Below are 72,089 nucleotides of genomic sequence, written 5' to 3'. Positions count from 1 at the left end.
TCTGTCATCTTTGTCTGTGTCTCTAGGGAGCAGGCCTGCACCACCTCTATTTGCACAGACTCCGATGAGACCTATTGTGTCTCACTAGAGCATTGTCGCTCTACCTCTGTCTCTACAGAGTCTACTGGGATGTCCTACATAGTTAAAATATCTCTCTCGTGAGCATGGTGGAGCTCACTCGCAAAGGAGACACGTCTCACCTCTCAATGCATGCCAACAACAAAACCGAGACACTACCATCTCATACCTCAAATACATGCATAAGATATACCGAGCCACTCCGGGCTCCCTTGGAAATCTTTAGCGATCCGTAATGCATCTGGAACAACTTCTCTCTAAGCAGCATCTAACACCCAGAATCTGATAGTTGTCTCACTAAGATCAAACTATATCTCAGTTGAGAAAAATAGCAATTATATTGTAGCATATAGGATGCACCACTAGGTGATGACAAGCAAACATCCTCTGCACATGCAATGTCAAACATCAAACCATCGTCCAAGTGTCACAACCAAATCTCCTACTACATAAAGTGCTAAACCACTCATGATGTGGTGTGATGTGGAAAAATGCACATCTAGCAACCAACAGGGAGAAGTGCTACCTCTCGAAACCATGTAATCAAGAGGAACGCTAAAGGTGAATGTGACATCATCATCACTGGCATATGAATCCACCACACTAGCATGTCTCAAAACCTCATCTACATCACACATACATCTCCTTTGCTGCCTTGTACGTAAAAAACAACACTGCCTAATGCATCCCGTGACCATACTGCCAACAATGCATGTATCGACATGAATGAGATCTTTGTCTCTCACAAATCATGTCTACAGACTCTAAAACGTCACACATATTTGCTATATGGATGCCAAGAAACCAAAACTATGGCGAAAAATGCAAGAAAAATCCTGGGAGAACTCTGGCAGTCTCCCCCATAAACTAAGCAAAAACTCAACCATAAACCGTGCCAAAATGGCAAAAACTCAAGCAAAATCTCAGCCATAAACTGTGCCAAAATGGCAACAAAGTGGGAGAGCACTCGACCACTGCATCAATCATAAACATGATCAACCGCATCAAAATCAATGCTTACATATGTGTAAAATGGCTCTACAATAAGTATACAGTGTAGCAAAAACTCAACCATAAACCGTGCCAAACTGGCAACAAAGTGGGAGAGCACTCGACCACTACATCATTATAAACATGAAAATTGCATCAAAATCAATGCTCATATATGTGTAAAACGGCTCTATAATAAATATACATTGTAAATTCCACAATCTGTAGGCATAAACAACATCACCAAACCAAGTGAGCCCCATCTCGGACAAATAGCTCAACCGAGCGTAAAGCGCATAACCATATATGCAAGCAATGAGCAAACACAATGCTCAAAACGCATCCCACAAGAAAACTGTCTGCAAAGATCGGACAAAAATCCAAAAATTTGTAGAGCTTGTAAACCCTGTGATTGCGTATAATCCATAGCCACACGAGCATATGCAACTCTCACTCCTACAAAAATGGATACAAGAACACTAATATGTGTCAAAAACTGACAAATCTTGTCAAAGTGAGAGTTAAAACTCAATCACTACCAGTGGGAGTCATACTCAACCACTAAACCATTAGAGAGTAAATTGCAAATACTCACAAAGCATGGCAAGAATTTGAGAAAAAATCAGCAGAATTTTTCTTGAACCTTGAGCAAAATCTCAAAAATCTCACCAAAACCGCATAAACCATGAACAGACACTCAGTGTCTCAATAGACAAATCCACATTTGGTATACATAAACTACCAAAAGCCTAGCAATCTAGCTCACTCCTGATGACTGGCTCTATGGACAATTGTACATGTCCAAAAACCTTGTAAACCTGTGAATCTGCCACTTGCGAGCTATAACTAGCTCAAGCTATATCCACATATGCATACATAGCAAAACCACAAAAAACCATGTTGAAGTTACTCTTTGAAGTGACCCACATAGTCATACACAAGCACAACACCGCCGCATAATCAACACTGGAATCTTACACACTACCTCATCGATAAAAAAACTCATATATCGAATATCAAACACATAGAACAACTAGCCATCTGTTGCCGTAAACACCGTCCAGGAGCCAAACTCGCTTGCGGGAAATCCGCTTTGGAATGGTCTTTTGGAGTTGTATATGTTGGGGATGTATGTCAATGAAGCATGAAAGGGAGAATTGTTGAAGCCAAAATCACCATCAAGGGGGGTCAATGAGGAGACAACGTCAGAGCCGAGTCGCTTCAAATGCGGGCTAGAGGAGATCCGATGCTGCTCTCTCTCGATCCGCCTCCTACTATGTCAAGGTCGGGATGATGGGGAGATTCCGTCTGAGAAAAGCTGCTCCGGACGAGGCTATGTCAGAGGAAGGTAGCCGATGTCGAGGCTACGTCAAAGTAGAGCCAAACCGCTCTCTCTCACTCTTGTTATGTCAAAGTTGAGGAAAAAACCGCTCTCTCTCACTCTTGCTATGCCAAACCGCTCTCTCTCACTCTTGTTATGCCAAATCGTTGAGTCGATGCAAAGCCAAGAAAAAATAGCCTTTGGAGCCAATCCGCTCCATCTATGCCAAGAGATGTCAAATCTCCTTGACATCAAGAGCCAAGGGATGTTGGAGAAGAATCATCAATGTCGAGGCTACGTGGAAGGAGAGTCTAAACTTGCTCTCATTCTCGCTTGAGACCAAGGATAGCTAGATGTCATCGGCGAAGAATCGATGAATCCAAAATGATGATGCCTATAGTTGATGCCGAGAATCTCCACAAATTATTCTCACTTTGCGCTAGTGTTACCATATACATGTGTTAGTGATGTGTGTGAACACACTTAGGACCACCATGACATTTTTTCACTCACTAGGAGGTTTTTTCGCCATGCATTGTATATACTCCCATCACTCTAGGGCTATCTAATCTTTACATTGCACACTAAGTAATACACTCTCTGTTGTGTGCCTTGAGCTTCATCTTCTCCAAGCCGTGTGTGTTTTCCTACAACCCTAATTCCAACAATTAGTATCAAAGCAGGTTGCGTCTGAAGGAGTACGAGCAGAAGTGCGACGCGAGAGAGAGTGCGAGAAGAAGAGCACGACGATATGGTGAACTCGCTCTACTGTAATGTGTAGAGCATAGTGAGTTCTTATTAGGTTTTTACAAAAGAATATGTGTACATACCTGGCGGCCCGCCCACTTACCTGGGAGACCACATTGGGCTTTATACCCCAACAACCTCCCACTTAAAGTCCAATGTGGTACTTTAAGTGTGAGAGAAGCTACTATACAAGCTAATATACAAGAGATGTAGAGAAGTGATGTACTACCCTACACCTAACTGCTTGCGAAAATGTGCAAAGCTCTTTGAGGGAAGTCCTTTTGTAAGTAGATCAGCAGGATTTTCTGTGGTGTGAACTTTGACAAGCTGAAGTTGCTTATCCTCGAGCATTTCCCTGATGAAATGATACTTCACATCCACATGCTTTGTCTTTGAGTGATAAACTGGATTGCGAGCTAATTGTATAGCACTTTGACTATCACAATATAACACAGGCATCTCTTCTTTGATTCCCAAATCTGTTACTAGTCGATTAAGCCAAATTGATTCTTTGCATGCCTCTGATGCTGCAACATATTCAGCCTCTGTAGTAGACTGAGTAACACAATCTTGTAATCTAGAACGCCATGATACTGCTCCACCAGCCAATGTAAAGACATACCCTGATGTAGACCTTCGGTTGTCTAAGTCACCTGCATAATCTGAGTCTGTAAAACCCTTTACACTTAGCTCCTGACTCCCATAGCATATACGCATACTCTTTGTAGCTTTCAGGTATCTCAATATTCCTTTCACTGCCTCCCAATGTTTCTTGCCTGGGTTTGACATGTATCGACTTACTACTCCCACTGCAAATGCAATGTCTGGGCGAGTAGCAATCATTGCATACATCAAACTACCCACTGCAGACGCATATGGAATCTTATCCATTTCAACCTGTTCTTCCTCAGACACAGGACAATCTTGTTTGCTAAGTTTCACATATGGTGGCAATGGAACACTCAATGCCTTTCCCTTCTCCATATTGAAACGTTGCAAAACCTTGTCAATATACTCTGTTTGAGATAACCAAATCAACTTCTTTGATCTGTCTCTCTCAATGCGCATACCAAGTATATGACTTGCCTCACCCATGTCTTTCATGTCAAACAATTTTGCCATCTTTGACTTCAAAGCTGAAATTTCTTCCAAGTGCTTGCCAGCAATCAACATGTCATCCACATACAAAATAAGGATCAGCCAACTGCCATCCTTAGCCCTCTTTGTATATAGACAGTGATCGAACTCACTACGTTTGTAGCCTTGAGAAAGCATAAACTTGTGGAATTTATGGTACCATGTCCTCGGTGATTGTTTTAAGCCATAAAGACTCTTTAACAACTGGCATACCCAATCTTCCTTGCCTTTCTCAACAAACCCTTCTGGCTGCTGCATGTAAATTTCCACATCTAAATCACCATGCAAGAACGCTGTCTTGACATCCATTTGGTGCAACACCAAATCTAATATGGCAACCAATGCAAGAAAGCATCTCAATGTAGTCATCTTGACCACCGGAGAGAAGACTTCATCAAACTCAATGCCTTGTTCTTGCTTAAAGCCCTTGGCAACAAGCCTTGCTTTGTACTTTGGCTGACTATCATGAGCAGTGATCTTATACCTGTAAACCCATTTACAGGGTAGAGCCTTTTTGCCCCGTGGTAATTTAACTAGCTTCCATGTCTGGTTTTTATGCAGAGCTGTCATCTCTGACTGCATGGCCAATTGCCACTTCCCGGAGTCCTTCATTTGCACTGCTTCCTTGTAACATGAAGGCTCATTGCAATCAGTCAACATGACATAATTCATAGATGGAACAAACCTATCAGGAGGTCGCGTGACACGTCCAGATCTACGCACAATAGGTGGCTCAGGCTCAGCCACAACCTGTGGTTCCACTCTATCCTGTCCTTGCTCCTCTTGAGCCCTGACATTTTGTCTTGCAGGTGCAGGTCCATCTTCTTGGAAGACAACTCTTCTAATCTCCTCAACCCTCTGTGGTTTAGAATGATATTTGGATTCATTAAAGTGAACATCATTGCTGCGGACAACCTTTCTGGATTCGGGATCCCAAAGTCTGTACCCCATCTCACCAGAATTACCATAGCCTAGAAAGATGCACTTTCTACTCTTTGGCTCAAGTTTGTTCCTAAATTCCTTTGGAACGTGAGTATATGCCTCACAGCCAAAGACTCTAAGATGCTTGTATGAGGGCATTTTGCCTGACCATACCATCTCTGGCACTGAATCCTTCTGCAAAACCTTGCTAGGAGATCTATTTACAAGATGAACAGTTGTTGATACAGCTTCAGCCCAAAACCCATTTGGCAGTTGTGCATTAGACAACATACTTCTGACCTTCTCTTGTATGGTCCAATTCATCCTCTCAGCAACACCATTTTGAGGAGGATTGTAAGGAGCAGTAAGTTCACGTTTTATACCTTTTGACTCACAAAAGTCCTGAAAGGCCTTTGAAACATACTCTCCACCATTGTGAGTGCGTAAGCATTTAAGCTTCTTGCCACTCTGATTCTCTACAAGTGTCACGAACGTTTTGAAAACACTAAACGCTTCATCCTTGTGCTTGAGAAAGTAAACCCATACTTTCCTCGAGTAATCATCTATAAATGTCATAAAGTAAGAAGCTCCCCCTAGAGATAGGTTAGGCATAGGTCCACACAAATCACTATGAACAAGTGCCAACTGTGTATCTCTTCTACTGCTTCTATGCTTATGTGGCTGTTGTGTTTGCTTACCATACAGACAATGTTCACAGAATTCAAAATCATTAAATGAAAAGCCAGGCAAATAACCAGAACGAGACAAGATTTCCATTCCCTTCTTGGACATATGTCCTAACCGGCTATGCCACAAAGAAACGTTCGGCTGCTCGGTTACATTGATTACATTTTTAGAGACATTTGATACATAAATCATGTAAAGTCCTCTAGACTTTACTCCATGTGCTACTGTCATAGAACCCTTGGATATCTTCCACATGTTCTGTCCAAAAGTGGTGACGTAGCCAGCATCATCAAGTAAACCTGTGCTGATCAAGCTCTTTGTAATTGCGGGAACATGTCTCACATTCTTCAGTGTGAAAGAAGAGCCATTCTGAAACTTCAATTGAACATATCCAACACCTAAGATCTCACATGTCTGCCCATTGCCTAGCCGAACATGATCTTTAGTGGGCACATAAGAGGTAAACCACTCCTTGTTTGGAGACACATGAAGTGATGCCCCTGAGTCTATAATCCAGTCACTCAGTGCATTTCCATCAGATGCTGTAAGAAGAGCTGAGTCCATTGTATTCTTCAAGAAGTAGATGTCTCCTGACACTAGACTGTCATCCACTGCAACAGTGTTTGTCACATTTATTTCTTGAATCTTCACTGAGGACTTGTTCTTCTCACCATGGTCTTCAGCTTTCTCTTTGCCTTTTTCTGCTTTCCATTCTCTGCAGTCTCTTTTCATGTGACCCTTCTTGCCACAATGGTAGCATTCTATGTCACTCTTGCCTTTAGCACTGCGGGACTTGCTACGAGACTGATTCCTCTTTCCACCTTTGTACTTTTCTTTGGTCCTTCCCCTAACAACTAAGGCTATTCCTTTGCCTTTGTCCATTGTCTTTCTATTGGTTTCTTCAGTAAGCAGACTTCCTTCTACACCTGCTATGTTCAAACCATCTGGAGGTGCAGAATTACTCAAAGCTGTGCGAAAAGTGTCCCAACTTTCCGGCAATGTGATCAACAGGAACATAGCTCTAACAGGTTCATCAAACTTGACACCTTGAGCTGACAACTGACTGTAGATTGTGTTGAATTCATTCAGATGATTGGACATAGGTGTCCCTTCTTTTATCTTCAAGTCAACAAGCTTCTTAAGCCAGTATACCTGTGAAGCTGCACTCTGCTTCTCATAAAGATCACTCAGCTTTAACCATGCTTGATAAGCCGACATCTCGTCTGCTACATTGAAGTAAACGCTTTCTGCCAAAGTCAGCATAATGGTAGAAAGTGCCAATTCATCCATTTCGCTCCATTCATCTTCGTCCATATCTTGTGGTTTTATCCCCTTGAGCTTTATAGGTTTTATCTGCTTCTTTTGTACCAACACGTGCCAAATCTGCTTCTTCCACAATGGGAAATTGGTTCCATCCAACTTCTTGATATTGTAAAGAGCAGTGTCCTGTGATCCAGCCATAGCTACGCTTCACAGTGGTTTACTTTCCTGGGAAAAATTCGGCACAGTTTCCCCTGTAAACTGACCTCTGAACCAATATCAACCTGTCAAATGAACCAAGAAAGCTTCAGATTCTGCATAAATTTCGGCAGAGTCTCCTTTGTAAAATGGCTCTGGTGTACTCAAAAACAGACCAAAAAACAGCTCAAAAAACACTGTCTCTCTGACACTGTAAGCTGCGGGTAAACCTGTCCTGCACCTGTACTGTCTCTCAGTGTCCTGTCACTGTCCTGTAAGCATAGACTGTGACAATGCCTTAACGGCAGTAAAGCAAAGATGCAATCCCAACTGTCTAACTCACAGTCAATACATCCTAGCTGCCTATCTAAGGGTGCTCGAGGGATCGCTCCAAGACCTGTATCACCGAAAGGATCTCAACATTCGAGAATCCCCTAGCTCAATAAAACCTCACTCGACCCTCAACAAAGGCTGCAATAAATCTGACAGTACATAGACTTCCCACAAAGTCATACATCCACAAATTTCCCACTATATGCTGTAACCGCTGCGGCGGTTGTTTGCTGCGTGACTCACAGCCAGCAAACCCTCAACAAACATACATCATCTCTGACAATACATCCCATGTGGAAGTACCTGCAATGTCAGGATGAAATCTGGAATATCAAGCAGCAAACACAAGCTACCTGATGAACTAGTGGATGTCACCTACAGTCTGTGTGTAGATGCGCCCGTGTCATATGTGACACGCCTCCAAGAACTGTGAGCCGTCCTTCGATGTGTAGACAGCCACAAATCAACACTCTGGGAGTGTCGATATCCTCAACACCTGCAGTCGTAGGCCGAAAACCCCAAATTTGCAGAGTCGGCGGATCTGCACCCGCCGAGACCACGTAGTCGAAAATGGCCTGCGCAGACCTTTGTCGAAGCCGAACGGTGGCCGAGATGACCTCAGAATGAAATTCTGACAACTCCAAGCCCTTCGGGCTTGCCCACGAGATTTGGGGCCGTGTCTTCGCCTATCGAGTTTCACTCCAATCTGAGTTGGTGACTCTAGCCTCCTGCAGTGCTGCCACGAGCCTCCATCTGAGCTCTGATACCAGTTGAAGGAGTACGAGCGGAAGTGCGACGCGAGAGAGAGTGCGAGAAGAAGAGCACGACGATATGGTGAACTCGCTCTACTGTAATGTGTAGAGCATAGCGAGTTCTTATTAGGTTTTTACAAAAGAATATGTGTACATACCTGGCGGCCCGCCCACTTACCTGGGCGACCACATTGGGCTTTATACCCCAACAACGTCCTCCTGGGCTTAGTCGCTTTAGCAGCTATAGCACACGCCTGCTCACTTCCTCCCGGGCTTAGTCGCTAGCAGCTCTAGCACATGCCTACTCAATTCCTCCAATTTCTGTGAGCTTTGGCGAGCGTCAAGAGGTTGACAAATACTTCGGGCGAGCTTGTTGAACTCGTTCTCCTCAGAAATTTCATTTGGGCTCGTTTCGACCTCTATTTCCACTCTTATAGTCTTCTGCAGTTTGTGCTATATAGCACGTGTTGTTCTCGCTTTGTTTCTCCTCTTTTTGGGAAGTTTTCACATTAGGTGCAACATTTTCCATGGCTGACAACAACACAGATGTGTTCAAGATGTTTGCTGTTGAGGATAGTTTTTTTTTTGGGACAATTACCCTATGTGGGCTTATATGATGCAACATGTCCTTGTGTCAAAGGGCGTTTGGAATATTGTGTAGGGCATTGATGTACGTCTTGGTTCTATGGATACAGGAGATGTTGAGGATGTTGCAGGTTTTGTTGCAAGGATTGCTGCTGTGAGAATTGTTTTGCCTACGGCTGAGCAAGCTCATTGGGATGTAAGAGCTGCACACGCTCATTCATTGCTAGCATTTTCTATGAAGCGCAGTATTACTCCTCACATTCATTCATCAAAATATGCAAAACAGGCTTGGGATATTCTGGCTGGTCTTTATGCAAGTTGCAATGAGGCAAAAATTGCATTGTTGCGCAAAGAGCAGGAGTCAAAGATTATGCATGAGGAAGATGAACTAAACACTATCCTTGATAGTGTCAAGGATATAAATGAGCAACTTATTTATGTAGGCAGTCATTTTTTACAGTTCCCTTCTTGTGCAGACTGTTCTTGATGCTTTGCCACATTCGTACCAGACTTTTGCTAGTACTTGGAGACTTATGACCCAAGGAAATCTAGAAGTTCTCAAGTTTGATGCATTATGCACATTGTTGTTGCAAGAGTCACTTTCCAAAAAAGCAAGGCTAAACAACGTGCAAATGAACATGCATTTATTGCTGCTCAAAGAAAAGGTGGTAATAGCAATGTAGCCATTTCTCATAGTTCTTCTGCGAGTGAAAAATCTTATGTTCCTAATGCTTTTGTTGGCAGCACTTTGTATGGGAATTTTGGTGATAAAGGCAAAAAGAAGATGCGTTTCCATCAAGAGGGATCATTGCTGCCAGATTTACATGCTTTTTTGGACTCAAATTGGGTTGGTTGTTTTTGACACTCGAGTGTCCACAAGTGGTTTTTGTTTCATGCTCGGCAGCTCATGCATGTCATGGTTGAGAAAGAAGCAACATACCGTGGACAATTCCAGTTGTGAGGCTGAGTACATGGCAGTCTTCATAGCTACAATTGAGTGTGTATGGCTCAGACGCCTTATGGGACTGATTTGGGTGTTGGACAGGACACTGCCAACACTATCTACACTAACAGACAGAGTGCATTGGTAGTTGCGAGGAACCCAATTTTTCATGCTCGCATACAGCACATTGAGGTGCATTACCACTATGTCAGGGAAAGGCTCTCAGCAAGAGAGATCAACTTGGCTTATGTGCCAACACAAGACAACTTTGCACATATTTTCACAAAGGCATTTTCTCATGAGAAGCTCAAAGATTTCCGCAAAGGTTTGGGCTTACTCCCCTTTGTGGACTAATCATGTCCTCAGGACATGGAACTTCTCTATACTCTATGTGCCAGCTCTCATTCACTGTGGTAGTGATGTGTGTGAACGCACTTAGGACTACCGGGGCATTTTTCCCCTCACTAGGAGGTGCTTTCTACTGTGCATTTTATATACGCCCATCACTCTAGGGCTATATGATCTTTACATTGCACACTAAGTAATACACTCTCTTTTGTGTGCCTTGAGCTTCCTTCGTCTTCTCCAAGTTGTGTGTGTTTTCCTGCAACCCTAATTCCAACAGCTAGAGTTGGTGGCCGAAAGACAACATGTGTGTGTATGTGAACACACACGCTCTTTCCGAGAGCAATGCACCCTCTCTCTTTTCTCTGCGACCAAGAGAGCTTCCAAGCTCTCTCTCTATCTCTCGTTCCTCTCTCCCATATCGAGCATTTGTGTGTGTGTGTGCGTGCACACATACATAGTTTTTCTCTGTTTGCTTCAGAGCTAATGTTCAATGCTGCTTTCTCAATTGATTGTCCAGTGCTATGGATTCCAGTACCTAGCACTACTGAGCTCGATTTCAATGCTCGTTTCCACTTGCTACTGCAGATCCCCTAATTGCCGATTTTGCTCCTTTTTTTCAACAATGGCCTTCTCTACTTATGTTACCCAAATCCTCCTCAAGACTCCATGCCACTCAAGAGGAGATGCACATGCGATGAGAGAGGGGGAAGCCGACAGGCTCGGGATAAAGAAGGCTCCATCTACGCCCCGGATCACCTCCTCTCGAAGAAACCAAACCATCTCTACTACAATCGCGCCAAATCACCTCTCATCTGATGCTGCCAAGCTTCGATTGCCAAGCTCTAACACCAGTTGATGAGTGCGTGGATGCATGTGTGTGCACAGTGCAAGGAAAAGAAGAGCAACACAGCATGTGGGTGGAGCTTCCCTCAAGCAGAAGAAGAGCTCCTTATTCTTTTTGGTATATGAAGAATAAAGGAATAGGTGTACACACAATGGGCGGATTCGTCCGGCCGTGGGTAAGCAGCCGCTGGCCATGGGCAGAGGTGTAACACCTTTACCCTAACAAACGGTCACCCTAGGATATGGGGTGGTGAAAGTACTGCAAAGAAAGTTTAACATCACGACAATCCGAAAAGACCTCAAAGAAGATGTTGATCAAGTGGAAAGGTTAAGGGCACCTTTCAAGGTTAAGAGAATGGATTCTTGGGAGGGAGGAGGCCAAGTGGAAAGCTTCTCCATAGTAGCTTCAAGAGTGGTCTCTCTCTCTCTCTCTCTCTCTCTCTCTCTCTCTCTCTCTCTCTCTCTCTCTCTCTCTCTCTCTCTCTCTCTCTCTTTCTATGGCTCTATTTTTGGCACTATAGTTTATTTTGTATGGTTTTTGTGTTATTGTTTATTTGTCTTCCTATCATTTTAAATGCTATAGAGAAACTTTTGTTCGGAAAATCTTTTCTCAGTGATGTGTTTATTCTCTCTCTCTCTCTCTCTCTCTCTCTCTCTCTCTCTCTCTCTCTCTCTCTCTCTCTAATCAACAATCGCTTTCTTTTCCCCCAGAGGCGAAGGGAGTTTCATTTGAAGAGACTTCAAATTGGGACTCTCTCTCTCTCTCTCTCTCAACACACACACACACACACACACACTTTTTAAGCTTTGAACACTAACGTTGTCTTTTTTTCTCAGTAGCCAAAAAAATGGCTCACAAAACTGTCAACATTAAGTGTAAAGACTCTTATTCTTTATAATTTCTACCTACTCAGTGGGGATGGCCATAATCTGGTGCAATCGAAGAAAGTTACGCTAGGTGGGGAAGACGTTGCATTTTGGACTCTCCATTTTTTGTAAATTTGTACATATGGACATGACGCCATGTGTCAAAAGGGTATGTAGAATCTTTTTGGTGGGATTTTCAACTTGCTTTAGCAAAGTGCATGTCCCGCGCATGTACATGTAGTGCAAGTTGCTTAACTAGCACCAGCTGACAAGTTGTCATAAGTGGCCATTAGTGAGTTTTTTGAAGTATGACTTTTATATAGATAAAACTCATGTACAAACATAAAAAATATCAGTCTTTTGCAGGTCTTGGATCGTTGTGCCTCCTCCATGCTTTTTGATGCACTTTTTTGCTCTTGACTAGCCTTTCCTATGTGTAGTCAAGCCATGGCAGCTTGCTGTTCGCGCCAACTTTGCACATAGAGGTGCATAGATTTGAGAATTTTGGTCTTTAAAACTTTTGTTGCAAAAAAAAAAGAGAATTTTGGAGGCTTGAAATCATACCTTTTGGAGTTGTGGTTTGGGAGATATAGTCGATTTCCCACAGGGTACAATATATAGCAGCCCACATACAATTTGGTGTAGGGTAAGTTGTGAAAGCTTGCTTTGTTTGTGCACTTCAAAATTTTAGTTTTGAAGAATCATTTGGTGAGGGGGGAAGCTCTTTTTCTCAAGTGCATTGGTTGACGTGTGGTATAATTCCATGCCAAAGAAGGTGCTTCCTAGTTCCATGGTGGTCTTTTGGGTGGGCGTGTGCTTGTAAATTCCCAAGGGATCGCTTGCCTTTGAGTTTTGGTGTTGTGGGAGTTATTTCGATAAAGTTTGTGGTGTTGAATTTGTGTATTGGGAGACATTGCTATAGAGGTACCCCTTGCTTTTGTCTTCCCAACAGTGTTTTGGTGCCCGCCATTGAGGATCTTCATCAAGCGACCTTCGATTGACAACTTTGAGATAGCTATGATGGTAGAGTTTCCAAGTTTCTATGTTTATGTAGGTGAGGATGCTGATGAATTCATTGAAAAGATGTAGTTTGCTTGTCTGATTGCAAATAAGGAAAGATCCAATGCACATCCTGAAGATTTTGTTGTTTTGCTTAAAAGAGGATGCAAAGACATGGTTTGATGAGTATCAGTCTTGGTTGAAATCATCCCAACCTCCACAAGTGATGACTTATCATGCATTAAAGTATAATAAGGTAGAGGACCCAGTGGATGTATGGCATTCCATTGAAGGACTTATACAGGGTGATGACTAGAGTGTAGATGCCTTTGTGAAGCAGTTTAATGATTTGTGGAAGAGGTGGTGTGTTGCTTTGGTAAATGAGGTTCCCCCCTCTTGTGCTTAGATCAAGCATATTTAAGCAAAGTTTGAGGGCTAATTTGAGATTGAAGGTTGAGCTTAAAAGACCAAAGACATTACAATTTAAGTTACAAATCATAAGGAATGGAAGCTAGAGAGGATATTAAGAATACTTCAATGAAATTTTTTGTGATATTACTTCTTTTAAAGAGGTACAAGAAGCATGCGTTAAGAATAAAGAAATGAAGAAAAGTGCTTGCATCATGCCATCCTTGTTGTTTAAGCAATTTGCTGTCGCTACACATGCCAAGGTTGACGTTTCTCCAAAGGTGAATGTAAATGATGAGATAGATAAAATTGATGGAGGTGTCCACATGGATATTATGATGCTAATGAAGAGGATTCTCAAGCATGGATACTACTTGTGTTGTTGATGATGAGAACCCTATCGATGAGGAACTTCATGATGTGTATGATGGTATGGGTAGCCGTGCCTTAATTGACAAAGAGAATATTGAGGTGTTAGAGGATATGGGTGACGATGATGTTGATGCTACCTTGCTTGATCCTCTTGTTCAAGAGCCTAAGATATGTATGGAAGATGGATTACCTATCAAGCATCGTGTGGTTGGAATGGATGGGTGCTTTATAGAAGTCAACGTAAATGATTTGGTTATGCATGACTGATGAGGATATTATGGTTTCTCCTATAGTTTATGGCATGCTAGAGAAGATATTGCCAGATTAATGGCATCCTATGATGATAAATGAGAGTCCACATGTGGCATTTGTGGATAACAAATTTTGCTTCAAAAAAGGGTGGATGATACCTATGGTTCATACTTTTATATTGAGAGCCTTATTATGGTTGAGATCAAATCTTGAAGTTGGAGTTTGTGTTCTTTGTCCTTTTGATCCAGGTGGACAACATGTTTATGCTACTACTCTCAGCATGCATGCTTTAGCCGATTGGGGGTTTGGCAAGCTATGTTGCGCGCATTTTGGACACTCCATTTTTTGTAAATTTGTACATATGGACATGACACCGTGTGTCAAAAGTGTATGTAGGATTTTTTTTGTGTAGGCTTTTTAGCTTGCTTTAGCAAGCATATGTACATGTAGTGCAAGTCACTTGACTAGCATCAATTGGTGAGTTTTCTGAAGTATGACTTGTATATAAATAAAACTCATGTACAAACATAAAGAAGTTAATTTTTTTTTAGAGTTTTGCAGGTTTTGGATCTTTGCCTCCTCCATGCTTTTTGATGCCACTTTTGCCCTCGAGTAGCCTTTCCTACGCGTAGTCGTACCATGGTAGCTTGCTGTTCACGCCAATTTTGTACATAGAGGTGGATAGATTTGAAATTTATGGTCTTCAAAATTTTTGCAGCAAAAAATACAGAGAATTTTTCAGGCTTGAAAGTATCCCTTTTTGGACTTTAGGTTAGGGAGATACAATCTATATTCCGCAAGGTGCAGGATATGGCAGCCCGCAGACAGTTTGGTGTAGGGCAAGTTGTGGAAGCTCGCTTGGTTTGTGCACTTCGAAATTGTAGTTTTGAAGAATCATTTGGTGAGGGGAGAAGCTCTTTTCCTCAAGTGCATTGGTTGGAGTGTGCTCTAATTCCGTGCCAGGGCAGGTGCTTCCTAATTTCCATGCTGGTGTTTTGGGGTGGACGTGTTCTTATAAATTCCCACGGTATCACTTGCCTTCGGGTTGTGGTGTCGTGATAGTTCTTTTGATAAGGTTTGTGGTGTTGAATTTGTGTTTGGAGTGCTATTGGGAGACATTGCTATAAAGGTGCCAATTGCTTTTGTTTTCCCAACAACAAGGTATTGACAAAGAGTTGGACACGATCTACATCGAGTTCCTCGATTCTTTGCTAATGTTAGGCTCATGCTTTGGAAACTAGAGCTTGGACTATAAGATTTACTTTAGTTAGAATCCGAAAATAGATTTAAGAGAAATGCGTTGAGCTCCACCCCAATGCCTTGATCGTGTTAAAATAGCACGACTACGAGTGCTATGTAGGTATATTCCAAAACATTTTTGATGATAATGTAATGTAACTTGTAAAATTTTTGTGTTGTAGAATATAATTTCTTATTTTGTTTGAAAAAACTCCCCTCAATGATGTGCTTGTTTATAGAATCTCTCTCTCTCTCTCTCTCTGTCTCTCTCATAGTCTCTATTCTCTATCTTTTTTTGGCCTCCTGCTACTCTTTCTCTATTAGGACGAAGAGAGCACACATTGGGTTACGTTCTTTAATTCTGTAAAGCCGCTTTTGACCCCTGCGGCCTCACCATATCTTCATATAAAACAACCTTGGCCAGACCAATAGACACCGACTCTCGAAGAAATGGCTACCTTGGCTGCGCGCAAGGCGATGGCAGCAGCTATGAATCCTCGACTGATTCAAGCTGCATCTACTACTCAACATTTTCTACACACAGGCTCCCCGTCTATGGCAGAAGTGCCCTCGGTTGTCACCCCTTCTGCTGGTCCACCTACGGGCCTGTCCAAACCTGCAGATTTTGTGATCTCCAAAGTAGATGCGCTCATGAACTGGGCTAGGAAGGGATCCATCTGGCCGATGACATTTGGACTTGCTTGCTGCGCTGTTGAGATGATGCACACAGGTGCTGCCCGCTATGACCTTGACCGTTTTGGTATCATATTTCGACCTAGTCCTCGCCAATCAGACTGCATGATTGTTGCCGGTACCCTTACAAATAAGATGGCTCCTGCTCTACGCAAGTAAGATATCTGCCTTTTGCTCTTGCTGCTCATTTCTGCATCCTTTCATGGTAACCTTGTTTGATAGTGGTTATGTCTGTCATTCTGCACCCACGTTTTTATGATTCTATCGTACATGCCTTTGGCACCTTGCTGTGTTAGAGCTACATAAAGCTTGATGTTTAAAGGCATAGAAATCTTCCATACACTAGGTATGAGGATTGTATTATTAGCCAATATTTTATGTCCTTTGGCAAGCAAGGTATTATTAGTAGGAGCATTTAACAACATGACCCCTTTCTTGTTTATGTGTAAGTGGTGAGAGTATGTGTTTTCTTTGGCTGATTCAATCTTTTGTCCCGTCGTTTGTGCATGAAGTGCTCTCAATATGGATGGTGATCCAGCCTGAGTGCTCTTCCGGTGGGGTGCACCACTAGTTAGTTTTGGGAGTTTTACGAGGATAAGAGCTTCATATGGCGCAAGATCGTGCTACCTTACGCAGTCCTTGACTGCAGCAGTGCTCTGGCTGAAACCGGCCCGTAGACTCACTAAAAGACGGTAGACTTTGGCTTTCACCCGATCTTACATTAATTAACTTTATCTGCACTTTACTACACAAAAGAACTTCACAAATAAACTTGTGACTGGAATTCAACACTGCAAAACAAATCACGACTTTTGCATGCTGTCCCACTTTTATTGGGCTGAAAATGGCCTACTCTGGCCCAATTTTGGCAGCATAATAACAGAAGAAGGCTTCACAGACAAACTCCCCATGCACTAGGTGACTTCCTGTGCACATTAGAGCACTTTGACAAACGCGACGAGAAAATACAGCACGTTGAAATCTCTGTTTTTCGCCTCTAAAATGCACCGAAACACCTGTTTCGCAGTTTCCTAGCTTCTCCAAAGCTAGTGGGACTTTTTGGCATCGGAAAGGGTTGAAACCCTAAACCTTCAGAAAATTACAGCAAGCTGCAATTCTCTCGTTTGGGCTCCATTCTGCATGCTGTCGCATTTGTAGCAAGCCCTCGAGTCCCCGCACCTGTACGGCTACTTGCCCTTTGATTTGGACGAGGATTCTCGCGACAAATCTCTCCTAATCAACCTGTACTTGCTGCAGATTAGCAATCAACTAATCTGGTACATGTGCAAGAGGCCTTTGCCTCGGCAATCGTGCATGAACTCACAAAATCATACATACAGATGAATAGCCCTTGAGCTGGGCATCATGATTCTGTATTCATAAGGGGAGAGAGGTGCACGAGAGCAAAATCATCGTGCTACAAAGAACAGAGGCGAAGGCAAGCTTTCCATTAGAGCTGAGAACCTGCATTCACTACTCATATGACATACACACGCAGTGTAGTCGCTTAATGATCAAAATCAACCTCCTCTCTCGCCTTCATCGATTAAAGTGTCGCGTGGGGCCTAAATGACTTTGAACTGAGCCTAGCCACCCTTTTACTACTCGGATTCCAGTGCCAATCGGCCCAACTATCTCGTGGCGACCTGGCTTGCATTGCTGCTAGTGAAACTCTCGGCCATCGGTCGTTTCACACTCGCCATACAATGTCCGCCGACCATTGATCACTTCAACATGGGCATCGCAAAAATTAAATAAAAATCAAGGGAAAGAAACCAACAACTAAAGTCCCAAATTGCCTTCCAAAAGAAACTCGTAAATCTGGGGTCCCTGCCGGAGACAATCGTCTTAGGCATGCCATGTAATCTAAAAATCTGGGCCACAAACAGTCTCGCTAAGTGATCCAGCTTGATTGTTTTCTTCACTGGAATGAAATGAGTCTGCTTGCTAAATCTATCAATAATAGTCCAAATACCATTGTGACCACTCTGTGTTCACTAGAGTTCAAAAATGAAATCCATTGCAATACTTTCCCAGGGGCGAGTGGGTATGGGCAAAGGCTGTAATCATCCCTTTGCTTATGCCTGTCAAACTTGACCTTCTGGCATACCAAGCACCTGCGTTCAAAGTCGTCCACATCCTTCTTGAGTCTCCGCCAATAGAAGTATCTCTCTACCCCTTTCATGGTGGTAGCAATGCCGCGGTGACCCGTAAAAGGCGGACAATGGCATTCAATCATAACCTTTTTCCTCAACGGCTGTGTAACGCACAACATGGTTTTCCTCATCAAGTAGCCATCCCGAATGGAATATCCCGCTATTGTCTCCCCATCTCGTATCCATGTGAAAACGTTTTCAAAATCCGTATCCGTGGCATACTGATCGACCATATCCTCGAAGCTCTTTGATGTATCGCGGAAATAGCCAGCACCAACGGCTTCCGAGACAAAGCATCTACCACCAAATTCTTCTATCCCTGAACATGGACAATGTGGAAGTGAAACTATGACAAGATGTTCGCCCACCGCATCTGCTTTTCCGATAGCTGCTTTTGTGACAAGTAGCAGCGTAAACTCTGGTGGTTATAAAGACAGTATAATCCGCTCCGAGTAGGTAGTGCCGCCACTGAGTAAGAGCATGGATAACCGCCAAAAGCTCTTTCTCATAAATCTGTGCTATCAATTCCGGCCTTGAGAACAATCGGCTCTCGTAAGCAATGACATGGCCTTCTTGCATTAAGACCGCACCCAGACTATGACCACAAGCATCACAATATACTTCAAATGACTTTTGCAAGTCCGACAAAGTCAAAACTGGTCCGGTAGTCAATTTCTCTTTCAAAGTTTAAAAGGCAGTCACCTCTGTGGGTCCCCACGAGAAAGGGACTCCTTTCTGTGTCAAGATATATAAAGGGGAAGCAACCTCTGCAAACTTTCGAATGAACCGCCTGTAGTACGAACACAATCCCAAGAAGCTTCTAATTTCATGGACATTCTTCAAATCGGGCCAATCACGGATAGTCTCTATCTTGGTCGGATCCATTTGCACTTATGCTGCTGACACAATGTGTCTCAAAAAGTGTATCTCTGGTAGGAAAAATTCACTTTTCTTCACATTAATCACTAACTTGGGATCTTGTAATGCCTGAAAGACCTGAAGCAAATGATTTCTATGTTCTGCCTCATTCTTGGAGAAAACAATGATATTGTCAAAGAAAGTGCCAACAAATAGCCTGTACTCTCGAAAAATCTTGTCCATCATCCGGTTAAATGTCGCAGGAGCATTGGTTAAGCCAAAAGGCATCACCAAAAACTCAAATAACCCAAAAGTCGTCTGAAAGGCTGTCTTGTAGACGTCTCTCGGTGCGATTCGGATTTGATGATATCCACTCTTCAAATCAATCTTGCTAAAGCACGAGGATCCCTGTAATTTGTCGAGTATATCATCGATCCTAGGAATCGGAAATCTGTTCTTGATGGTGATTTTCTTGAGAGCTCTATAATCGATGCACATTCTCCAAGATCCGTCTTTCTTCAAAACCAACAACACTGGAGAGCAATACGGTGAAGTACTAGGCTGGATAAGACCCTTTTCCAAGAGGTCTTTCACTTGGTTCATAATCTCTTCGTTTTGGGCTCGGCTCACACGGTAAGGTGGCCGGTTCGGTGGTGTGCTTCCAGGTATCAGATCAATTGTATGATCTTCAGGACGAGCGGGTGGTAACTCGCGTGGCAGGCCCTCTGAGAAGCAATCGGCATGAGAGTGGAGAAATGTTAGGTGCAGCGGAATGATTGTTTGCGCTTTGCTCAAGATGAGTGCTCCGAACTGTGCTCAAGGTTCCTTTTAGTTTTTATGGCAGGGAGAGCCTTCCGTTCTTAATGGAAAGTGCTATGATCACAAACAAAGTGAATGGACACTGTGCGTGCAAGTGTATGAGATTGAGAGATAGAGAGAGAGGAGAGATACGACACTAGAGACGTAAAACCCTCCTCCGAAGGCCCCACTCTCGTCGGCGAGAGTGGTCTACTTATGATTGCACAAAGTGGTACAATGACGATGCAATGGACTGATGCAATCTGGGACTATGCCGATGACGACGACGGTGATGACGATGACGACTTTAGGGCTGAAATCTGTGGTCTTCTATCTGCTGAATTTTGGGACTGTTTCGGTGGCTGAAAATGACTGTTTTGGCTGCATTTTTATGGGCTGAAAATGGAGATCTTTTGCAACCAACTAGGCTGAATCTACTGCTGTCCAGTAGGGCTGAAAACGCTGACCATCTGATGTGACAATGGCTGAAAACAAAAAACGCTGATTTGATTGCTGAGCGTTAGTGAAAAACGCTGGTCCTTGAGGCTTTGTTGGCGATTATGGGGAACTGGAAAACGCCAGGGATTTAGGGATTTGGGTGTTGCTGATCGAATGCAAAAATGCCAGGGCTATGTGTTGATGGAGAACAAAAACGCTGGGGTATCTATTACTGATGATGGCGATCCTGGAAATGCTGAAATCGCCAAGATGGGGAGGTATTGCTGAGGATGTCAAAAAACGACAGGGGCTTGGAGAGAGAATCTGCAAACGCTAGGGTTGATGGGTTCTTGCTGAGAGGGTGCCTGTTGAGCGGGGAGCTCCTGCTGCCTCTTCTGCCAGAAAGTGCTAACTTGGGTGCTTATATATTGACTTAGCAAAATTGCCCTACCTACTTTTGTTGGGAAGTCACTTAAAAATAATAAGTAAAAGATACCAAAAATAGGGAAAATAGGCTAAATGCACTGGAAAATCCCCCTAACTGATTCTAATGGATTCTGATGGAAATTCTGATGATCATGCTGTGTGCAACCAGAGGATATGCATCTACCTAAGTGACTGGGCATGCACGGTCTACGAATAGACTCAAAAGTGCCAGGTCACTTCTAATCTAGACTGACTGGACTGACTGAACCCGGATCATGCTGTAGCTTGTCCACTGACACATAGGGTTGGATGTGTCACGTGACATCCCCTCCTTTTCAAAGTGAGGTACTGATACCGAAGTGTATGGCGTCGAGGGAGATCGCCAATAGCATCCGGAATCCTGGAAGGGACTCTTCGTCGGCCCACTCTGAGGTGTGGGTCACGTGCGGTACTTAAACTTCATAAAGGTCTGCAACGCTTGCTTCTTTGGGCCGCGCCGAAAGCGACACAAAGTCTTCTGTGGCTCCTTCGATGCTTCAACTTCGTCTAGAGTCGTGCTTCCTTCTTCTTCAAGAATCTCCATGGCTGAAAATTCCTGAAACCATTTCCAACACAAAACCATGAACATACCTATTCCATGTAAAGTGAAGGGAAAAAATCTTGTCTTTGCTAAAGACTGTGTATGCAATGTAGATGAACATAGAGACGGAGTGACAACCCGTTCATCAAACACATGCAAACAATGAGATCAAATCTTTCGCTTATAGCAATCAACTGTGGCAATTCACAACGGAAATGTCCATGCTTGGTGCTTACACTCTCATGTGCTCTTTCGGGTACTGTGTCATGCCAAGGAAGAGACATGGAATGTGACTTCCTTACATACATACTTTTCATGAAAAATCCGCATACATTCGTGCTCATCCATGAGAGAAACGTGCTCAACATACAATATGTCATGCCTAGGAAAAGGGATCACATAAAGAGGCTGACTAAAATACAGGAAACGATCACGACTGAAACACTCGAACAATGCGTGCGTATCAATCATGCGAACACATAATACTCCCTGTGAGGGTTCTTTGGACCTAGGCTCGAGAGCCAAGATCGGTTCTTCTTGAGTGGTCGAATCGTCCTGTGGGGGTTCTTTGGACCTCGACTCGAAAGCCAAGATCGGTTCTTCGTGATTGATCGAATCTACAACGAGGTTAGCTTTGCTAGAAAAAGCATCCACTAACACATCATCCTTGTGAACAATCACATCATCTTCATGCAACTCATCATGCTTGTGAGAAATCACATCTTGATCATACAAATCATCATGCTTGTCTTGGTCATCCAAATCATCAAGCTTAGCAATATCATTCAAATCATCATGCTTATCTTTGTCATCCAAATCATCATGCTTATCATACAAATCATTGTGCTTATCATTGTCAATCAAAACATCATGCAAGTCATTGTCAATCAAATCATCATCATGCTTCACACAATCATGCAAATCCTGTGTGTCATGCTTTGGAGAAGAAGAGACTGAGAGAGTCTCATTTTCCCGAATCTCTTGTTGAATCTGTGCCTGCATTTGAGAAAAGAGTCGCAACATCTCTTGCACTATTGCTTTGTTCTCGCGATCAAATCTTGCTTGGCTTTCTTTTCTCGCAAGTCGTACTTACGTTCTATGGCTGCTGAAACCGGCCTGTTCAATCCAAAAAGGGCGGTAGACTTTACTTTAAACCTTGATTTAGCTTTCACCCATTATTAGTCGTCTATTTTACCTGTACTTTCAAGACACAACAAAGGGGAGAGGGATACAGGCTGCTAGATTGCACCTGTATGAGTAGACAGACACCAGATTGGCCCCTAACTTAGGCGCCCCTTTCGGTATTTCTTTATTGTTCAAAAGAGGGAATAAACGCTGTGGTTCCTACAAGCTGCCCCGCACAAACTCGGCTGAATTTCCACTGTTCCAGCCTGATTTCGGCAGCATAACTGTACTAGAACCCTTCACGGTCAGTATTCCCACGCATTGACCGACTTTCCCGACGCATACGGGCACTTTGCAAAACCTGGCGAGAATCTGCAGCACGCTGAATTCTCTGTTTTCAGCCCTGAAAATGCTCCAGATCGCCTGTACAGCGGTCCCCTTGCGTCCCCGAACCTCCTGGGGGTATTAGGGTCCGTTTAGGGCCAAAACCCTAAACCTGCAAAAATACACAGCAGGCTGTAATTCACTGTTTCGGGCTCCGTTTCGCGTGCCGGTCGCATCCCTAGCAAGTCCTCGAGCTCCCGCACCTGTAGGGCTACTTGCCCTTTGAATCGGACGAGATTTCTGGCGTGAAACCTCTCCGAATTCACCTGTACCTGCGGGGGGATTAGCCGCTAGCTAATCCAGTACCTGTGCAAGAGGCTCTTGCCTCGGCAATCGCGCATGAACCCACACAACTGTACATTGGTCAAATGAAGAGCCCACTAGAGGGGCATAACATACTGCCAAAGGGGAGAGAGAGGGCAGTGCGTAGCGTGCAGGGCATCACTCCTGGCACCGCACTGTGCATAAGAGGGAAAGCAAGCACTCCATAGCTCTTAACCTGTGACAGAGACTTGCAAAATGAGCCTCCCAGCTATAAATCACGTTTTTGCCTTCTCTATAAGTAGTAAACTGGCCTCAGAGTGCCAAGTGTCACTCATTTGTGCATTTTCCCGCTTTAGACCCTCGGGTCTAAAAATATCTCACCTGCAGCCTCTGTTGACTTGGTCACAGAGTAACAAAATGATCCCCATGTCAAACTGCACGTAATGACGCGAAGACATTTTCAGGTCCCAAAATAGCAGTTCCCTAAATTTTAGGAGATGCTGCCATTGTATCTTTCTAGGTCATCCGACCCTCTTTGTACACTGCGGCCACATCCAAAACTGAAATGTAGCCTCTGTAGCAAAGGATTCCACTTTGGCTAGTCAATGACCCCACTTGGCTAACCATAGTCCTTGTCCAACCTTAGTGCTCTCTTGCCCTCAGGCCTGGACTCCCTCTGGACAGTTCCACACTAGCTATGCAATGCAGGGCAGTTAGATTTCCCGAGGGGTGTTTCCAAAAAGTGAAAGTAAATAGATAATAAGAAAGAAATCAACAAAAAGGATAGATAGTAGTCACACGCTGGTGACATACCCCCCTCCTGAAATCTCAAACGTCCTCGTTTGCATCTATGTCGTCCATGCTTACTGTCAACACTGATGTATTCAACACATGTCGACACATATACGACACATACATGCTCATTGTCAACCCTGGTGTATTCAACACCTCGTCGACTCATGTATTGCCTGCGTGTGAACCCTGTCCCAATGACATAGTGGTAGCTTCGCACTCTGCCATTGCTTTGAGTCACTAACTTTCCAATGACAAAATGGTAGCTGCACATTTTGCCACTGTCTTATAGTACACGTTGGATCCCGTAACACTTTCGAGCATACCCAAACCGACAGTTTAAGAATGCAGTTACACATGTACTCTTTAATAGAAGCAATCACTGTATCCTTGACAAACTGACAAGAAATACTCACTTCTATAGCACTAACCAAACTTTTGGACATTCCATAAGAGCAATTGCCAAACTGACAATCTGTACAGCTCTAACATTCATGTAACAGGTATTTGATTTGAGCTCACTTTAAATACCATGTACATCATTTGTTTCAAAAGCCATTGTCACACTGACAATCCATGTAGCTTTGAAACTCAAGGGGTCAAGGTAGGTTGCAAATCGAAGGCTTCCAGGTAAAGTGATAACACAGTTGGTGACTCTGCAAGTTCACCTTCTTCCATCCACTTAGCATCCATTGGTGGATAGTTTCTGAACTTTACCAAGTAACGCCTAGTAACCTTGCCTTTCACTTTCCTTTCTTTGTGTGCCAAAATCTGTTCAGGGACCAAGATCTCGTCAAGTTCCTCGACTTCCGGCTGATCTTCAGCTGGCATATCTTCTGGCACATCACCCACATAGGGTCTGAGAAGACTCACATGAAACGCATTGTGAATCTTCCAACTGTCAGGCAATTTCAGCCTATATGCAACATCACTGATTATGTCGCATACTTGAAAAGGCCCATAGTAACGCATGCTGAGCTTTGGAAAGAGTCTTTCCTTGCCCTTCATCTTCTTTAACCTTGCCTTTTCAAACCGTAGAAGCACCCAATCACCAAGTGAATATACCACTTCACGACGGTGACGATCAGCTGCTTTCTTTTGCTTTGCCTGAGTCCTTTCTAAGGCCACTTTGACCTTCTTGTACATTTCATCCATGTCTTGAACATACTTATCTGCTTCAAATATCTTGTCCTTTGTATGCAGTATGGGAGGAACTTTCTTGCCACCTTCAACTATCTCAAAAGGTGCCTTGCCAGTTGATGAATGCACTGTATTATTGTATGCATACTCCACCAATGGCAAATACTGCTCCCACTTTCCTTTATGCTCTGACACATAGCACTTGAGCAGATCTAGGACAGTAGAATTTGCCTCTTCCGACTGCCCATCTGTTTGAGGATGAAATGACGAAGAGAATTTGAGCGTGGTGCCCATATTCTCAAACAAACCTCTCCAGAACAAACTTGTCATGCGTGGATCACGGTCGCTAACAATCGACTGTGGCATGCCATGATACTTGAAAATATTGCTCATAAACAAGCGTGCCATCTGATCTGGCTTTATCTTCTTCCTGACAGGAATAAAATGAGCCTGTTTGCTGAATCTGCAAATAATGGTCCAAATACCATCATTTCCTGTCTGCGTTCTTGGAAGATCAAAGATAAAATCCATAGCAATACTTTCCCATGGTTTATCTGGAATAGGTAGTGGTTGCAATAACCCTGGTGCCTTTTGCCTGTCAAACTTGACCTTTTGGCATATTAGGCATTCTCGCACAAAGGCATCCACATCCCTTCTCAATGTAGGCCAATAGAAGAATGTCTCAACCGCTTTAACTGTAGCATCAATACCACGATGCCCTGCATACGGTGGGACATGACTCTCTTCCATAACTTTGCGTCGCAATGGCTTTGTGACACACAATCTGCCATGCATCATCATGAACCCGTCTTTAAGAAGATAGTGTTCATGACGTTGTCCATCCATTAGCTGCTCGAAGACCCTTGCAAAATCTTCATCATTTGCATACTGTTCTCTTATATCATCAAGTTCATGATGATAAGGAATCGACACAGCTGAAATTTGTGGCTTCCTTGACAAGGCATCAGCCACAACGTTCTTCTTGCCTTCCACATGCACAATCTGAAAATGGAACATGGACAAGATATTTGCCCATCGCATATGCTTCTCAGATAACTTTGTTTGTGTCAAGAAGTATCGCAAGGTCTGATGGTCCGTTTGGACAACGAAATCTGCACCTAGCAGGTAGTGTTTCCAACTTAAGAGCGCATGAATCACAGCCAGTAACTCTTTCTCATAGACCTGCATGGTCATCTCTGGCCCTTGCAAAATTCTGCTCTCATAGGCTACTACCCTGCCATCTTGCATTAGCACTGCACCAATGCTACTACCGCAGGCATCACACTGGACCACAAATGACTTCCTAAGATCCGGCAACACAATGACTGGATCTGAAGTCATCTTTTCCTTTAAGAGATTAAAAGCTGAAATCTCTTTCTGTGTCCATCTGAAGGTGACTGCCTTCTTTTGAAGAGCATGTAAAGGTGAAGCAATCTCAGCGAAATTTCGAATAAACCTTCTGTAATAGGAGCATAGTCCCAAAAAGCTTCGGACATCATGCACCGTCTTCAAATTTGGCCATGACTTGATCGCTTCAACTTTTGCAGGATCCATTCTGACACCATCCTTTGAGACAATGTGTCCCAGAAAGTGAATCTCTTCCAGAAAAAACTCACTTTTCTTTGCATTGATGAGCAACCTATGACTGCGTAGCTCTTTGAACACAATGGCCAAGTGATGCCTATGCTCCTCTTCATTCTTTGAATAGACTATTATGTCATCAAAGAACGTACCAACAAACTGCTGGTGTGGACGGAAAATTCTGTCCATCATCCTATTGAACGTAGCAGGAGCATTTGTGAGACCAAAGGGCATCACTAAAAATTCGTAAAGGCCAAACGTCGTTCTAAAAGCAGTCTTGTGCACATCCTCTGATCTAATGCGGATCTGATGATACCCACTCTTTAGATCTATCCTGCTAAACATAGCTGCTCCTTCTAATTTGTCCATAATATCATCAATTCTAGGTATAGGGAACCTATTCTTGATGGTATTCTTGTTCAGTGCACGGTAGTCGATGCACATACGCCATGAGCCATCTTTTTTCTGCACCAACAATACTGGAGAACAGAATGGAGATGAACTGGGCTGAATCAGCCCTTTTTCTAACAGCTCCTGTACTTGGCCCATTATCTCTTTCTGCTGAGCCGCACTAACCCTGTACGGAGGCTTATTTGGTGGGCTACAGCCTGGCACCAAATCTATCGCATGGTCCTCGGGTCTCTCTGGCGGTAATTGAGACGGTAATGAATCGGAAAAACAGTCACTATACTGTTGTAAAAACATTGACCTTTCTTTATCTAGCACAGATAAATTTGATTCATCACAATCTGACACTTCACGTGCAAAAACCAAGTACGCAGAAAGATGCTTTTTCATTACAGAAGTAATAGCAGAAGCTGATACAGTAGGAATAGACTCCCCTTTAAGCTTTACATCCAGAATGTGAGTCTTTCCCCTGCTCTGTACAGTGATCTTTTTGTTGTAGGCATCCATGATTCCCTGTACACGAAACAACCAAGGAATACCTAACAACACATCACATCCGTCCAGTGGCATGATGTAAAATTCTTCAGCATCTACATAGGACTGGATATGTAGACGCAACTTTCCAATGATGGGTGTCACAGCCTCTGTATGGCCAGGACATGCCAAACCTGCCTCTGCTGTATACCCCATCTCTTCAGGTCTGATTCCCAACTTTGAAGCCAATTCTGGGGAAATAAAGTTGGCTTTGGCACCTGGATCAAAGAAGATAAGCACTGTTTGATCCCTAACCTTTCCCCATGCTCTGCAAAGCTCACTTGCATCTGAATTTGGCTTGTCGCCCACCATATCTGGCACTAGACCAGCCATGGGCTTCTTTCCTTTCTTGTCTTCCTTGTCTTCAGAATCAGCTGGCCTTTTCTTTGTAGGACAGTTGTAAGCAATGTGGCCAGGCTGCTCACATATAAAGCATTTGTTCTCTGTCCTCAGGACCTTCTTTTGCTCTTCTGACTTGCGAGGAAAACGTCTTTTCCATTTCTTTGCTGGTCCTTTTTCTGATTCAGCCGTAGCTTTGTCTTTCCCTGCGTTGGCTGACTCCTGAGTCCCTTTAGGAGCCTCATTGGGAAAGTGCTTCTTGGCTGAATTTTTCTTGCCTGATCCTGCCTTGACGCCAGTGTTAAATTCACAATCTTCTCCCTTGAGCAAACCATTGCCAGTGTTTGCTACCTCGATGAGCTGCGTCAAAGTAGTGACTTTTGTCTTCGTGCAGTATTTTCTCAATCCTTTGGGTAGGCCACAACAGTATTTTTCAATCTGTTCTGTCAATGGCACAAACCTATAGGAAGTTACTGGAAGTAGAGCTTTCCAAAACTTCCGATTGTAATCATCCAGATTTCTGCAAGTGGCAGCATTAAGCTGGTGCCATTCTGTCATGACATCTGCTTCGAAATCATCAGATAACCATGCTGCTGCAAAAATCTGCTTGAAGTAAATCCATGTGGACGGAGCTTGCCCTTGAAGCAATAAAGTTGTCCACCATTGTCCCGCATTCCCTGTCAAGAAAGTGGCTGCCTTGCGGACCTTTGAAGCCTCTGTAAAGTTTCCCCCTGCATAGGCCTTATCAAACTGCTGGAGGAATGAAAGAGCCTTTTTCCTGTCATCAAACCCTGTAAAGGTCGTGAATGACACACCTTTGCCACCTTCTTTGTACGGAGTTGGCCTCTCCAGCGGCGTTAAATTGTCATATGGAAGTGACTGAAACATGGGAACACTAATAGGGTTCATCTGTGTTCCTTGGCCGCTATTAACTTGACCTGGAAATGCCATATTTGGCTGCTGATTTGTAATTCCATCCATACCAAAATTTGCTTGTGGCATCCCAAATTGTCCCTGAGTGCTTTGAAACCCTGGTTGCATACCCATGACACTGTACATGGGGTTAGGCATCATCGTTTGAGCACCCGCAAACACTGTTCCTGGCGTATAAAACTGATTTCCAGGTGCATGACCAGCCATGCTCTGAAATACCGATCCACCTCCAAAATAGCCAGGGTGTACTGAAGGTGGTGGGAAGACCTGTTGCATAGCCTGTAGGTTGCTTCCCTGCCCATTAGAACCAGCTATAGGCTGCTGAAAGGTGGCGGGCTGAATTGGTACAGCTTGAAAAACTGGCATCTCAGCCACCTGTTCTTGCACCTTAGGCATACGTTGTGGAGACTGCATGTTCTCCGTCAAGTGTACAGGTGTTTCCATTGACTGTGCGGTATGAATCACCTGTGTTCGAGCCTTAACAGGCTTTTGAATATGATCCAGTGACCCAACTTGCTGAGACGGAACCGGAGGTTGCAGAAAGGCTAAAAACCTCGGATTCTGCATTACTTGTGTGAACATAGCCACAGCAGTAGCCAACTGGGTCCTGAATATATCATCATCAGTCTGTGGTGGTCTTGACGACTCACCCACTTCATGTGTCTGTTGACCCTGTGAAGAGGAAACCTCTTCAGTCACATCATCTGGTCTGTCAGCCATAATTACAATTCCCTGTGTCTGGTCTATGATCCCCTGTGTCTTCAAGCCCAAAACTGACCAAGGCTCACTTCTATGGAAAAAAGTGATTTAATCCCGTCGATGGAACCATGAAACCGGCCTGTTCAATCCAAAAAGGGCGGTAGACTTTACTTTAAACCTTGATTTAGCTTTCACCCATTATTAGTCGTCTATTTTACCTGTACTTTCAAGACACAACAAAGGGGAGAGGGATACAGGCTGCTAGATTGCACCTGTATGAGTAGACAGACACCAGATTGGCCCCTAACTTAGGCGCCCCTTTCGGTATTTCTTTATTGTTCAAAAGAGGGAATAAACGCTGTGGTTCCTACAAGCTGCCCCGCACAAACTCGGCTGAATTTCCACTGTTCCAGCCTGATTTCGGCAGCATAACTGTACTAGAACCCTTCACGGTCAGTATTCCCACGCATTGACCGACTTTCCCGACGCATACGGGCACTTTGCAAAACCTGGCGAGAATCTGCAGCACGCTGAATTCTCTGTTTTCAGCCCTGAAAATGCTCCAGATCGCCTGTACAGCGGTCCCCTTGCGTCCCCGAACCTCCTGGGGGTATTAGGGTCCGTTTAGGGCCAAAACCCTAAACCTGCAAAAATACACAGCAGGCTGTAATTCACTGTTTCGGGCTCCGTTTCGCGTGCCGGTCGCATCCCTAGCAAGTCCTCGAGCTCCCGCACCTGTAGGGCTACTTGCCCTTTGAATCGGACGAGATTTCTGGCGTGAAACCTCTCCGAATTCACCTGTACCTGCGGGGGGATTAGCCGCTAGCTAATCCAGTACCTGTGCAAGAGGCTCTTGCCTCGGCAATCGCGCATGAACCCACACAACTGTACATTGGTCAAATGAAGAGCCCACTAGAGGGGCATAACATACTGCCAAAGGGGAGAGAGAGGGCAGTGCGTAGCGTGCAGGGCATCACTCCTGGCACCGCACTGTGCATAAGAGGGAAAGCAAGCACTCCATAGCTCTTAACCTGTGACAGAGACTTGCAAAATGAGCCTCCCAGCTATAAATCACGTTTTTGCCTTCTCTATAAGTAGTAAACTGGCCTCAGAGTGCCAAGTGTCACTCATTTGTGCATTTTCCCGCTTTAGACCCTCGGGTCTAAAAATATCTCACCTGCAGCCTCTGTTGACTTGGTCACAGAGTAACAAAATGATCCCCATGTCAAACTGCACGTAATGACGCGAAGACATTTTCAGGTCCCAAAATAGCAGTTCCCTAAATTTTAGGAGATGCTGCCATTGTATCTTTCTAGGTCATCCGACCCTCTTTGTACACTGCGGCCACATCCAAAACTGAAATGTAGCCTCTGTAGCAAAGGATTCCACTTTGGCTAGTCAATGACCCCACTTGGCTAACCATAGTCCTTGTCCAACCTTAGTGCTCTCTTGCCCTCAGGCCTGGACTCCCTCTGGACAGTTCCACACTAGCTATGCAATGCAGGGCAGTTAGATTTCCCGAGGGGTGTTTCCAAAAAGTGAAAGTAAATAGATAATAAGAAAGAAATCAACAAAAAGGATAGATAGTAGTCACACGCTGGTGACAGCTGCCATGTCTTCTTTGTAGTCACGATCTATGGCGGCCATTTCTTCTTCATAGGCCTTTCTTTCTGCTTCTCTTTCTTGGTCCAACTCCTCCATAGGAGTTAGCGCAATCCTTGAAGTAGATGGGAAAGGGGGAGGGTCGGAAAAACCTCCTGGTGGGGAAAATTCTTCTTTGCCTCTCTCATGCTCATCACCTCCAAGCGAAGTATCCATTACGCTTCGGGTGATGACCATTCTGAAGTCGTGGGTTCTTGTGGTCTTGGGTTCTTAAGTTCATGAGGAACTTGGGTTCTTGGGGGTCTTGGTTCTTGAGGTTTTCTTTTGCTTGCAAACCTGTGTTTGAGAAGGATCTTCTCTTCACCCGAGTTCTACTCCTTTCTGTGGGCGCACCCCTTGGCGGCCTTGCGCTCACACCAAGGTTGCTTTTTCCCACCTCACGTTGATTGGCCGGCCGCTAAGTGCACGGTCCGCTCTCAATGAGTGAAAAATGACACAAGGGGAGGCTGGACAAGCCCTTCTTTCTTGGGATTTCTGTCACTCTTCAACAAAACACGATTAGGAATCGACACGCCCAAGCGAACTTGGGTTCGTGCCACCTCAACAAGCAAAAAAGTTCTTGTGGTTCTTTCCTTGAGTGATACAGAACACTGCCAAAGCTCTGATATCAATGTTAGGTGCAGCGGAATGATTGTTTGCGCTTTGCTCAAGATGAGTGCTCCGAACTGTGCTCAAGGTTCCTTTTAGTTCTTATGGCAGGGAGAGCTTTCCATTCTTAATGGAAAGTGCTATGATCACAAACAAAGTGAATGGACACTGTGCGTGCAAGTGTATGAGACTGAGAGATAGAGAGAGGAGAGATATGACACCAGAGACGACGTAAAACCCTCCTCCCAAGGCCCCACTCTTGCCGACGAGAGTGGTCTACTTATGATTGCACAAAGTGGTACAATGACGATGCAATGGGCTGATGCAATCTGGGACTATGCCGATGACGATGACGGTGATGACGACGACGACTTTAGGGATGAAATCTGTGGTCTTCTATCTGCTGAACTTTGGGACTGTTTCGGTGGCTGAAAATGACTGTTTTGGCTGCGTTTTTATGGGCTGAAAATGGAGATCTTTTGCAACCAACTAGGCTGAATCTACTGCTGTCCAATAGGGCTGAAAACGCTGACCATCTGATGCGACAATGGCTGAAAACCAAAAACGCTGATCTGACTGCTGAGGGTTAGTGAAAAACGTTGGTCCTTGAGGCTTTGCTGGCGATTATGGGGAACTGGAAAACGTCAGGGATCTAGGTGTTGCTGATGGAATGCAAAAACACCAGGGCTATGTGTTGATGGAGAACAAAAACGCTGGGGTATCTGTTACTGCTGATTGCGATCCTGGAAATGCTGAAATCGCCAAGATGGGGAGGTATTGCTGAGGATGTCCAAAAATGCCAGGGGCTTGGAGAGAGAATCTGCTAACGCTAGGGTTGATGGGTTCTTGCTGAGAAGGTGCTTGTTCAGCGGGGAGCTCCTGTTGCCTCTTCTGCCAGAAAGTGCTAACTTGGGTTTGCTTATATATTAACTTAGCAAATTTCCCCTACCTACTTTTGTTGGGAAGTCACTTAAAAATAATAAGTGAAAAATACCAAAAATAGGGAAAATAGGCTAAATGCACTGGAAAATTCCCCTAACTGATTCTAATGGATTCTGATGGAAATTCTGATGATCATGCTGTGTGCAACCAGAGGATATACACTAAGTGACTGGGCATGCACGGTCTACGAATAGACTCACAGAAGTGCCAGATCACTTCTAATCTAGACTGACTGAACCCTGATCATGCTGTAGCTTGTCCACTGACACATAGGGTTGGATGTGTCACGTGACAAGAAAATCTTGGCGTTCTTTATCAAGTTCAGACATATTTGTCCTATCCTCATCACTCAACTCTTTCATAAAGATCAAGTAAACAAACAGATTGGATTTCATTAATTTTGAAATGCCTGAAGCTGATACAATAGGGACAGACTCGCCCTTAAGTTTAATATCAAGTACAATGGTTCTGCCCTTCTCTTTGGTCAATGTCGCTTTCCTCGCCCGATAGTCGACCACAACGTTGTTCTTGTGGTACCAGGGAATTCCCAAGAGGATATCACAACCTTCCAAAGGCATTATGTAAAAGTCCTCATGCCCGAAATACCCCTGACAATGCAACCGAAGTTTGCCAATGATAGGTGTAATGGCTACGTCCCTGCCGGGTGCCGCTAGAACTGCCTCCGCAAGTGGTCCCATCCGATCGGGTGTGATCTCGAGCCATGCCGCCAATTCCGGTGAAATGAAGTTGGCCTTTGCTCCTCCATCAAAGAAGATCAGGGCTTCTTGGTTTTTCACTTTGCCCCAAGCTCGGCAAAGTTCTGTACTCTCGTCCACCGTGCTGGGATCGGTACCCACGCAATCTGGAACGAGTCTTGTTTTCATCTTGCCTTTTCTTCCATGTTCCTCAGCTGCTCTCGAACTCTCAGGCCTTTTGTCGTCCTTGTCATTCTGTTCTTTCTGTGCCTTTTTAGGGCACTTTGCGGAGATATGTCTAGTTTCCCTGCATCCAAAGCACTTCCCTTCTTATGTAGCGAGCCTGCTCCTGAGGAGTAAGCTTGGGTCGTGCATCCTTTTTTTTTGGATTGCTCTTCCTCTTTCTACTTTCATTTGTCGAAGTCTGTTCGGCTCTTTGTGCCATGATCTCATCGGTGGGGTAGGTCAAACTGCCTGAGTGTATGGCAAAACCCCGTTTCGCATGACTCATCAACTCGTGAATGGAAGCTGACTTTTGTTCCAAGCAGTGATCTCGGATCTCTGTAGGAAGACCCAAGGTAAACCGCTCAATCTGTTCCTTGAACGAGATCTTCTTAAATGAAGAGGCAGGTAGAAAAGAGCTCCAGAATCTCTCGCAATAAGCGTCCACTGTATCCTTCTTGGTCATCCGAAGATGGTTCCAAGCAGTTTGTATATCACGTTCATACTCTTGAGTCAGCCAATAAGAAATAAAAAGCCTCTTGAATTTCAGCCATTTAACTGGCGCAGTCTTGTTTAATAGAAGCGTGGACCACCAAGTTCGAGCATTCCCCTTAAAGTAAGAGGTAGCTCTCCGAATCTTAAGAGTGCTCGGAGTAACGCCCTCCCGCGAAAGCAATGTCAAACTGCTGTACAAAAGACAAAGCCTTAGAAGCATCTCTATAACTAGAAAACGTGTCAAATTTAATTGACTGTCCACCTTTCTTAAACTCTCGGACTTTCTTGCTTTTGTCTTTTAGAAAGTCATACTGGTTGGCTTTGTAAAAATTCTTCTTCTTTGCATAAAAGCTGCTGTCATCAGAGTCCGAACTGTCTGTAGACGAGTCCTCTGTAGAACTGTCACTCACGGGGCGAGATTTAGACTTCTTTGCCTTTTTCTTTCCCTTTCCTAAGCGTGCTTTTTGCTTCGCTTTTTTCCTTTTCTGTCTTCTTCGCTCGAGTCAGATGAGCTAGAATAAATTCTAGAAGAAGAAGAAGAACTGGGTGCTCCTTCAAATCGAACACGCTTCTTTTGTTCTCTAGCCTTTTCAAATGTAGACTGACGACCCAAATAACCTGGGAAGTCAGCGCCTTTCTTCTGCTTTTTGCCGTGCTTTTTAGCTTTGTTTTGCGCGTCAAAAAGTTGAGCAATTCGTGCATCAACCAACTCTTCTAATTCTTTCTCTGTATACTTTTTGGGAGTAGGAGGTTTCTTGAGAGCGGGTTTTCGGGGTGGTTCTGTGGTTTTTTGCCACTGCTTGTGCACCTCCTCCAAAGAGGTCTTGCTCATATATTTTGCCATTTTCGGGTCCTTGGCAAAATTAAGCATCATCTTTGTTGTGTCGCCGATCAATCATTGACGCTCCATCTCTCGACGCTCTGCCTGAGTAGGCCGAGGCGGGCCATACTCCTTGCCTGAATCTTCGTTGTGATCCCTTCCCGCATCTCCGGATGCAGAGGGAGTCGATTGATCTTTGCCTGAAGCCATAGGTGCCGCGGAAAAAATTTATGGATCGGATTTCCCGTAGAAGAGAAATCGGCCGTGCTGTGATACCACTGTAATGGACTTGGACACTCCAAGTCAAGAATTGTATAGCGACAGCACAAATAACCACTTCAAAATAGTTCACAGTTCACAATTGATTCGACACTGGCCCGACGGAGTTCCGTGCCTAGAGATATTGGCCTCAAAGACTGGCGCCCTTTTCGGTATTTTTTTTTGTATTAATCTATGTTCAAAGTACAAGAGTGCTGGCAGGTGCTCACACTTGGACTCTGTGTCCAGATGCTCTGAGTTGTGAGTGGCCTACCCACTTAATCAAAGAGTACAAGGGATGCCAAAAGCAGAGCCCCAAAAGCTGGAAATCAAAAGTCCCAAAAGCTTCCCCAATAATAGGCTTGCAAATTAAAGCATCTTTTAAAATTGAAGCTCTTTCTCTCTCTCCCATGCTGTTTTGCGTAGAAAAAAGCAAAAGCAACAGCTCTCTCTCTCATCTCTAAGACCACGTAGCCAAAAGCAGAAAAACTGTGTTACAACGTTGCCACGTCAGCAGTACGAACCTCCGCAATCTGCGTCGCGCTTTGCGGGCCTGACCGTACTGTGCAGCCACGTCATCACTGCAGCCAGCCAGCCACGTCGCCTTTTCCTGCCAGAGGTTGTGTGTATGGGCAGCCACGTCACCGGGTTGTGACATTTTTGGCAGCAGATTGTAGATGTCTTTTCTGTTGTGGGTATATACTTTTTTGCAGTTACGTGATTCTTTCCATTGTCATGCCTTGGACGGTCCTCTTTGATCATGCTCCTCTCTCTCTCTCACCTCTTAGGGTTGCTCTGTATCACAAAAATACGGAAGCGTAAACTGACGTTTAATTGCACTTCAAATACTCAAGAGAATTAGAGGGAGAGAGAAAACTTGACACTCCATTGGGGACCAGAAGATGGGCTGGTCCCCCCCCCCATAAAGAGAATATCTTTATTACTAAGGGAGAATCTTTACAAGCACAGGAACGGGGCATACGCCCGTCCTCTATTCTTTCTTCTCAAGGTTCCTTTTAATAAGCGGAAGGGAGAGCCCTCCGTGTATAACATGTCTCTACAATGTAGAGGGCGGTATTGTTTCAATTACGTGTTAACTTTACACAGAGCATTGTGAAGAAAAGAGAACACAATTGCGTCCAGCGACTAGAATGTCACTGTGCACAAGAGACCGACACCATGTAGGCCCCAAAAGTTGGCGCCCCTTTCGGTATTTCTTTATTCAATTAACAGTGGACGATCCGTACACTTAGGCCAAACTCCCACGAAGCTGTCCAAACCTGGTGAGGGCTGAAAACGCAGGTTTTTGACCTGATTTCGGCAGCACAACGGCGCAAAAATTCCTGTAGGTCAGTAACACCTGTCCAGGACGGATTCTCTTGCAATTTAGGAGCTTTTTGGTGAGCTGTCACAGAAATTCAGCGTGCTGTAATTCCTCTGTTTTTCTGCTGTCGGGTGCCCAAAACCTTGTACACGCATCCCAAGGTTCTCAAGGAGCTCCCCTGGTGTTCCCTTGCAGTTTAGGTGCGAAACACTAAGCCTGCAGTAAAACACAGCAGGCTGTAATTCTCTATTTCGGATCATTTTTAGCGGAGCGAACACGCGTAGCGTGTCTCAAGGGCTCTCACACGCAATGGGACAGCTCCCCTGTGAATTGGACGAGTTTTCACGCGAGAAAACTCTCCAAACTCGCAATCTTTCGCGATGGAATTGTGGGGGATAAGCAATTAGCTAAACCGGTTCCTGTTCAGAAGGCTCTTGCCTTGGCAAACGCGCATAAACCCCCAGGACTGTACATATTCATCTCAGTAGACCAACTAGTGAGGCATTACCATATGTGCCAAAGGGGAGAGAGATGCACGAGAGCAAATCATCGCGTTACATGAGACAGAGGAGAAGGCAAGCTTTCCATTAAAGCTGTAGACCTGCACCCACTACTCACACACACTGTAGGTGACTAATAAAGCATAAATCAGCCCCAGCCTCAAAATGGGCGCCCCCTCTTGCTGATGTGTCCTGTAGGTTGCTCTCCTTCTGCCAAGTGTTCAGTTTGCCCCTTTGAGTTAATTTCCTAGTTCCCACTCACTTATAAAGTTGTGACTTTCCGAGTGGCCCAAATTTCATTTGGCGCACACAGGCTTTCCATACTCATCAGAAATCAGTGCTAATTGGCCCGATCGGTCCCACACTGACCGACCTAGACTCCCGATGTGAGAAACCTGTTCGGCCGCAACCGTTTCATACGGGCCATGCAATGTCCACTTGCACCTTTTCAAGGGTTTCGGGGAAAACAAGTAAAACAAAAATAAATAAAAATATGTTGTATATATTTAGAGAAGACAACATGAAAAATACACCTCCTGGTGACACAACCCACCCTTGAAATACTGCAAGCGACCTCGCTTGCATGCCAATAATACATGCTGATATCTTCTGATATCATATATATTCTGTGATGGGAATCCAAGATATACATGCTTCCGGAAATGTAGCGTTGGACGATTAAACAATCCCACCAACGAGGCTACTACACATATATCAAGCATAGAAGTCTTCTAGTGTACTCTCAAGCACAAACTTCTCTAGCCACATTCTGTATGGAAAGAGTAGATACAATTGCTTAACTACTCTCTTGAGCATCACGAACCATGCTCTTGCCTTGCTCCAAAAAGGCTACATTAAGTCATTGTGGGTTCCATCTGAAAGGCTTCAAGATATAGTTGCAATAGCTAAGGTGAATCAACCAATTCAGGCTCTTCCATCCATTTGGAATCCAAAGATGGATAGTTCTTGAACTTCACCAACTAGCGTCTTGCAACCTTTCCTCTACCTTCCTTTCTTTATGTGCCAATATCTGTTCAGGAACAAGGATCTCATCCAATTCTTTCACTTCGGGCTGTTCCTCATCAAGTATATTCTCTAGCACATTACCAACAAAGGGTCTTAGAAGGTTGACATGAAAAGCATTATATATTTTCCAGCCTTTTGGTAGCTTCAACTTGTAAGCTACATCACTGATCTTTTCCGAAATCTGAAAAGGACCATAATATCGCGTACTGAGCTTAGGAAACAAACGTTCCTTGCCTTTCCTTTTCCTTAACCTGGCCTTTTCAAAGCGCAATAGCGGCGGGACTTATTTCCCTCCTTCCACTATATCAAATGGTGCCTTACCTGTTGAGGTATGCACAGTGTTATTGTAAGCATATTCAACCAATGGGAGATGGTGTTCCCAAGTTGCCTTGTGCTCTGGCACATAACATTTGAGCAGATCTAGGACAATAGAGTTTGCCTCTTCTGATTGTCCATCAGTTTGCGGATGAAACGAAGAAGAGAACTTTAGCGTAGTGCCCACATTCTCAAACAATGTCTTCCAGAAAAGATTGGATCCCTGTCACTAACAATTGACTGAGGCATCCCGTGATATTTAAAGATATTGCTCATGAATATCTTGACCATGTGTTTTGGCTTTATCTTCTTACTAACAAGAAGGAAATGGGTTTGCTTACCGAACCTACAAATGATAGTCCAAATCCCATCATTGCTTGTTTGCGTCTTTGGAAGATCAAAGATAAAGTCCATCGCTATGCTTTCCCATGGCCTATCAGGGATCGACAATGGTTGCAACAATCCCGATTGCTTTTGCCTGTCAAATTTGACTTTATGGCAAACTAAGCATGATCTTACAAATGTGTCAACATCTTGACGCAAAGCTGGCCAATAGAAGAATGCCTCAACCCCTTTCACTGTCGCATCAATTCCACGATGCCGAGCATAAGGTGGAGCATGACTTTCCATTAAAATCTTTGGCCGTAACTGTTTAGTATCGCATAACTTTCCATGCATCATGAGAAAGTCATTCTTAAGCATATAGTGCTCGTGATGTTGCCCATCAACAAGCTGATCATAGATCGTGAATCTTCAGCATGTTGTGTCTTCATTTCGTCTAGTTCACAATGGTACGGAATTGACACTGGGCTTTCGTGACAACATGTTAGCCACCACATTCTTTTTCCCTTGCACGTGCACAGTCTGAAAATGGAACATTGACAAGCAAATTGTGAGTGAGAGTGCAAGAGACTGCTAGAGAGGGAGAGGAGATGACACCAGATGGGGTCCCAAACCCCCCTCCAAGGGCCCCCCTCTCTATTGCTAGCGAGGTATTTGCTTTAGATTGCACTAAGGTCTGATACAATGCTTCTAGATGCTGTGGAACTTGACGACGATGATGTCGACGACGACGAAGGTTGAGGCTGAAAATGGAAAAACACTAGGGCTGAAGCTGACTGAAATCTGAGAGCCGTCCTACGGCTGAGATCTGCAATGTCAGCGACGGCGAGGCTATGCTGAAAATTGATGGGCTGAAATCCGAACCGATGGCTGAATTCTAAAACGCTTGCTGAACTGAAGCGCTTGTAGAATCTGGCGAGGAGAAACTATCGCTGATGGTGTGGTACCGCGAGGGATGGGGCTGAATTGCTGGCGAAATGGCCAAATGCTGAAAACGCTGGGCTGAGGTCTTCAAAAAGGATGTCCTTGCTGAAAACGCTGAGTGGCTGTTGAGAAAACGCTAGAGGGCAATGTGCACTTGAAGGCCTGTTCTCTCTTCTGTCTTATGGCTTTTCCATGCGCTCAAGGCTTCTTTTAATACTCCCCACAAACTTGGTCGAGCAGTTCTTAGCCAACCCCCACGATTTATTCATTCAAAAGTCCCTTGATAAGTCACTTAATAATAAGTGACTTATAAGAGGAGGTTCATATGCAATGCAACTTTGGGTTTATGCAATGGCAAGAAATGCTCATGCTAGGTGTGCAATGAGAGGGTATGCAACTACGCTAAGTGTCTGGACACGCGCGGCTTGCGTACAGGCTCACAAGGTTGCCAAAACACTTCCTAGGCTTCCTAAACCCTAGAGGTAGGAACACCTTGTCCACATGCACATAGGGTTAGATACGCACGTGACATCTCCTCCTTTTCAAGGTGAGGTACTGTTACCGAGCTGCATGGAGTCCACCAACAACTCAAAAAAATCTGTGAAAAATGCTTCATCAACCCCCACGGCCTCGTGGGTTCCTCGATCTTTGAACTTCAAAAGGTATTGTTGTGCTTGCTTCTTGGATTCATGGCGAAACCGATGCAACAAAATTTACTTCGGTTCCATGACTTCTGCGTCATCAATGATCTCGTGTTCTTCTTCCTCTGAAATGTCCTTTGGTGGGTCTCTCTGAAACAACTTTAACCAAGAAACATGGAAAACGTTGTGCATTGACCATGAGTTAGGCAACTGCAATTTTATAGAAACTTCTTTTATCTTTTTAATGACTAGAAAAGGACCATACATACAAAAAGACAACTTTGGACACGTCTTTCCTACTTGCTTGAGATGTTGCTTCATGATCCTAAGATAGTCCCAATTCCCTTCCTTGATAGTAACATCCTGACGATGCTTGTTAGCCTGACGAGAATAAGACTCCTGAGCCTTGCTTAGCTGAAGCTTCACACTCTCAGTAATCTCATCCAAAGACTGGTTCTTATCATTGGCATCGGGCAACTGGTTGACCGATCGAGTCAACAATGACTGAAATGGACGGCCAAATGTTGCCTCATACGGAGTTCTACCAATGGCACTGGAATATGAGTCATTCAAAACGACTTGCACTGAAGGGAAGATACTATTCCCAATGAGACTTGCTGATCATGTACATAAGACTTCAAAACATCGAAAGCCAACTGATTGTAGATCTTAGTTTGATTATCGGACTGTGGTGAAATGCTGATGAAAAATTTAACTTGGTGCCAAAATTTTCAAAAAGAGCTTTCCAAAAATTCGACGTGAACTGTACATCTCTATTTGACACAATCGACTTTGGCAAACAAAGGGGATACCAATGCTTAATGAATAGACGTGCTACATCTTGTGCTGTCATCGTGGCCTTACAAGGAATCAACATACAAAACTTGCTGAAATGATCAACGATGGTTAGACATTGTGTGTTCCTTGAATGCAAACTAGGTGAAAGATTAGTCACAAAATCCATGGAAATGTCGTGAAATGGCCCTTCGGGAATAGGCAGCGGTAGCAAGAGGCCTTGCTGCTTACCTGAAGGAAAGGAGCTTTTACTTTTTGACAATGGAACAGTGTGTGACATACTTGAATAGATCTTTTCGCAATTTAGGCCAAAAAAAGAATCTTTCTACCTTTTCTAAAGTGGTATTATGCGTTTGTGCCCACCGATGAGCGCATCATGTGCATCGTGCAATATGGCTTGCCTAAGAGGAGGCAACACACACAGACGGTGGCGAAAACACAAACCCTCATGAATGAGATAGTTGCTAGGCCCTTGGGAAGCAAGAGCTTGCAACTATTGCTTACCAAACTTGGAATCTACATACTTGTTCTTCATGGTGTTGAAAGAGACTCCTTGAATAGAGACGATTGAACTTGTCTCTAGAGCCAAAATTTGTCCTTTGTGACTTAATGCATCTGCAACACGGTTAGCTTTACTTGGAACATACTCAATCAAACCTCCAAATTGCTCAAAAAACCGTGACTCATCGTGCTTGGCGGTCACTCCAATGTGCACTAGGCATAGACTGAAGTCATTTGAGGGCTTGATGATCAATACGCACAGTAAACTCTATCATACAAAAAATGCTTTCAATGCTTTAGAGAATGAATGACAGAGAGAAGTTCCTTATCATACACATAATAATTCTTTTCAGCACTATTCAACTTTCTACCGAGAAATACAGTTGGACGGCCATGCTGTTGGAGCACAGCTCCTATGGCGACGTTGCTCGCATCCGTCCATACCTCAAAGGGGTCATCCCAAGAGGCAAGGATGAGACACGGAGCTTCAGTCACCGCAACCTTGAGAGCTTCAAAAGCCTCAATGTTTGCCTTGGGCAAAACGTGCTGTCGACGAGTTTTCACCCCTTTCAAAACATCAATCATGGGTGCAGCAATGCGTGCGAAATCCGCGAACTATATGCCTGACATAGACCTTAAAAAGAACTCACATGATATACAGTTTTGGCAAATCCTAATCACGAACCTGTTCCACCTTTGCGGGGTCCAATCTGACACCGTCTGCAGAAATGATATAGCCCAAGTATGTAACTTCAGTGGGAAAAAATTTTGACTTCTTAGTTGCAATGTACAGCTGGCACTCATTTAAACGACTTAAAACCCTTTCGACATCCCATTCATGCTGTTCCCATGAGGCAGAGAAAATGAGAATGTCATCTAGGAAAATAAAAACACACAGGCCAATCATGTCTCCAAAACGACCTACCATGAGAGGTTGAACGTACCCACGACACCTATCAATCCAAAGGGAATAACAACATACTCCCATTGCCCCCGCTTTGTGCTACCGTCTTGTGGATGTCGCCCTTGAATACCCTTATCTGATGGTACCCACTTTTGAGATCGACTTTGCTGAACACCTTTGTGCCATTGAGCTTTTTGAGGATATACTCAATGCAAGGCATCGGAAACTTGTTCTTCACGGTCATCTTGTTGAGTGCCTTGTAATCTACACACAAACGAGACGACCCATCTTTCTTGCGAACAAACAAAATAGGAGCAACAAAAGGACTTACACTAGGGCGTATGAAACCCCTGGCCACTAACTTGTTGAGTTGCCGCTCTAATTCTGCTTCTTGAGACTTGTTCAAACGGTAGGGAGCCTTACTGGCGGGCTGTGCCCCCTCCATGAGTTCAATGCGATGATCCTCCGGACGCTCGAGAGGGAGACGGGGTGGAAGATCATCTTGCAAGAAAAGATGCTCATACTTCTTAAACAAACATGAGTATCGCTATGAAGTCTTGAGGTCTTGCGTTACTTGAGTGGCATAAATGAATGCCGCTTGCGCTCCTCGTCGTAACTCACGCTTAGCCTTCACATGAGAAATGAGAGGGAAAGAATGGAGGCTTTGCTCACTGTGGTCATGCTCAATGTGGATGACCACGGGAGAGGAACCTTCTGGTGAGAGAGTGAGCGTGTTTGCCTTCCAATCAAAGAGTGGAGCATGCTCATGAATTTATTTAATGCTGAAAATCATCTCACACCCTGAGAGAGGAGAAACCGAATTTTCGAAGGAAAGATGCCTTCTGAACAGAGGCTAACACACTTGGACATTCATGCGTGATTAAAGAGTGCATGCCGGGAGCGAATCTAGACACGTCGATAGGAGATGCTGGAAGAGCTTCTAGGCGAGCCCTCTTGAGAAGAGAATTACTGACCACATCATGCATTCTGCCATAGTCAAACAAGACCACAACACGTTGACCATTCACATGCCCATAACACTTAAAGAGAGGCTCATCAAGGTGCTCATCACAGACATGTTGTGTACTTTCTGGGTTTATTAGAGTGCTGACAGAAGATGTGGATTCCGTGGATGCTTTTGGTGGTGCTTTCTTAGAAAAATCTTTCTTAACATGACCTTTAGTGTGACATTGATAGCATCTTCCTTCTTTGCCATAAGCGGCTCTTTCTTCTAGAGTTAACCATCCTCCTACAATTCATTGAGCAGACTTTTCATCAGGTGTTAACTTAGGTTTATCTTGAGATTTTTTCTTTCCCTTAGATTCATTGTGAGAGTTCTATGCTCTAGGTGTGGAAGAAGATTGAGAAGAAGAGTTACCATTGGTCTTACTGTTCTTACCATTCGATGGGTTTTGAGGGTTCTGAGAGGTACTTTGAGACAACTTGACCTCCTTAGGCTTGCCTTTGTTGTGCTTCATTTCTTGCGTGAGAGCAATCGCCACTACCGTGTTGTAGTTCGTAGGGCTAAAGACTTGCACATCAAACTTGAGGTACTTGTCTAACTCAAAAAGGAAAGCCTCCTTTCTTTCGGCATCCAACTTTCGCAATTGGATGCCAATCTACAAAATAAGGTTAGAAAAAGACATGACAGGAGATCTATTTTGCTTGAGACCACGCCAATCTTCTTTTAATTGATCTAGACTAGTGGCATGAAATGAGCCTTGAGCCATAGTCACAAGGGACGCATTCCGGGACGGGGGAACGGGGGACGGGGCTGAAATGGATTTTTAGTGTAAAAAAGAGAGCGGGACGGCAAGTGGGGACGGAAAAGTGGGGACGGGAAGCTCGAAAAAGGGCGTCCCCTGTTACTATGCCTTGAACTTGTCTTGGAAGTCGCTTCAACTCAGAGAGAGGAGAACGCCTTTCTCGGCATGCTCAAGGTATTCAGCCAACTGTGACTCCTACCAAGCTTGATACCAATTAATGGCATCTCCTGTTAGATACATGGCAACAATCAAAACTTTATGTTACTTGTTTTCTTGTTGGTCGCAAAGTAAGCATTAAATTGATGCAGCCACGAATGAATCACAGAAGCATCCACCTTACCGTCGTACTTACTAAACGTCAACTTCTCAGTGACTGGATTGTGATAGTCATCGCCTTTAATAAGCCAAGAAACACGGAAAATATTATATGCATGGTCCAAGAAGATGGGCGTAATCGCATGGAAAGATCATTTACCTTTTTGACAATTGGAAACGGGCTGTACATACGAATGAGAGTTTAGGATAGCTCTTACCAACTTGCTTGAGACGTTACTTCATGATCCTTAAAAACACCTAGTCACCTTCTTTGAATGAGACATCTTGTCAATGTTTATTAGCATGCTTAGATCGGACTCTTGAGCCTTGCTAAGCCGAAGCTTAACGCTTTCGAGTACCTCTAAATAGGTTTGACTAACACAATTAGCATCATTAAATTTGGAAATGGATCTTGTCAACAAAGATTAAAAAGGTCGGCCAAACGTTTCCTCATATGGAGTACAACCAATTGTGAGAACAAACATAGTAGCTAAGATACGGGACGGGATGTTTTATACAGGGTGTTTAATACGCATACTAGACGTATTTTTCGAGGATCAAAATAAAATACGTTGGTTTTTTTCAAATATATATTTTTTACAAGTATTATATGGGTCCACACAAAGGTATATAATTTATTGAAGTCAAATGTTGCACATAATTAAATGGAAAGTTGACATCTATAGACCATAAACTCTAAGGCAAGCCAACTTTTATTAAAGTCTATAAATTGCCCACGTTTTTTAACAAAGCAACGTACTGAATGGTTTAAAAGTTAAAATGTCCCATTTTGTACTCTATTTGAAAAACGCGTTTTTTAGTTGCTATGAGAACAAATCATTTAGGATAGCCTCATTTAGAATAGCCTGAACTAACGGTAAATATTGTTCCCACTTAGATTGTTTAGCATGAACATACGCTTTGAGAACATCAAATAGCAACTAGTTGTATATTTTAGTTTGCCCATGAGATTGTGGATGGAATGCAAAAGAGAAATTTAACTTAGTGCCAAAATTTTCAAACAAACCATGCCAAAAATGGGATGTGAACTTTGTATCACGATTCGACACAATTGATTTGGGTAGATCACACAATGAATACCAATGCTTTATGAACAATCGCGCAATATCTTGTGCAATACTATTGGCCTTGCAAGGGATTAACATGCAAAATCTGCTAAATCTATCGGGATAGGCAACGACATGAATAGCCCTTGTTGCTTACCATGAGGGACTTTTTGACATACCACACACTTAGTAATATAGTTGTATACATCCTTACGCATCTTTGTCCAATAGGAAAATCGTTCAACTTTTTTGATGTAGCTATGACCATCCTCTAATGCATCATGTGCATCATGCAGAGTTGGTGCTTTGTGAGAAGATAGCACACACAAACGGTTCCTCAAGAACAGCCAACCACGCTTGTAACCAATGAATGCTTTTCAAATTCTAAACCCTTGTAATTATCTTTTAGATCATCAAAACCAACACCTTGAATAAAGAGAAAAGACTGAGTTTCTAATGACATGTTTGAGTTCTGTGACCCTCAATCTCTTTTGCTTGGTCAGCTTGGGTTGGGTTTTTTTTTCTTGTTTTGTTTGTCCTGTTATCTTTGAGGTGCCTGTCTTTCAGAGGTTGCTGGGACTTCCTCTCTTCATTCTAGGTGGCCATGACACTTTTTGGGTTTTTTCGCGGGCAGATTTTTGAGTTTTCAGTTGCGACTTGCCCTTGTGGCTAGTTGTATCAGTTTTTTCTCGAATTTGTCTACGAGCTAGCTTTGTATTACACATGTACTTGCTCCTCGTGGATTGGCACCATTTGTGCATCCGAAGAGATTTTTAAGAGATAGAAATACAACCTTTAAAAAAAAAAGATAGCATGCCAAGCTTGAGATCTCTCCAATTAATTGTGACTGGATGGATACAGAGTTGTGAACCATGTTGAAATCCAAAGCTTTTTTTGTACGTTTTGTGATTGTTGGATGATATTTGGGACCTATTGAGGCAGTATTTCCAGTGAAGCTAATTGTTTTTGGTATGGCTTACACTGTTAATAGGGTTTACGATCAAATGCCAGAACCACGGTGGGTGATTTCCATGGGAAGTTGTGCAAATGGAGGCGGCTACTATCACTACTCCTATGCAGTCGTTCGTGGTTGTGACAGGATCGTGCCTGTTGATATTTATGTACCTGGGTGTCCTCCAACAGCGGAGGCACTGCTCTATGGTTTATTACAATTGCAGAAAAAGATAGGTCGCCGCAAGGATTTTGCTATATGGTGGAGCAAGTAGGGGTCCAGAAAGGCTGGTAAGACATGAGTACCCAAGTTTTTAAAATGTGAAAGATGAAGCGACAATTTGAGTGTTCTCAGGTTTGTATTTCTGTACTCTCAATAAGTCAACATGAAAAGAGGGAACATAATTGCAACAATGTTTTTTTTCTTTATGAGTATACTGGTGGACAAAGAGCAAGGAATTATAGATTCTTTGATGTGAACTTCGAAGGAGGCTGGAATGAAGTCATGCGGATACTTCATGCAAAATGGGTCTGTGCTCCCTTATCTTGTTGGCCTTTTCCATGTATATAACTTTAGATAATTTGGAGACTGCTGGACTTTTTCTGTTAGTATTTCTGTACTCTCAATAAGTCAACATGAAAAGAGGGAACATAATCGCAACAATGTTTTTTTCTCTTTATGAGTATACTGGTGGACAAAGAGCAAGGATTTATAGATTCTTTGATGTGAACTTCGAAGGAGGCTGGAATGAAGTCATGCGGATACTTCATGCAAAATGTTGCAAAATGGGTCTGTGCTCCCTTATCTTGTTGGCCTTTTCCATGTATATAACTTTAGATAATTTGGAGACTGCTGGACTTTTTCTGTTAGTATGCAATGTGTGAGATGTTGATTGGAATTGCGACAGCTTTGGTTCAAATGACATTTTTAAAGCCATGAGTCGAATTTACAAGGAAGGAGATGCACGTAACTGCCATCATGTTCCCTTTTCAATGTCATTCAGATGTACACAGGATTGTGTCTAGTTCTTTAAGAGAGAATTTTCCTATCGTTTCTGTTGTTTGAGAGAGAGAGAGAGAGAGAGAGAGAGAGAGAGAGAGGCTTTTCCACTGTTCTTGCATTGCCCTATCCTTGGTGCTTATTTTCCTTCAAAGATGAAAGGGGGTCAAGACATCGGTATACTGTCAGTATATTCTTGCAAGCAGAGTTTCTGTTTGTTCTGATGGTAGGCTTCATGAAATGTTAGTCTCACATCCTCCGTTTTGTTCGATTATGGACTCGTCTCAATGGTTTTCTGTATGCTCTGTGTTGGGGCATTTGTCATTATATGGTCATATACCTTTGTGAGTACCGTACTTCGTGGTGTGTTGGAAATAGTGGACGACGGCCTTGCAATCTGAGATTCTTAGTGGGCGTCTTCCACATTGCACAAAGCAACTCAGCATGTGAACAAGCGGCTTTCTTTTAATAATAAGTAGATGGTTCATATTGAGGATTGATTGTGCAGAACTTGTAGGGCTGGTGTCATTCATCAAGAGCATTTGTTTGGTATAGTTTCTTTGAAGAGAAGTGGTGAGGTGAGTTTGCATCTTGTCGACTGTTAGGCTCAATTTGTTGTATTTGCAAGCTTGATCGATTTTGGAATTTATCTGTTCTTGTTGCTTATGGAGAAGAATTTATCTGTTCTTGTTTGAGAGAGGAGTTAGAGCCTGAGGATTTCGAACTTTGCGGTTGGAAGATGCTGCACCCCTAGCATGAGGCAGGATTAGAGACGAGAGGAGAGGTTTTTAACGCCATGTAAGATCTATTTGATGGGGCTTGCTCTGGCTCGGGTCATAACATTGTCACATTATCTATTATCGGGATGGCACTCTGTCGTAACTTAGCTGGATTGCCATTTATCCCACTATTTGTCTGAAGAGGGGATGTGTAGTACATTCTTGGCATCATTGCCTTTATGATCCTCCCATTACCCATTGATGCTGACTATGGATACCTCGTGTGCTTGATAGCATGCCCCTACTTTACTCCATATGATGTCTAACACATGATCTTTTTGGGTGTTCCTATGGTGTATTTGAGGCGTGTAAGAGGTGTGCCACTTTGGCATCAATACGCTATCAACACTTGGATATCCTCTATCTTGCATGCTTCCTTCACACACACCACCCACAAACACGTAGAAAGCGTGGAACTTGTGATATGATGATGAGTGTAGAGAGCTATACAAGTGGATCTATATACCATGTGCATTGGGGGAGGTCAAAAGTGACTCACAGAGGTGTGAGTCCCACCGTTTGCAAAGTGCAAGAAAGGTTAGCCATAGCTCGGCACTAGTTTAGAGAGCCTTGCTCAACCACTTCCATGAGAATCCATAGAGATGGTATGATTATGCATAGAGGTTGTAACATGAACATTTTCATGAATGAGAGCTACTAGGCATTCAATATCAATTTCTTGATGCCAATCTGTTCATATTATCAGGCAAACAAAATGGGACCATGGGACAATAGTGTGTATTTATTGAAGACATTCAAATGTCCCATAGGGTGGACATCAACGAAAAGGAAGGTCTTCATCATTAAATCATTGAAGATTTCAATGATAATTGATGTCTTGTCTTAATTGGTTAAGTACGGGGTGCACAAGAGGTGTGTGTAGTATGAGCCTTAATTGATGAGTTTCCTATCAAAGATTGGAGATCCAATACTTATCATCCAAGGAGCAATGGTCAAGCTAAGAATTCCAAGAAACGTTGAAGTGCACTCACTACCATGGTATGTTCACCAAAGACCTTTCTGGGATACATGCCACTTATGGTGGAGATCAGTGATAGCTTTCAAGGTTACTACACAACATATGCCAATCGGGTTACTCTATGGCCATGAAGCAATTGTGCCTTTTGAATTGTATGTTCCTAGTCTCAAGGCAGCTATTGGATATGACCTAAAAGACAGCCATACCGTTGAGACACCATCCAAGAGAGGCTAGAGAAGGGGGTACCCCAATTTGCACTCTGATGTTAGGATTCAAGCAAAGCAAAGACAAGAAGCATCATGATTAGGGTTTCAAAAATGAGTTCGACAAGGGAGATCTAGTGTTATGGTACCATGGTAAAATGAAATATAAGAAACCCAATGTGACCATTGAATGGTTAGGGCTATATCATGTTCCCCACGTGTTTAGCAATGGCTTGGTCCAAACCCAATGTTGATGAATCAAGAAATGGTTGATGAATCAGGAAATGTACCCCGTAAATAAATCCAAGTTAAAGATTTATGAGCCACCAATCAGATTTAGGAGATAATACCAATTCAGGTAGCATCCCAACAGGATCAAGGAAAACCATCATCGCACCAACATGTGGAGCATCATGATAGAATAGCGATGGTCTTGAGACAAGAATAGAAGATATCTTGACCATTAGCGACCAAATTACATTGCACTCGATCTCCACAACCTTGCTCACAAAGGAGGAAAAGAAGTTGTCTTGCAATTTTAACCTCACCAAGTTCTAGGAGGCTTGGCAACAACCTTTCAATGTTGACATCACAAACGAGGCCTCTAAAGGACATCCCTGGGGAGTACGTGACGGTCATCAGAGGAACCAAAGTGAAGAAAGCATGGAAAGTGTATTATCTTTACCTATAGGTGTTGCATGGACAAAGGAATATGTCTAGAGTTTCATGGGTCAAACTAAGGAGGAGCTAGTAGCTAGGAAGAAAGTCCTAAAATGGTTTAAATGTGGTCCTCAATATTTGAAATAAGATAGCTTAGAACTTAAAAGATACAAGGTACTTTGAAATGTGGCTTCATATTATGTTTAGATGGGGGGACTTCTAGTCTTTCATATGGAGTAGAACTATTGAGCCTCTTGAAGAACAAAAAGAAGAGCAATTTTAACGTCATAGGAACATAAGAATTGAGATTAAGTGATGAGTGAGTGAGTGAGAGAGAGAGAGAGAGAGAGAGAGAGAGAGAGAGAAAGAAGAAGAAGAAGAAGAAGAAGAAGAAGAAGAGAGTTTTAATGTCGTAGGAAACTATCCCAAGAGACCTTAAAGATCTAGCAGAGAGAGAGAGAGAGAGAGAGAGAGAGAGAGAGAGAGAGAGGATTTGTTTAGGTGAAAAAGAAAATCCTTTTATGAGCACGAGGAAACACCTTGTAGTAGTGAGTGTCTAGAAACCGAATGTGAAAAGATCCTAAATAGACAAGGGCAATCTCTCTTGTTACATGCAACTTTTGAGACATTCTTACTAACTTTAAACCTTCTAGGACATCCAGTTATTGAGCTCCGAATGGCTTTTGCACGTTATGGGTCTAAAGAAAAGCCATAATCTCCAAAAGGACGTAGTGACCTTTGAGTTGCAACTAACATGACTTTTGGTTACCCAATCCTTCACAAAAATTACCCCCCCCCCCTTTTTTTCTCAACTGAATTTTGAAACACATGTGTTGGGGTTGGGGTACGAAATTACAATTGGCAAGCACCTAACATGTGATCTTTCTGGCATTCCAATAAAAGTATTTGTGTAAGGACTCGAACTTGATTCCAACTGACAATCATATTATTCCCAACAAAGAGAACACGACCTCCTGTGCTCGAAAAAAATCTAGGTTTAGAGTAATCCCGCCTACAAAGTTTGAGATTTACCTCTAGATTTTGAGAGGAATTTAGTGTAAAAACCTTCAAATTTAGTCAATTTACCTCTAAAATTTCTCACGGGTAGTTGGGTATGTACAACTAATTTCTCAACGATTCAACTTGGTTGTGGACATCAACATGGAGCTTGTGGACTCAATTACAACACACAAAGCTTCCACTCAAACTATGAATTTGTTTTACATGTTCGTTGTCTTTGAGTGCACATTGAACTTGATTGCTATGATCATAGTTCTCATGGAGAACTTGTTGCATAAAATTGTAGGTGGTTAGAGGATACTTTAGACAATGATACTTTGGAGAAACTTTGGCTCATTGACAGCTTATGGCTTGAATTCCTTGACTCAAGACTACATGAGGACAAGACAAAGGCCCTCAACTACTTTGGTTCCATCAATGCCAGTCAATATCTTTTTGTCTTCTTGCCCTTAGTGAACAAGTATGTGCGGATATATATGTGGATTTAGACATATTTGTGGACATTCATTAAAATTATTTTACTTTGATGTAGGGACCATTGGCTACTATTTGTGTTGTATAACAATACGATCAAAGAAATTAACAGGCTCCCTTGGGAGTCGCATGGTCTCATGTACTTCAACTCTTTGAAGAAGCCTGGCCCAACTCTTACCTACCTCAAGTGTATAGGTATTCCATTAGTATTGTGCTTGTATACTCTCAATCTTATTTTTTATGAACTTATTTTGAGAACTATTGTGATGTGTGTAAGGGCTTTGTGATTCATGTTAACCAATTGCTCTCAAGAGTCTTTGAAAGCATTCATGGAAAGCCTCAAGTCTTCCCTTATTACCATCGAACATCCATAGGTATGGCTACTCCATGATTTGAATCAATGTGATTTTTATGCAACAAGTTTGCTTGTTCATGCTTTTGCAGGTTCCCTTGCGACCCAATGCTATTGATTGTGGCTTTTATGTGATGTTGTATATGAAGAAACTCATTGAGGGTGCATATGGAAAACGCTGAAGTATTCGTGTAAAGACTCGAACTTGATTCCAATTGACAATCAAAGAAAACATGACCTCCGGTGCTTGAAAAAACACCTAGGTTTAGAGCAATCCCGCCTACAAATTTTGAGATTTACCTCTAAATTTTGCGAGAAATTTAGTATAAAAACCTTCAAATTCAGTCAATTTACCTCTAAATTTCACACATGTAGGTTTTCCAAGTTTTTCCTTTTTTTTTTTTTGGGGAGCATCGGTTAACTCTTTCTACATTTGCACACGTTATTTCTTCAACTTCAACAATTCCCATGCTACATACCCTTGCATTTGCCTATTCTTTGAACCTAGCTAGAACCACAAAGCAAGCACACATGCCCATCATTGACAACTCTTTTTGGCATTATAAATTACAACTCTTTTAAAATCATTTGAGCCCTAGGGGATTAATCTGGATATTGTTGGGATCGAGGTGGAGGGTATGCCTATCGACACACACTTTCTATCTAATTATGTAAAACCTTCATGGTAGTATTGCTGGAAGCTTTTTTGCTTTTTTCTATATCTGCACTTGCTCACAAGACATTTAATGACAGTAATGTAAGCTCACATGACATTTATGACAATTTGTTGCCTCTTTTTGGTGGTGGAAATTAAATGTAAATTCCAATGAGGCAAATGAATAGCCTATGGGGGTTTTTGAAAATGTTACGCAATAGCCTATTTCTGATGCAGATTTACATGATGTACTTGATGTGGAAAGGGATGAGAATGAGCAGGATGGAGGTATGCCAAAATGGCAGGTGCATACTTTGTGTGACAGTAAATTGGATGCACATTTGTCTAGTTGTACTCGTTCAGGTTCTCACCATGCATCTTATGCATCAAATTGTTATGCTTTGGCTGTTTTTAGCTTATGTAATATAATAAAGCACAAAATTCAAAAAATTGAATGGCTGCCATGCAATTAGAATATGATGCACTTATAGAAAATGACACATGGACTTTATGTGATTTGCCTCCTGGCAAAAAGGCCATTGGTACGAAGTGGGTTTATAAGTTGAAATGCAAGCCAGGTAGTGAGATTGATTGCTATAAGACTCGCCTTGTCGCAGAAGCCTATGCACAACATAACGACATAGATTATGAAGAGACTTTTACTCCCACTTTTCATATGACTACTATGAATTTTCTATGTGCATTGGTAGCTCATTTTGGATGGGACATTGTTACTGCTTTCTTAGGTACATAAAGTGCATCAATAAATGTGGAAGAACTTCCATTCGCACCAGCAGTCAACACAATCTTTCCAAATCCCTTGACGGGCTAAGTCGCATTGTTGGCACAAATGACTGGATTTCCATGAGGGACATCCTTGAGAGAGGTAAACAAGTCACGATGAGAGGTAATGTGCTTTGTAGCACCACTGCCAAAGTATCACACATGAGCATCTGTAGCAACAACTGACATGTCTGCATCATGGGCAGAAGGATCATAACTGCACTCTGCACTAAAAGCCCATTCTGCATCTACATCATCATCACAATCTCCTTTCACGGAAGACTCTACCATTGTTGCACTTGTAGTGGAACCAGCCTCTTTCTTGTTAGCCTCTTTTGCCTTCAATTTTGGACAGTGCTTGATCAAATGATCATTATATTTACAATAATGGCAACGCATGTTCTTTTTTCCCTTTTTACTAGAATTCCCAGATGAAGTATTGCCAACAGAAGCATTGGAAATAGGTGATTTGCCACTCACCGAAGAACCATGAGAAGTGGCTATATTGCTGTTACCACTTTTTCTTTGAGCAACGATAAAGGCCTGTTCAACTGCATGCTGTTTAGCCCTGTTTTTTTCTTGAAAGTGGCTATGTGCATAATGCATCAAACTTGACAACTTCAGGATTTCCTTGGGTCATAAGTCTCCAAGTACTAGCAAAAGTCTGGTAAGAATTTGGCAAAGTATCAACAACAGTCTGCACGAGGGAGTTGTCAAAAATGACTTCACCTACAGAAATAAGTTGCTCATTATTATCCTTAATACTTGCAAGGAAAGTGTCCATTTCATCTTCCTCATGCATAATTTTCGATTCCAACTCTTTACGAAGAAATGCAATTTTAGCCTCATTGCGACTTGCATAAAGACCAGCCAAAATATCCCAAGCCTGTTTTGCAGATTTAGCTAAGAGAATGTGAGGAGTAATAGTGCACTTCACAGATAATGCAATCAATGCTTGAGCCTACGCATATCTAACATCCCAAGGAGCTTGCCCAGCCATAGAAAAAACAGCTCTAGCAGCCGTAACGCTACCACAAAAAATGGCAACATCCTCAACATCGCATGTATCCTGAGAACCAGGGTGTACATCAATGCCATGCACAACATTCCGAACTCCCGTTGACAAAGAACATGTTGCATCATGTAAGCCCACATTGCGTAATTATCCCCATCCAATTTATCCTCAACAACAAACATCTTGAACACATCTGTGTTGTTGTCAGCCATGGAGAATGCCTACATCTGATGTGAAAGCTATCCAAAAAGAGGACAAATAAAGCGAGACTAACGTGTGCTATATAGCACAATCCGAAGAAGACTGTATGGGACTTGTTATGCAAAAAACGGCACTGACATAAATTTTGCACAAAAGGACGAAATTGCTTGCGCAATACTTCTTGTAGTGCAAACGAAGGTCAAAACCAGTCCAAATGGAAATTTTGACCAGACCAAGATTTACGAGCTTGTCCAAAGTATTTGTCGACCTATTGACGCTCACCAAAGCTCACCTAAATCAGAGAAAGTGAGTGCGCGTGTGCTGGAGATGCTGGTGACTGTGCTCGGGAGGATGCAACTTGCTCTGATACCAATTGATGGAAATAGGGTTGCAGGGAAACACACATAGCCTGGAGAAGATGAAGAGCTCAAGGAGTTGTGTTACTTAGTGTGCAATGGAAAGATAAGTTAGCACTAAACTGATGGGCGTATATACAATGCATGGAGGAGAAAAACCTCCTGATGAGGGACAAAATGCCCCGACGGTCCTAAGTGTGTTCACACACATCACTACCACATATGTATGGTAACAAAAACCACAATGCAAGCACACATGCCCATTCTTGAAACTTTTTTTGACATCACAATTTTTGAACTCCTACAAAATTCAATTTAGGCAGTGGTCACGTGATGCATAGTCATCAATTACTTTTTGAAATAAATGTGCCTCATGCGCAATCACATGTGCACAAATTATTTGTCTTATATGGCACTATGCAAGGTCTTTTGTAACCAAACCCATTTTGGCATAGTTGCATCAATAACATCTTACTGATAACTATGCTTCACGTGACCACATCCTTAGAATCGTTCAAGTTTGGATGGAATACTTTTGACATTGTTGGGATCGAGCTTGCAACTAGGCATATTGACACAGGACACATACACTTCTATCTAGAATATCTAAAACATACATAATAGTATTGTTAGATTTTTGCACTTTTATTTTTGAGATTTTTGCTATAATGAGAATAAAGTAAATTCTTGTACTCTTGTTGCTAGGTAGCTTAAAAAATTTCTATGCATGTCCAATAAAATATCTCGACTATGTCAATTGGTTTATACTCTAAAAGATGGCAGTCACTTTGAGCTTCTATTCAATGATAGGATTATGGAATTTTTCGAAGTCAAACGATCTTTCAAACATGGATGCCCTCTTGCCCCCTTGTTATTCACCATCAGCTCACACCCCCTAATCACTATGCTCAAGATTGTGCTGCAAGAGGGGAGATACAAGGGTTGGCCCTACCCAACAACAACCGGCTCTTGGCAAAGTTATTTTTAAGTTTGAGAGAAGAGTTAAAGAGCGAATACTTCCAACTTTGTGGTTGGAAGATGCTGCACCCCTAGCATGAGGCAAGATCAGAGAAGAGAAGAGAAAATTTTTATGTCGTAGAAACAATCCCAAGAGACCTGTAAGATCTATCCGATAGGGCTTCAACTCAAGAAGGACCTCAAGGACATTCTAATCCTCATAGCCTATGCTTGAAACTTGCGCTCGCATGGGTCACAACATTTTCACATTATCTATTATTGGGATGGCACAATGGCATAATTTAGGTGGATTGGCATGCATCCCACTATTTGTTTTAAGAGGGGATGTGGAGTACATTCTCGTCATCACTGACTTTAGTTGGGTTTCTCATACTTCATCTTACCACGGTACCATAGCATTCGATCTTCCTTCTCAAACTCCTTATTGAGACCTTGATCATGATCTTCTTATCTTTGGTTTTCTTGAAACATGACACCAGAGTGCATGTTGGGGTACCTCCTTCTCTTGAGTAAGGTACTCTAACCTCCCTTGGATGGTGTCTCAATGGTGTGGGTATCTTCCAGGTCATATCCAATAGCCACCTTGAGACTAGGAACATAAAATTCAAAAGGCACAAATGTTTCATGGCCACATAGTAACTTGAATGGCATATGTTGTGTGGTAACCTAGAAAGATAACCTTAATGTCCATAAGTGACATGTATCCTAGGAAGGCCTTTGGTGCATGACATGATGAGTTTTAGCGTTCTGTTGGAATTCTTAGCTTTACCATTGATTCTTGGATAATAAGTAGTGGATCTCCAATGTTTGATAGAAAATTCATCAATTAATTGTTCCATCGCTTCATTAATGAACTCTGTGCAATTATTAGCACTAGTTCGATAACCTAATAGGACACAAAAGTGTCATTTTAGAGTTTTGGAAAAAAATCAAAATTACTCCTATCATATGTATGTGTTTGTAGAATTATTCACTTCAACTCAAAGCTAACACAACACTCTCTATGAGAAATAAGAAACAATAAAAAATATTAATTGTATGGTCATGAGGAGCTCTCAACGGAGCACTCAATTTGACTAAAAAAAACATATTTGTTAATTTTACACAAGGTACAAAAATCTCAAGACAACTAGCTTATTTTCCTTGTTAACATCAATGAGTTCTTGACCAAAGTCTATGGTTGCTGTAGGCCGAACAATTTTTATTTGAACATAGAAGTAAGTACAAAAAGAAGTATTTTTGCATTCTATTGACCTATCATGAATTTTCCACTTATCATTACCTTTATAAATGCTTCCACTTTACACACAGGTTCTTTACTTCCATTTTCAAGCTCAAAAAACATCCAAAGCATCAAAATATGTCTCCCTAAGACAATTGGGAACACACCTATGGTGTACAAAAATTGCATGGATGAAAAAATTGGCTTTCACAATGTGAACTTTTGTATGACATATAAATGTATCAAGTTGGCACCAAATTGGAATTGTATGCTTATATTTGGACCTAAGCTTGAAATGTGCCATGCTTTTTGGAGAAAATTTAGCAATATGAAGACAACATAGTATTAACTCAAAATGAGTCCGACTTTGGTAAATTGGAAAATCACTCTAGCCTTGTGCTGCTTTCTATTCATGGTATTAGGTGCCCCAAAAAGTCAAGGAAGAAGAGTCACTCAGTGAAAAATTCATAAACACACTCAAAATTTCCTTTTGATTACAAAGACACTTTCCAAATATTCATCAAAATTTGAATTTTACTAGCAAGTCAGCATAGGATATTTTTCATAAATGGACATAGCTTCAAATACATAGGCATTCCATTTTTTAGAAGCAACTTGGCTATTTATCGAGCTGTCTTATTTGGTAGTGCGTGAGCTTGCACTCACTTAGTGACATAATGCATGGCCATCACAACTGTATCTATTTTCACCCCTTGTAGTCTTGAATGGAACCATGAAGTCCAATCCGCATTTCACAAAGAGCTTCAATGGCACTACTGTATGAATAGGCATCATATTATTGGTCGTTGGTCTTCCTAGTGTTTGGCATGCACCACAGTGTTTAGCCACCTTCCAAGCATCCTTGAGCAATGATTCCTACCATAATCTCCAACCTTATGGCTTTCCCTGAATAATGGCCTCCTACATCTCCCTCATGAGATGCTACTGAAAGCTTTGATCTTTAAGGCTCATACAACCTCTTGAGCACCCCATACTTACCCAATTGATAAAAGACATCAATTATCATGGAAAATTTTATGAATGAATGCTGAAGGCCTTCCTTGTTGATGTTCACCCTATGGGACTTTGAATGTCTTCCAAAAATACACATTATTGTACCATGGTCTCATTTTGTCTGCTTGATAATATGAAGAGTCTGACATTAGAAATTGATCTTCAATGTCTGATAGGTCTGTTCATGAACTCGGATTGCTCGTCATAGCAAATTTGCAAAACAATTCTTCCTTAACTTGTGCTTGATATAAAAAACAAATTCCTAGAGAAGAAGCATCCAATATAGCAACCTCCCTTTGATTTGGATCTTATTGATCAAGAGGAGCTATTCCTAATGATCTACAAAGAAAACAAACTCATTACCTAGTAGATAATGGAAAACTTCTTTATAGAGTAGACCATCCCCAATGCTTCTCGTTCAGTGGTAGCGTAACCTTTCTTGGCATAGTAAAAGCGTTGGCTAACATAATAAATTGGAATAGTAGGATCTATTTCCTTCATGTCAATATGATGCCATGGAAGCACATCCTTGCCTTATTTGAACAGTTTGATTAATTGTACTCTAAAACATATACTCACTTACTTACTTTGACTATCTGTGGATTTTCGTCAGTAGCCAACTCTATTGCTGTAGGTTCATATGGCCTCTCTTTTGTTATCTCACTAGCCGTTTTCGTTTGTTCAAGAGTCGCCAACTTCCCAATGCCTTCCTAATTAGTTGTAAAATGAACTAGAAACTTTTGCTACCAATCCTTAAGTTGCAAATCAACAACAATCGATTTATATCTAGGGTAGCCATTGAAATGATGTTTATCTCCCTTAGCTCTTTTAGCAGCTGCTTTGTAGACTTGATAGGGTAGACTTCCTTAGGTATGACTATGCTAGGCAATCCAATGAAATTTGTGGTTACCTTTACACCCTTTTTCCCATTTGTAGAGTCGGCCAAAACTTTCGGGGCTTCATCGTTTGCGACCTCCTCTATAGTCACTTAATGGAGTCTGGTTGCCATTCATCCTAGTCTTTGACGCTTTGTTTTCTTTAGGACCATTTGCATTTTCTCTCTTTGTTGTGAGCTCCCAAATTCTCTTTTCTCTAGTCTGACGACCTACTGCTTCTTGACCTCCCATTGAGATGTCCTCTATCATTCTTGATTAGCATCTCTTTGGATCCTTGTGTCCTTAATCTTCCTTCATCTTCCCATATAAAAGTTTCTTTTACCTTCATAGCCCTTCTTGGACTTCTTGCCGATTCATGACTTTAATATATATATCTATGCATTAGTTTGTATACTATGGAGTGCATATTCCCCCTATTGAGCGGACTATCTATAAGTCCTTGGAGGCCGTTTGGCAAGTCTACCTACCAATATTGATGGAGCGGCCTTTCTTCAAATGCTCGATTTAAAGCTCTCGGCCAATGCAAAGGGTGAATACTAACCTTGAAAGAGGCATGGTAACTCATGTATTAGAGGAAACTAACTTGGGAAGAATTGAGATTAAGTGATGTTGAGAGGTTAGGTGAGAAGGAGAAACTGTTTTTTTTTTCAAAACTCACAATTGTGAGTGATTGTATTATAATGTCACCAACAAATATACAAAGCAGCCTCAAGCTAGAGCCGAGCCTCAAGGGACATAAGACATTCTTACTAACTTTAAACCTTCTAGGGCACCCAGCTATATAGCTGGCTCTACTTTCAATTGTTTACATGGAATCTCAGCAGATCCCTTCAAGTCGTTGGCAATTTCCCATGCAGATCCCACAGTTTGAACTCAAGACCTCACAATGAGCGATCAATGGTTGCCCTGAGCTAGTTGATCGTCACGGGCTCCCTGCTCAGTGTGCAACACGCTGCATATAAAAAAATGGCATCACTGTTCCAACCTCGCACGCGACGCATGATGGTTCCTTCCTCTGTCTCCACCTTGACATGCATGCCTGAATCCACGGCTTGGGATCTGAAAACAACCCCTTCACTTTTCTATTTTTTTTCTCAATCCCAAGGTTGGCATATATTGTGATTCCATCTAATCCAAACGTTTGCACTACCTATTTGAGCTCGCAATGGTTTATGACTTCTTTTGTACGTTATGGGTCTAAAAGAAGGCCATAATCCCCAAAAGGACATAGTGACCTTTGAGTTGCAACTAACCCAATCCTTCACAAAAATAACCCATCCAGGTTGTCAACTGAATTTTGAAACACATGCGTTGGGGTACGAAATTACAATTGGCAAGCACCTAAACATGTGATCTTTCTGGCATTCCAATAAAAGTATTTGTGTAAGGACTCGAACTCGATTCCAAGTGACAATCATATTATTCCCAACAAAGAAAACATGACCTCCCGTGCTCGAAAAAATCTAGGATTAGAGTAATCCCGCCTACAAATTTTGAGATTTACCTCTAGATTTTGAGAGAAATTTAGTGTAAAACCCTTCAAATTTAGTCAATTTACCTCTAAAATTTCTCACGGGTAGGTTTTCCACGTTTTTCCAAAAAAAAAATCGAGCATCGATGAACTCTTTCTACGTTTGCAGGAGACTTGGCTATGTGCAGTTGGTCGATGGTTCGGTGTTTGACATAGAGGGCACAGGAGATGTTTGTTTGTCTTTTCCCAATGGTGCATCATACACGCTACGACATGTGTGCTACATTCCTCAGCTATACTGAGCTTGATCTCAGTCAGACAGCTAGCAGATTTTGATTGTCAAATACTGCTTAGAGAGCAATCTTTCCAGATGCATTGCGGTTCAGTAGTGATTGCCAAAGGAGACCGCAAAGCAGCCTGGTATATCCTATGCATGTGTCTGAGGTTTGAGATGACGTAGTCTTGGTTTTGTTACAAGCATGCTTTGAGAAAGAGATGAGACGTGTCTCTTTCGAAGGTGAGCTCCACCATGCTCACAAGACAGAGAATTTAGCCGTGCAGGACATGCCGATAGACTCTGTAGAGAGACAGATAGAGTGGCAGTGCTCTAGTGAGACACATCAGGGGTTGCCAGAGTTTGTGCAGGCAGAGGTAGAGCAGGTCTGCTCCCTAGAGACACATACAGAGATGACAAATATGGAGTTTTTTGATATGCTCATGTTAGAGGCTAATGAGTTGGTACAAGGACACACAATTTTGCGTATGTGTGAGAGAGACATAGCTTCTCTAGTGTCGACGTTGACACATCCATACACAATGGGTAGTCTTGATGATGCAGTGATTGCAGATAGTGCACGAGAGATGAGTACAACTAGGTTTGTGCCGATTTTGCATCTCATGTTCGACTTGTTTGTGTCGAGGCCCGATCTAGCAGCTACAGTGGGAGCATTTGCAGCAGGGGTTGTTAGTCGTGTGGTGGCTGACACTAGCATGATGCATAGTGGAGTTTTGCAAACCATACATAGTTGTCTGCAAGATTTACTTGCAGGCTCTAGTGTGGGTAAACACGCTCGCCTACCACCAGAGTCAATACGATTGCGTGTAGATCGACAAAGTGAGCTAGTAAGCATAGGTTGAGAGAGTCTCTCACCTAGTCTCTTGTACATACTAGTAGTTTAGCTAGTAGCTCTCACTTAGTGGCGCATCACCTGGGAGATTGTTGGGATAAAGGTGCTACACCTCTTGCCGGGGGCCGGATGTCTAGTGTTTGGCCGCTCGCCCACATGTGTACATACCTTATTCTTCATATAGAAAGAATAAGGAGCACCTCACTCACACTAGTTTTGAGAGGTTTCTCCATCCACACCGTCTCATGCTTCTCCCCTATCCCGCACGTACAACATCGCACCGCGCATGAACGCATCTGCGCACACGTGCACTCACAAAGTGTATAGACCTTGACAGCCAATAGAATTGGAATTGTGTAGGAGACAATCCTTTTTAATCCTATGGCGAATAAAGAGGCCCCCTATAAAGAGGCCCCCTTAGACAAGCCAAAGCAAAACGAGGCAAAGGCAACTTATAAACAAGTGTTTAAAGAAAAGGCATTCAAAGCGAAGCTCGAGATTGGAGGATGCACCTCCAATCATACTAGTGTACAAGATGAGTTTAGCAAGAATAATTCAATTGAACATTTTGAGACAAATTAATAGAAAAAAAATAAAAGGAGAGTTTTTTAATCCATTTTGAAAAAAAAGTAATGTATTAGAAAAGAAATAGGAAAATCAGGGCATGTTAGCCATTTTTGTTCCAAGTTCCAAGCCAAAACCAAATAGAATCATACCAAACCTTGATCCAACCAATTTGTTGTGTGTTTTGGTCAAATTTGCAATAATTGTGTGGGTGAGTTAGCCACTTTTGGCTATGCTTGCTAATTTTTCTAATTTTTGTCTACAAACCACTCAAAAATGCATAAGATGGAGCAAACATCACCAGAAAAAGGATCCGATATCAGATGCTTGATTTAGAAGACAAGGTGGACCAATGGTAGAAACCACGATTCAAACACGGTATGTTGAAAATATGGCACTTATGATGCAGGCCCAAAATTGCAAGTGGATGTATCTAACGGAGTGGGACTCCAAACAAGGTATCGTTTGAGCCAAAGTCTAAGTATGGGGTCCACTAGGGACATGAGTGCGCATTGCATGGGTAGGTCAAAATTTGGGCATATAGGGCCACACACTTGTCATTTCACTAGTTCATGTGTTGAGGAGCTGCTAAAGAGCCTTGGTGACCTAGAGCTACTTAGGATTCTGACCTTCCATTCGCACACATCACTTATCGTCTGTATCCACCATGAGAAGTATGGGTCCTTGGTACTGTATACGAGCTATCATATGATGCATGAGGCACATCAAAGCTAGCACAAGGAGAACATACCAAAAACGACATACCAAAAACGGGACCGGGATTTTATGGTCCCTACGCGTAGAACACCTTGCATGATGGTCATAAACTTGTCAAACATAGCTCATATTCGTTAGTTAGAGTGTCCACATGATGCAAAACATCCCCATGAACTTTAATTACCAAATATGTGCACTTCTAAGGTTGATGGCCAAAAATACATCTCATCATCTAGGGGACTTGCACATGCATAGAGCATACACACGCACATAGCCCTTGCACAAACTAACATGGTAGCAAAGAGAAACTAGAAAAAAACACACATCTTCTCAATAAAAATACTAAAAATCATATTTGCCTATAGAAAACCGCCAAAGATGGACTTTTGCTTCAAAGGAGTGCACATGATCTGCACCACACACCAAGATGTTTAACATGTGTCAGAGCTGTCATTATGCTCAAAAATGCACTTTGAGTGAGTTTGCCAAAAAAACAGGCATTTGGTCAATATAGCCAAGCAAAGACATTTTTGAGAAAACACAGCTTACCATTAGCTTATTCAGCATCAAAGCAAGGTTGTGAGCAAGAAACATTGGAGAAATCACCATCAAAGCTTTACCAAACACCTGTTTTTGAACATTCACACTCTAAGATTGCCGTTTTTGCAAGTGTGCTCAAACGAAAATCACCATTGACGAGCCAATATGTTCAGTGGATAGAGGAAGGCACGACTTTAAAATTGTGGAATGAGGAGATTTCACCAAAAATGCATTTCTGGGGGAACTTCCACAATTTGCACCAAAGGAGAAAACTAACATGTTGGGCAACTAAGCTGGATATAGGACAAGGGAAGATGACTCAAGCTTCAAATCAAGGAAACCCCAAAAGCTAGCCCCAAACTTGACCAAAAACACTCCAAGAAAGTATAGAAGTGATCATAAGAAGGGCTTACCTAGGTTCAAATGAGTCGCGATGATGCACGAAGGATCACCTGGATGCAAGGAAGACACCCATAAGGTCAAAGTCTAGAGAATTAGCACTTCATCCAAAAATGCATCTTTGGTGAAGTAGGCTGAAATGAACTATTTGCAGAAGATAGCCTCACAAATAGCTTCTAGACAAGCTATATGAGCACCGACAAGCTTTGGATGGTCATTTGCACTCAAGAACATGGAGATATAGGCCACAAACCTGTTTTTAACTATATGAAACAATAAAAAATGTGCACTAGAAGCCAACCAAAATCGTGTTTTAACACTATGAAATAGTAAAAAATGCATAATAGGAGCCAATCAAAATCACCAGTCACAAGATATAGCATAGAAGTGACGCTAAGTAGAGGAAGGAGCCAACCATACGATCAAAGTTGCCAAAATCACCAAAACCAAAAAATTGCACTGTGCAGGTAGAGGAGGTGTAGTGAAGCTCATAAATGCCAGAAAAGCACCACCTTGGTTCAAATAAGATCAAAATAGGTGAGGATGTCTCCAAAATTTACATAACTCTCGAATCAAATGTCACCGCAGTTCATAAGGGCTTTCTAGGAAAGGATGTGCTACAAGGTTATCATCTTGGATGAGCAAAAAAACATCAATTCTCATCAGTTTTCCAAAAACACAGTTTTGGTCAACATCGCAAATGAATCACTAAATGGTAGCTGGGGTACACTCACAAGAAGCTACAACTAGCAGCATCTTGTTCAAGGGTATTAGCCTGAGGATGCTCATAAAGTTGACAAACACACTAATAACATCTCAGAGTTGAAATGGTGAAGCACTAACATTCCGACCTCGTGGGCCCACTTACTAATCAAAATAGCATGCTAACACATGTACCTATGAAGCCTACACGAGCACTTATGCATGTCATAAGAGTGTTCAAGTTGTTTAATTCATAGGGCAGGTGGATACATTTAAAGACCTAGTAAAACCAAAGGTGGTAGTGCCATCGTGGCTCAACAACCAACATTTTTGCCTATCAAAGCCCCAACAATATACACATCCACAAGGATGGTTGACCAACTCATCGAGCCAATTTCACAAACAAACCCCCAAGGCTTTGGAAGAATAGTACCAAGGAGAAACCCTAAGATGCCAATCAAAATCACCATTCACAAGAGGATAGCATGGAAGTGATGCTAAGTAGAGGGAGAAGCCAACCATATGATCAGTCAACACCAGAGTCAACAACATAGTCACCACCTAAACTTAATGTGCAGCTACACTCAAAACTTTAAAGTTATAATCAACACCAAAGTCACTAGTTAAACTAGAGGAAGGCATGACTTTAAAATTACAGTCAACACCAGAGTCACTACTAAAATTAAATGTCCAGCTACACTCAAAACTGGTTATCTTCTTCAATGCTATATGAAAATGTTGTACTTGTTTAGACATAAAGGGAAAGTTGGTTATCTGCTTGAATGCGATATATGGACTCGCCCCCAATGCAAAGAAAAACTTGTACTTGCTCAGGCGTCAAGGGAAAGCTTAAAATTTGATTATACCTCCATGCTCTTCTTCGAGCTTTGCCAAGTGTTCCCCTCCATGTATATGCAAAGATAGCATGCCATACACATTATAGCATTGGATAGCATGTTGTCTAGCGCCTTTAACACCTATGCAATCATAAATACATGTGGCCAAGCTCGGCTTCTTCATCAGAATGTGCTCCCAAAGCTTTGTTCCTCGTAATTCTCTTTCCTATTCCTCTTCCTGGCCAGATCTTGTTGGAGGATCTCGAATAGGCCGCACAAATTATTTAGCCCCTTCTCTCTCAGAAGCTCCACTTGGTTGCGTGCGTGAATCTCTTATGAAATTCTATCATCTCATCCGTAGCTTGTATGAGCTAGCTGCGGGATTGTGTGAGCTCGTTGCGGGATTCTATGAACTCTATCAATAAATTCTCTTTTTCTCCTTTGTCTCGCAAAGCTCTTCTCAACTGCTTCACCTTCGTTTGCAGACGCCATGGAATCATACCAAAACATGGAGTCTCTTGGGCATTTGCAGAAGAAGCGTCTACAAAAGAAGGTGAAGCAGCTGAAAAGAGCTTTGTGAGATAAATAATAAAAATAGAAGCTGCTGATGGAGTTCATACAATCGTGCAATGAGCTCATACAAGCTAGGGATGAGGTGATATAATTCCACAAAGAGATTCACACACGCGACCAACTGGAGCTTTTAAGAGAGAAGGGGCTAAATAATTCATGCGGCCTATTCGAGATCCTCCAGCAGGATCTGACCATGAAGAGGAATACAAAATAGAAGTACGAGGACCAGAGCTTTGGGAGCACATTCTAGCTTGGCCACATGTATTTATGATTGCATAGGTGTTAAAGGCACTGGACAATAGGCTGTGCCAATGCTATAATGTGTATGGCATGTTGTTGTCGCATATCCATGGAGGGGAACACTTGGCACATCTTGAAGCAAATCATGGAGGTATAATCAAATTTCAAAGCTTTCCCTTAACGCCTAAGGAAGTGCAAGTTTTTCTTTGCATTGGGGGCGAGTCTGGAGATAGCGTTCAAGCAGATAACCACCTTCCATTATGCCTAAACAAGTACAAGGTTTTCATATAACATTGAAGAAGATAACCAGTTTTGAGTGTAGCTGGACATTTAATTTAAGTGGTGACTCTAGTGTTAACTGGCCCATTGAGGAGGATCACTTTTGTACTTTTTCCTTCTCTCCTCTCTCGCCCATTACTCTTCGGGCACGAGCTTGTCCTTGTTCTTCTTTGCACATTGTTTTGCTCTTTGAGGAATCTCAGAAGGCCTAGAGCTCCCAGCCTTCACTTGTTGGGTGGCTTGAGCTCTATCCTCTGCCGCTTTTCTCTCTGCCTTTACTCATGCTTGTAAATTAGCGAAGTGAGCTCTCTCGGACTCGACTCTTTGCCACTCCTCTTGATCCCTCTGTCTTCTTTGTTCTTCTTGCATTCTTTGTGCTTCTCTCTTGCCTGTTTCTTTTTCATCTCTTCATTTTTCTTCCTTCTCTTGGCGTCTCGTGCTTTAGAAACGGGGTCACATGGTATTACTTTGATTAACCTTTGTTTGAACCGCTGGGAAAATTTTCGCGGTGTAGTTTCCACGGTTGCTTGGGCACTAGGTGCTGTGACAACAGGCAAGGGCTCCTCATTTATCAACAAATTGATATTCCTCTTCACTTGTTCTTGTTGCTTGTGTGGGTCTATTTAGAGATGAGATTGGTGGGGGATCTGGCAGAGGTGTTCGGTTGGCATGATGTAGTGGTGGGAGGTCACCGTTCCATGGTGGTTTGATAATCTGGATTCATGGTTGGGAAGGCTGTTGGGCGTCTGGAGTGGGTTGCGGTGTTGGGTTATTCACATATGACTGAGGATGTGGATTTGAAGCTGTAGATTTTGCATGAGGTGCTGGCTGTAGATTTTCAGTGGTGTGAATAGTGGTGGTGGCATTGATGTGCATAGTGGTCTGCTTGTGTGAATCATCATGTGGTGCAAGATATGAGTCCGTGCTCGTTTGGGCTCGAGAGGGTCTTCTAGAATGTGCAAACAAGAAATGAGCTTCAAGTTGTGAGTTTTGACTTATATAGTACTTAAGGTTTTTCAAAAAACGTAAAAACTTAATAAAACTGATAAATTTTTTTAAAAACCTCCAAAATAGACAAAACTTGACCCACATGACCATTGATTGGGACATCAAAAAATCAATTGGCATTACAATCCATGTTTACAATAGAAATGGTTAGTGTCAAAAATTTATTAGTTATCCACCCAACGCCTGCCATTTTGCCGCCTTGTCTCCAATCACTGTCAGAATTGATCTTTTGCACTCGAAGCATGATATGATTGTGATCGCCTCACGCTAACCACTTTTTCTATTCTGCATTTCAAACTTCTTTGCACTCTAGTCTTCTTCCTCTCTCTCCCCGCTAAATCTCTATAGAACCAATTGAACATCTTGTGTAGGGCATTGATCTTTTCCTTTCCACCTCCATGCCGTGTATTTTTGAAATATCTTCTTTTGCTTGATAGTGTGAGTACTCCATTCCTTGGCTACTCCAGAAGCCCAATCAACCATAGGTGTCAAGAAAAAATGCACTATGTGCAAAAAGAATGTGCTGGAAAAAAATTCCACTTTCGTTCAAACACACATGCATTTTGACTACAAAGACAAAGTGTTCAACCCACCATGTAATGTGTTATGTGTGTCTCCCCCAAGCATCCACCATTTGTGTTGTGAAACTATTGATTACAAAAATTAAGGTGGATATCTAAGCACAGGTTAGCTTTGTCTTTTCAAGCAAACAAAAAATATCATCTACAAACTTTCACACACAAACACACTTAATTCCTAGGGCTATTTTGTTACCTTTGTAGGTGGTAATTCCACACATCTTTTGCCACAAATAAAACTCATTGGGACTTTGAGAGTCATAATAGTTTGAAAGCTAATACCTAGCTTTACTACCACCCATACATATTTTATTAGGACGATCCTGTGTACTTCCAGATGCCTTCTTGTCCTTTGATAGCTCAACTGCACCCCCATGTGGACCAACACTTGATAGAATATATTTAAGTTCTCTTATACACTCTTCTTCTTTATGCATGCTCCATATTCCTGTGCGTGTTTGCCGCATGTGTAGGAGCTAGGGACTTGCCTAGCACCGTGTGCGAGCCACGAAGGCTGCAAGCACACAACTAGCAGGCCTAGCAAGCTCACAGAGAGCAGGGGTGTGTCACTCACCTCCCTGTGATTGTCGCCGTGAAGGATTCCTCGCCGCGAAGAAGAGGGAGCTGCCACCGTACTGCGCTCAACCGCCTCACCGCCACAGGTGCCATCACAATGCTCGATCACACACACACTCTCTCCCTCTCTCCCTCAAGCGCGCGCACACACACACACACACACACACACACACACACACACACACACACACACACACATACACCTGTGAGTACACAATGGAGATGGGGATGGAGATAGGGCAAGAGCACTTCTTCTATTGCACACTGAGAGAATGGGTCAATTTTAGGTTTAGGTGACTTTTATATGAGCTCGCCCCATTCACATTTGGGCGCCCATGCTTAGCCAACTAACCCTTGCGTGTTCCAGTTAGAGTGCGCCTCTCATCGGCGATCACTCTACCCTTTTCCTATTGGACCGACAAGCCCGGTGCCTGACTCTACTAAATAAATAATACGACGTCCGTTGTAGGCGATAGGGTGTCCGTGAGCCATGAGGGTTAACATGCCCCCCTTCTTGATGTAGATTCCATCCCCGGAAGCTATTGAGTTGAAGCTTGTTATGTCCATGTTGTAGAGCATCTGGATTTGAATCTGCAAGGCAAAGTCACTATTTCAGCAAGTGGAATTATATGGCCATAAATCATGAGGGGAATGTAAAGTACATGTGGAAATGAGTAAATGCAAGATTTATGAAATGTTAAACTGCCATTAAGGACAAATAAATCGCACTTTGAGTAAATTAATTAATCAAGAGTTTTGGGCTTATGGGTGAGTCTATCAATTAGTTAGCTATGACTAAAGTTAAAACAACTACTCTAGTACTAGCTAAGCTAAGAAGATTATCTAAATGCAAGATTCCCTAATTGTTCTTTTTCAGCTTTGATTAGCCAACTAGCTCTCACAACTGCAAACAAAAGCTTGAAATGTTAACTGTAAGCTCGATGGAAGTCTTTTAAATGTCATTCATTTTTTTTCTTTTTTTCTTTTTTACTTTGGTTCACAATCATTTGACGTGTGTGTTTATTTTGTATGTCCGGGGCTTTTTGCTTCTAAAAAAAAAGCGCCCACACTGGGAACCTCTAGGGCTCTAGTACCATAGACAATACATGTGAGTGAAGTACCAAATCAAGCCACGATTTCTCTTCCAGCATCAGATTTTTCATTTGTGGCACTTATGTTTTTTGCTTCCATTTCCTTTGTATTTTCACTAGTGTTTTTGTTGTTTAAGTGAGCAAGCTTCTCTATGCCTTAAACATTCCTAAGGTCTCAAATACTCAGATAATTTTATCAGCTAGGCCTAGTGGTCAAGTAAATGAGTTAACCTAAGGTCACGGTCTCCTAATCTCAAGGGTCATCCATAAGATTAAACTCTAGTTCCATCAACTTAAGTAAAGACAAATTTATACATCTATAATGGCAGATAACAAACATAACTATTGCACTCAAACAAACCATGAAAAATCATTATTAGCAATTATACATATCCACCAACATGAATCATGGAAAGTAGTACACCTGGAGGTATGGAGTTGCTCATTTCGTTGAAGCAGATGTCCTCAGCCATGTGGATGGAAATCCATATAAGTCCTACCTAATACATCCAAAAAACAACCACTATACCTCTAGGAGGCATGCCAGTGTGAAAAAATTAAAACTCCTAGAAAACAAACTCAAAACACAATCCAGACCCCTAACCTACCTATCTGTCATCCCTTTTAGAATTAAGGAAAGAGGATATTATATAAACCGGGTGGCCACCCTAAGGCTAGGCCTCTATCCTCATCATCTAGATAAACGAAATCATTTTCCGTGAGGCCATAGTCTTCCTCGGTCTCTATTATTTCTTCTTCATCATCCTCTTGTGCAAGCGTGTTAATCAAGAACCTCGCGATGCGTGGATACTCATCTTGTGCAAAAGAATAAGCATGTGCCACCGGAGAAACATTTGCTACTGGGTAGGGATCACTAGTTATCCATAGACATATCAGCCATTCTAACTCCTCAAAATTTCGCTCACGCACAAGTCTCTCTACCAAATCCCATTCGCAAGAAAGTACAGGGTAGCAGATGTGAAACACTTAAGAAAAAGAAAAAGAGTACCTTTCATAAAAAATAGAAGCGCATGCCTTTGGTGAACTAGCCATTTCTGAGAATACAGATAGATTTGGTTAGGTCTTTAAAACGTGAGTTGTTTTTGTGTGCTGCTTGATGTGACACGGTGAATTTAGACTTATGTGTAGGATCTAATAGGGTGCTCTCTCGTTGCTAGTCGCTCTTGCTCTTTTACTTTAAAAAAAAAAAAAAAACTTTTTTTGTTTGTTTGCTAGAACTAGTATAAGGCTTTATATATACATTCCCTAGGATTGGAGATTGAGAGGTCAGGGAGGAAGGTTGAGAGGGAAGCAAGTGAATGATGGATGTCAACAAACACTCCCCCCTTCCTTGGGTAGATCATACCTTTTGGAATGATGTCGTCACCTTTTTAAACCAATTGTTCCAAGTTGTTATGGGTGAAGGCTTTAACCAATAGTTTTCGATCGCCCTATGCATTTCATCTAGTTGCAAGGGTGGTAAGGTACTCTCCCATGATTTTATTTGCAAAATCGTTGTAGGTGGTGAACTTACAACGGGAGGTGTAAACTCTTTCTTGCTTGTATGGATATGTACAATGGTAGGTGGAGGTTGTGTCGAAGCTTCTATTTCCGTATAGGAACTACATGAAGTGCAAGAAGCTTCATTTGCTTTCCCTGTTTCTGAGCTAGGTGGAACAAATCGTTCTTTCTTTGGTACCCAAACTAGCTCTGGAGAAGGTGTGTCACATTCCGTGATTTTTTCCTTTCCACGATCTTCAATTTGTTTTGGAGCCACAGGATTGAGCTCACATGGGCCCGGTGATAAATAAGAGCACAATTTACGTTTTGGCACCCAGATTTGATCATTTCCTTCATAGTAGCCTTGGGCTTCCAATAGTTTTTTAGGAATCCAACGCAACATTTCTTTACATTTCTTGGGGCGAATGGGACGTCTCTTACCAGGCTGCTGTCTTTTAGCCTTGGCTATGGGTGCTAAAGAAGCTTTAGGGACCCACTTGTATATTTTCTTTGTTATATTGGGATGGGTCTTGTGTGTCTCAAGCTTTATTTCAGCTATATCAGTTGAAGCTCTAGAGACTTGGGCTATGGGGACATATAGTTCAACCTCTTGGACATGCAATGTTTTGGGTTTTATTTCCTTAAGAGGCAATATCTCAAGGACTATGGCTTGCGTGGTAGGGCTAAGAGTTGGTTTTGGCGTTGTGACACCCCCAATCCCCCAATCAATAGTGCATTTGGTGGCTATCATCCACGTGCGTCCTAGGTTTATATTACCCTCCATAGGTCCAGTAGGCATGACCAAAAAGTCTTGAGCTAA

General features: G+C 42.6%; 1 protein-coding gene across 1 annotated transcript; it reads left to right on the top strand.

The window, feature by feature from the left end:
* Nucleotides 1–15,611: 15,611 nt before the first annotated feature.
* LOC147439249 (uncharacterized) lies at nt 15,612–46,955 on the top strand. Its single transcript, XM_086485118.1, has 2 exons — nt 15,612–16,128; nt 46,522–46,955. The coding sequence occupies exons 1-2, from the start codon at nt 15,731–15,733 to the stop codon at nt 46,754–46,756; spliced, it is 633 nt and encodes a 210-aa protein (XP_086341244.1). The 5' UTR covers nt 15,612–15,730; the 3' UTR covers nt 46,757–46,955.
* The last annotated feature ends 25,134 nt before the right edge of the window (nt 46,956–72,089 follow it).

Source organism: Adiantum capillus-veneris, chromosome 16 (assembly GCF_014529385.1).
Source record: "Adiantum capillus-veneris isolate H3 chromosome 16, ASM1452938v2, whole genome shotgun sequence".
NCBI lineage: Eukaryota > Viridiplantae > Streptophyta > Polypodiopsida > Polypodiales > Pteridaceae > Adiantum > Adiantum capillus-veneris.
Note: the sequence above shows the minus strand (reverse complement) of the source record. Positions and strands in the feature narration are given on the sequence as shown.

Excerpts from the sequence above, each read along its gene's own strand:
- LOC147439249 (XM_086485118.1), top strand. The coding sequence starts at position 15,731 with ATGGCTACCTTGGCTGCGCGCAAGGCGATGGCAGCAGCTATGAATCCT. Across the intron at positions 16,129-46,521 it reads ATGGCTCCTGCTCTACGCAA|GGTTTACGATCAAATGCCAG; the intron begins GTAAGATATCTG and ends CACTGTTAATAG.